Source organism: Sus scrofa, chromosome 14, assembly GCF_054392235.1.
Source record: "Sus scrofa isolate SSC_HxYL_T2T_F1_AM1 chromosome 14, Sscrofa_HxYL_maternal_Yorkshire_Landrace_v2.0, whole genome shotgun sequence".
Classification (NCBI taxonomy): domain Eukaryota; kingdom Metazoa; phylum Chordata; class Mammalia; order Artiodactyla; family Suidae; genus Sus; species Sus scrofa.
In genome coordinates, this window is record NC_139396.1 from 10278180 (window position 1) to 10350268 (window position 72089).

The window sequence follows — 72089 nt, forward strand, 5'->3', positions numbered from 1 at the left end:
AACCTACGTTTTCACACAAGGCATCAAGAAAATACAAATCACAAAATACAACAAACGCAGGAACAAAGAAGCTCACGACAATACCCTATGTTCAGAGGGACTCTAGCCAAGGAACACTAGCTTGGCTTACTATGCACAACCATCAACTTTATAGGCTGCATGAAGACATTACTGAGGAAAACCTACATGGTCACAATGGCGCTTGCAGAACATGTGCCATACCCATTCATGTAGGAAACACTCAGAAATCTAGGAAGAGAAGGACACTCCTTGAACCCCGTAGAGAACATCTCAAAAAAAAGCTACACCAAGCCTCCTGCGTGATGGTGAAAGAATGAACGTCTTCCTCCTCCATCCAAAACAGGTCAGAAAGTTCTTTCTCATTTCTCCTTTTCTACTTAGTACTGTAGCTACGAGCCAGGGCAGCATGGCAGGAAAAACAAAGAAAGACCTACAGATGAGACAGGCACAAACATAATTCTCCATGCTCATGGATAGCATGGCTACCTCCATGGGAAGGCCCACCGAATCTCCAGGACACACGGAAGAGATGGAGGTCACTTTATCAAAGTCTCAGTATACAAGGTCGACACAAACACCTTCATCATGTGTGTAAATCCCACAAAAGAACGTGGTACCAAAACGAAAAACACCATGCAATACACAAGATTTGCCAAAACCTTGAAGCATTTGGTTATACCGGTCATTCTATGGCTGCACCCACGGCATACGGAAGGTCCCAGGCAAGGGGGTCAACCTGGAGCTACAGCTACCAGCCTACAGCAAAGCCCCACCAACACCAGGTCCAAGCCACACTGCCGCTGGTGGCACCACTGGACCCTCATCCCACTGAGCCAGGTCAGGCATTGAACCCACATCCTCCTGGACACTCTTTCAGGTTCGTCACAAACTGAGCCACAATGGGAAATCCGGGGATACATATTTGATATAGAGCATCTGTATGATAAAACAAAACAAGACCTACAACAATGCGGACACGTATTACACTCATGGATAGGAAGACTCAACACAGAATATGGCCAAATTCCAACAGAAGTTTTTTTTTTTTGTCTTTGGCCCACATGGATGAAATTATTCTAAAATGTATAAAGAAAAGATAAAGGAACCAGAACATCAAACATAATTTCGAGAAAGCACATTAAAGTGGGAGGTGATTCGGCTTATGAGAACGCTCTATGGAGGGCAGCTTGGCATTGCTGGAGGGATAGAGGCAGACAGAGTTCAGTGTACAGAGAGAGAATGCAGAAATAGATCCATAGCAATACACCAACCTGGGATGTTCTAATACGGAAGCTCAAGGGCAGTAGAATGGAATAGGGATAGGGTTTTTATCCGATACGAAAATGAACTCATCATGGAACATTCAGTGCAAATGTAACATGTGTATAAATACAAACGATGCAACGTTTACCACACCTAAGAAAAAACAATTGGAGCAAACCTCTGGGTCCTCGGGCTTGGCAAAGGGGTCTTCCACATGACAAGAAAAACAGTACCCCAAAAGGGAAGGAAAGAACAGAAAGTTGGACTTCATCAAAAGGAAAGAAAGGCCCTTCAAAACATACATGCACCCCAATGTCCACTGAAGCACCATTTCCAATAGCCAAGACAAGGGAGCAAGCTAAATGTCCATCGGCCGAGGCATGGATAAAGAGGATGAGGTTCATATGTACGGGGGGACATCACACAATCATACAAGAGAATGGAATCATGAACGCTGCAGCAGCAAGGACGGACCTGGAAATTATCATCCTAAGTGAAGGTAGACAGGGAAAGACAAACATCGTATGATACCACTTCTAAGTGGAACCGAAAGAGAGGACACAAATGAACGTGTGCACGGAACAGACACAGACTCCCAGCCTTGGAAAACCGGATGGGTCCCAAAGGAGCCAAGTCCGGGGCAGGAAGGACTGGGGGTTTGGGACTGGCTTCTGCACACTGAGTGCATGGAATGACCGGCCAACAGGAACCTGTGGTAGAGCCCAGGGAACTCTAGCCAACAGTTAGTGATAGTCGATATGGGCATAGAATCTGAGGGAGAAGGGGTGTGTGTGTATGTATGACCGAATCACTTTCGACACAGCAGGAAATATCACAACATGGTACCTCACTGTCCTTTCAATCAAACGGAAGATAACTACATCAATACCGCTGGAATAGGCAACAACAACATCAGCAACAATGAAAAGATAAGCGTTCTTCCCCATGACAGCCAAAACACTACCCCAGACAGAAAACGGACCTCATCAAATGTAAACATTTTCCTAGGTGAAAAGAAGGTACAGGTTTGGAGAAACCACCTGCCAACCACACATCTGACCCAAGTCTGGTGTCTCGAGGGAATAAGGCACTGCCAAGACACGACCATAACAGCGGGACCTATTCCACCAGAAAATGGGCAAACGTTAGGAAGAGATAGGTCACCCACCATAGCACTGTGAGTCCGGAAGGCTGGGTCCACTGTGAGGCTTCCCGGGATCCTGCTGGCTACATGAGAACACTGGGTCAGGCAGAGGGCAGGAAGGATTTCAACAACACTGCTTCCAGGAACTCCCTCGGGTTGGCCCGAGACAGCTAAGCCGAAAAGGAGACATCAGGCTCCAAGTGCTGGACGGGTGGACCCCTTGGGCCAGGCTGGCTGGGGCCCTTGGACCGAAGGCAGGTGCTCATGTGGGGGTGGGGGCCAGAAAGGTGGGCAGTGAGTTGTTCCCCTTCAGGCTATGGAGAGCAGGGCCATGGGCGTGCTGAAAGAGGGTGCTGGGAATCCAATGTAGGAGCAGAGTTCTATGAGGCCTGGACCTCATCTCACAGCCTGGCGCTGGAGCTCCTCTCTCAGCTTCCCTCTCAGTCGCCTAGACTCCGTTCCTTCAACAGCCTTATATGCCATGGGCTGGAACCCCCTGCCCCATGGCCTTGGTTCATGGGCTCTGATCCGGCTCGAGTGCCCTGCACTCTGGAAACGTCCCTCCCTCACTTTGGGGAGTCGATCCTCCTTCATCCCAACCCCAGGACTGATGTTCCTTTACTTTCCAAAAGACCCTTCATCCCTGGCACTGGAGACACCTGCCAAAAGGGGCTACAACTCTATTACCCAAAGTTCCTATGTGGAAGGCTTCTCCCGCAGGACCTCCGAACATGACCTTAGGTGGAGCTGTCTTTTCTTTGTCTTTCCATTGCCTACGTTTGTTTGTTTGTATGGGGCTGCTGGGGCGGCATATGGAAGTTCCCAGGCTTGGCATCCGAACGATCCATCGATCGTTCAGAGCTTTGGCAGCCGGCCTACACCACAGCCACAGCAATGCCACATCCAACCCGGGTCTGAGACCTACACCACAGCTCATGGCCACATTGGATCCTTCCCTTCCTGAGCGAGGCCAGGGATCGAACCTGAACACTCATGGTTCCTTCTCATGTTCAGTTCCAGGGCAACACCACCGCAAGCCCTGCAGCAGAGTTTGTACAGAAAGAGCTGAAATCAGGTCACTAAGGTGGCCCCGAATACAATAGGATGGGTGCCCCTATAGAAAGGGCAGATTTAGACCCTGAGTCCCACAGAGGGAGCTGATGTGAGGCCGCAGGCAGGAGATGGGCATCTGGAATCCAAGGAGAGAGGCCTCAGGGCCAACCCAGCTTGTTTATACCGGAAACTCAGAAGGCTGGGCTCCAAAACGCTGACTTGATAAATTCTTGTTATTTAAGCCCCATTTTCCATGGGATTGGTGAGGGCAGCTAGAGCTGACCGATTCCCTCCGAAGGCCTGGGCACTCCCAGGGCAGGAAGGAGTCTCAAGGGAAGACACCCTCTCTGTCCCCAGCTGGGCTCCAGCAGCATCCCCACCCCTACCTTCCTCCTGGGACACTCTCCCTCTCATGTCCTCTCCCCTTGTCCAGGGAGTCAGATGGAGGACCCCAACAGAAGAAGTAAGGACGGATGACAGGAGGGGCCGTAGGGCCCAAAGGCAGCAGCAGGAGGAGACTTTCCTTTGGTTATTGGAGATTGCAGGCTTGGTTTGTGGGGTGGCCACGGTTGGCAGCCGGCCTACACCACAGCCACAGCAATGCCACATCTTGGAAGGCCAAGATGGGGCCCTGGAAAGCTGATGCAGCTGGTGGGGGAGCTGTTTGCCAAATGGAGACTGGAGTCTGAGGCAGAGACAGGAGCACAGGAGCTCGGGGGGTCTGCACCAGGCCTGCTGCAGGACCTCGAGCATGAACAGCAGCAGGGGCCAGTCTCTGGGGGCACAAAGCCTGTGCCAGGCCCAGGAGAGCCAGCAGCCTGCAGAGACTGTGATGGAACCTGGGTGTAGGAGGAGGGACCGTGGGCTCAGGGAGAGGCATGTGCTTCTGGATCTCATTGGTCCCATGGGAGAAGCAGGTGATATTGGTGAAGATGCTGGGGTAGGGGGCATGTCAGCCGTCTAAGCCCCAGCGGGCCATCCCCATGAGACACCCTGAAAATGGGAGGTCACAGATGAGGGCTGCCCCCTGGAACCACCCTAGAGAGGACAGGGGACTTAGGCTGCAAGCAACAGAGCTAGGTCAGAGGAGTCTCTGCCATGCACGGTCACTCAGTTGTACTTCTGGGAAGTTCCAAACACTGGCATCCCATGGCTGATGAACCTGTGTAAGCCATGCAGGCAGGCATGGGCGCCCTGATGTAGGAAGCTCCTGACTGACCCTCAGGACAATCACAGGTTTCAATCTATCAGCAGATGGGCCTCTGTGCCTGCAGAACCCCTGGAGGTCCAGAAGAAGGCACTGTCCAAGGCCGAGAAGGGACATATGTCCCAACAGGGCCCAAGAGAGCTGGTCTGGCAGTGGAGCCTGGCCAGCTCAAGCCCCTGCAGACCTCAGCTCTGGCAAGGCCCTGGGCTGCACCAGCACACCCCTAACCGGGACCCTCTTCCTTTCTCATTCCTTTAGACATCTGGTGTTCTCTCAAGGGCTTGGTTGAGCCTTTGCAGAAGATGCCCATACCGAGCCCTGGTGGAGGCAGCCGGTCTTGCTCAGGGGGTCAGTGGGGCTTAGTAACAGAGCGGCTGGGAATTCCTAGAGTTAGTGCGCTCAGGGCCGGGCCATCTGGTGGGAAATCTCCTCATGTCATCAGCCAAAGGGAGGGTCTGGTCCTTGCGGCTGGGGGAGAGGGGCAGGGGCCATGGCCAGTTTCTAGGGCACCACGACAGGGAGTCCTGCAATCGAGGTTTTAAAGCAACAACTACAGGAGAGTGATAGCAAGATACGGGAAGGACAGAGAGCCCCAAACAAGTTGAACCCAAACAGGCACGCAGCAAGACCTATTCTGATCAATATGGCCAAAGGTAAACAGAAAGGGAGGAGGCCAAAGGCAGCAAGAGAAAAGCAAGGCATTCATGATGAGGGAACCCCAATAAGGTTATCAGCAGTTTGCTCTACAGAAACACTCCAGGCCGGAAGGGGGTGGCGAGATCCATTGAAAGCACTGAAGGAAAGAACAAATAATCTGCCTCCTCCAAATACCCTATCCAGCAAGACTATCATTTCAAATCGAAGGGGAAATCAAGAATTTCTCCGACAAACCAACACTGAAAGAGTACTGCAATACAAAACCCATTCTGAAAGAAATACTCAAAGGCTTCTCCAATTCAAAAAAAGAAAAAAGAAAAAAACCATTGGAAAGCAGTGACTTAGAGAAGCCAGCGTACAGATCTAACCACGAAGATGTCAAAAACATAAAATGAAATAAACTACATCAAATCATACAATGAGGGTGAGGAATGGAAGAAAATGTAGATCCTTTGTCTTGGTTCAGTGACGCGTTTGGTCCTATGTAACGGTCAGGCTAAAGTGAGCAGACAATCGAAGGGGTTAACATAATAACAAAACAGGGCAACCCCAAACCAAAAGCCAACACTACATTCAAAAATCGGAAAAGGAAAGGACTCCAGCAGAGAATCAACGGAACCCATCCACCCAAAGGAAAAGAAAGGAGAAAAGAGAAACATAGAATCAACGGGAAAACAAGGCTTCAAATGGCAATCAAGAAACATCTATCAATGACCACCTGAATTGTTCCTGGACCGAATGCTCCCATCAAAAGACACAGAGTGCCAGATTGTGTACCAAAGCAAAAACCTTCAATCTGCTGCCTAGACAAGCTCACCCGAGGGCAAAGGACACGTATAGATTGAAAGGGAGGGGGTGCGAAAAGATATTTCATGCCAATGGACAAGACAGGAGATCAGGAGTAGCGCTGCTCATATCCAACAAAATCACCTTTAAAACGAAGGCCATTGAGAAAGGCAAAGAAGGACACTAGTTCACGGTTAAGGGATCCATTCAAGAAGAGGATACCACACACTTATATCTGGAACCTAATATACAGCACAAATGAACCTTTCCACAGAAAAGCAACTCATGGACTTGCAGAATAGACTTGTGGTGGCCAAGGGGGAGGGGAGCGGGAAGGAGTGGGGTGGATGGGGAGCTTGGGGTTAATGCCTGCCCACTATTGCCTTGGGAATGGATTAGCAATGAGATCCTGCTGTGTAGCGCTGGGTACAATGTCTAGTCACGTTTGACGGAGCATGATGATGTGAGAACATAGGATGCCTACATGTATGTGTAACGGGGTCACCACGTTGTGCAGTAGAAAACAAGATTGTATCGGGGAAATAACAATTAAGAGCCAAAGAGGACGCGGTATATACACACAATGCAATACTCCTGCGCCATCAGAGCACCCTAATGCCATCTTCAGCAACATGGATGGAACGAGATCCTCGATCCTGAGTGAAGGAAGTCCGAAAGAGAAGGACGACTACCATACGACATCACTCATATGAGGAGTCTCATATACAGCCCAAAGGAACCTTTCCACCTAAAGGAACTCATGCACTTGGAGAATAGACTTGTGGCTGCCTAGAGCGAGGGGAGGGAGTGAGATGGATGGGGAGCTTGGGGTTATTGGATGCAAACGACTGCTTTTGGAAGGGATTAGCAAGGAGATCCTGCTGTGTAGCACTGAGAACGAGGATGACTCACTTATGATGGAGCATGATAATGGCACAAAGACGAATTATACATGTATGGGGAACTGGGTCACAATGCTGGACAGTGGAAAAAACTGTCTCGGGGAAATAACAATCAAAAAACACCCAACAAACACCCCACTAGAGGCAGTCATCAAACCACAAGAGCAGAGAACAAGGGAGGACGGGAAAAGACCAACAAAACCCAATCTGACACAGCTAATAACATGGCCATAAGAACATACAGATCAAGAAGCACCTTCAATGGAAATGCACAAAATGCCCCAACCGCGAAAGACATCGACTGGCTGCATGCATACAAAAAGAAGACGCATCTCCCTCTCTCTGGGTCTAGATCGAGAGCTCCGTCTCATTCTCCATCTCGATCTCCATCTCGATCTCGATCCAGATAGGTAGAGGGATAGACAGATAGGTAGACCTGCTGTCTTCAAGAGACCCCCTTCAGTTTGAGGGACACATACAAATTGAAAGTGAGAGGATGGAAGAAAATATTCCTCGTGCGTGGGAATTAAAAGAGAGACGGAGTAGAAACACCCCCATCAGACAAAAGAGACCTTAAAAGAAAGATAAAATAAAGACTATTAATCAGACACAAAGAAGGTCATTACGTAACGGTCAAGGATCAATCCAAGCAGAGGAGATGGGAATTGGAAACCTATATGCACCCAATACAGGATCCCCGCAATGTAGAAGGCAACTGCTACAACCGTAAACGGAGAAATGGACACTAACACAGTCAGAGCAGGGGGCCTTCACACCCGACTCCCATCAACGCACCGGTCCTCCAGACATAAAATCAACAAGGGAACCCAGGCCTTCAATAATGCATTGGACCACAGGGCACTTCCTCCATATGTAGAGCGCTTTCCATCCCAATGAAGCAGGATACACACTCCTCTCAAGGGCACACCGGACATTCCCTAGGACAGATCACATGCTGCGTCACCAAGCAAGCCACTGTACATGGAAGGAAATTGAAATCCTATCCCACAGCTTGTATGAACCCAAGGCTATGAGGCTCGAAATCAACCACCAAGAAAACAATGGCAACAAACACCAACGCACGGAAACTCGACAACATTCTACTCAACAACCAAGGGAGTGCTGGAGAAACCAAAGAGGAAATCTGAAGATCCCAAGAAGCAAGTGACACCAAAGACATAACAATCCAAAGCCTATGGGATGCAGCAAAGGCAGATCGAAGAGGGACCTTTCCAGCAATACAAGCCTACCTCAGCCAACAAGGAAAACCACCAACAAACAACCTGGCCTTACGCCCAAAGCAACCAGAGAAAGACAAACACAAGGAAAGACATCCTAATGATCAGAGCAGAAAGGAAAGAGCAGCGAAGAAAACCATCGGAAAGATCAATGCAGCTACAACGGCTTCTTTGAATACATCCACCATATGGATAAACCCTTAGCCAGACTCATCAGGGAAAAAAGAGTGGACTCAAATCAATAACCATCAAAATGCACACCAGCTTTCAATGGACATCCCAGAATACAGAGGATCAGAAGAGACTACTAAAAGCAACTCTATGCCAAGAGAACAGTCTTCCTAGACGAAATGGACACCTTCCTAGCAAAGTACAATCTGCCAAGACTAAACTCCGATGACACGGAAAAGATAACTGGGCTGATGCCAAGAACTGAAAATGATGTTGTGAGGAAAAAACTTCCAGCAGGCATTCCCGTCGGGGCTACATTGGAATGAACCTGACCCGTATAGGAGAGAAGGCAGGTGCAATCCCTGGATCCAGGATTGCCTTCAGATATGGAGCAGGTCCCAGATGCAGCTCGGATCTGGCCTTGCTGTGGCCGTGGCTGGCAGCTGCATCTGCAGCGCCAATTCCACCATAGCCAGGGCATTTCCCAATGCCATGGGTCTGCCCTGAAAAGACAAGAAAAGGCCAACCCCCCACTCCACCCATTTCCCCACAAACAAAGCTATACCACCTGAAGTCTTCACATGCACATACCCAACAGGGGCCTGAACACAAACACTGACCAGTGGTACACTTTGACTACCTCGTATACAGGCTCACTACCACCAGCTCCTAACAGTCGCCTCACGCACAGCCCATAGGCAAGGCCACAGCCCTACAGGACTTCTAGGCCAGGATTCCAGAACACACACACATCGCCTATGAGATTTCTTTGTTTCCAAACACACACACCTACCTCTGGCATCCCTCCAAATACATACTACAGAAGCCCCAGGACCTCAAATACACACACAGCCACAATCCGCCTACACGTACTAATACACATGTACACGTCTCAAACACCTATGGACACACACGGACAAATATTCCCAACCCTTGAACATACAGATGCCCCAAACACTACACATGGTGGCACCTCTCCAGAAGACAAACGCCCTGCCAGGACACTGCACCTGTGTGGGTGTCAACTGCATATGCATTTCAGCCCTCACCCTCAATGTGGACACACCATCTCTTCGTACCTAGGACCTGTAGAAACACCTCGGCATTCTGCCAAGAAGCAACGTGGCACACTCCCAACACCTCCATACCATAGGAACACAACCTGGTCATTCATGCACCTGGTGATAGACACACAAACAAGTATACACACGTAGGACACATGGAACTATCGCCAGCAAACCACATAGGAAATGACTTCCACTTATCCAATGATCCTAGGACTCAGCTCATCCATCTGCAAACTAGTAACACATAACCACAGCACATATTTCTCACACCAAGAAATGCACGTCTCCCACGCCCCTGTAGAAACACAGAACCTCATCTCTTCAGCAGACACACACTTCCCCACGTCCCCACATATATAAGCCTAACATGTCCCTCCTGAAAACTACAAGTGCATAGCCCCAGCGAATATGCCTCCAAATGCCCATGCCCCTGGAATACACACTCAAACGCATTATGCTCACAACTCTCCAAAACACCCAAGCAGACCCACAATTACTCAGCACACGACACAATTGCAAACCTAGCACCCTACGTCCTTTCCTCCAAACACGCATATAACACACTCTCGGCATATCCATAAACCCACACTCCCGAAGGCTCCATCCAAGGGCATGCACTCTTCCAGCGTGCAGAATCCAGAAGCATACCAATACTGCACGCCCACCTATATAGCATTCACTTGTCCCAGAAGATAGCCCGACTCGCCCTCTGCACATCAAAAGACACATGCACAGCTCCGGAACATGTGCTACACACAAAAAAGCAAAGAGCCATATGACAGGCCGTGAACACACAAATAATCATCCTAAAGGGAAGGATAGAGGAGGATCCTTAAAGAGCAGAAACCGCCCACGGGGGATGGGTTAAAGACAAGCTTTCACGGGGTCTTCGAAAGGGTCTAATGCTGATGATCACTAAGAAAAGGAACCCAGCCATGACTTACCCGACTTGAAGGAAGACCGCATGCATCGAAGTGCCAGACACGCTCAAGACACAACCCCCAAGACGTCAAGCACAAGACAACAGATGTGGAGATCGAGTCCTGCTGCATGAGGTCAAGGAGAGAAGAGTCCTGGACAAGGAGCATTTATGCACCTCACCCAGACAGAAACACAGGGGAGAGGGGACACGCCTAGGTAAAAGAGGACAGTAGATGGAAACCTGAGATGAATTACCCCAGTTGATATACAACCAAACTCCTGGCAATACACACCGATTTAAACAAGCACTGTGACAGCCCAGGGCACACCATCCATATAGGGCACAATGAGGAGCTGGAGATGGAAGCCTTGATATCCACCCTCAAATGAGGAAGAAGGCAGTCTTCTCCCCTCCCCACTGGGCCTTGCATTCTAGAAATGTAGCTCGCTGGGTTCTTGGGGCTGCTCTGCCCCCTGGCCAGCTTACGCATATCTCACCCAGGGTCTTATGCTCCTAAACTCACTCTTTACCTGGGGCTTTGCTTCATGCCAAATTCTTCCTGCCACGAAGCAGAAGAACCAGAGCTTCATCAAATCCTGACACCTGGTGAGGGGTCTGACAGTGCAAAGACAGTGGGTTTGAGCAGGTCGAGGCGTTCGTTTGTGGCACGGAAGGCTAAGGATTCTGAGTGTTCACTGCAGTGGTCCCGATTGCTGCTGTGGCACTCCGTCCGTGGACGGGGAAACTCCACATGGGGCAGATGCCACCAAAAAGAAGAAGTCTGTGCGCTCGAATCCTCTCTGAACCTGGGATCCTGGATTCAGGTGCCAAGCTGAGGGCAAGGTAGATTCCAGTCCCACTCTCAATTTTGGCTGGGGTCAAGTCCCAACCACGAAGTTTCACTACAGGCCCCAAAGGTACAAATACAAAGATCGGCCCCTGGACTTCCCTAACATTGCCCTGAGGCCTAGGCAGATAATCCTACCAAGTCCACCAGGAGACACACAATCCCCAACTTCATGGTGGAAAACATCCATGAAAAATAGGCCCCTGAACACCAACTTACAAACACCTAAACGCCAGCTCCTGGACTATGCCTCTGTCACATCTCAGCACCCTCCAAAGACAAACGCTCAACCAAACACAGGCATGATCTCCCCTTACACACATATCCATAGACAAAACCCAACCAACCCTCACATTTGATGGATTACCAGATTCCCAACAACCAGGTGGCCATGTACCAATCCCCCTAGGCTTGCATATCCATCACAATTTACATCCGACTACAACTAGGTGGTCAGCACTACTTCATTCAGCAAGGCTGCCCCCAACAGAAACCCAAGCATGCCCTTTGAACAGAAGTGCTGACCGACATTGGTATGTGAAAAGGGAAGACACCAGTGAAACTAGCAGCCTGGATGGTACATCTTCACTCCTTTTCCCGTGCCCTGAGCTACTTCTTGTGAACCCCATGAGGGTTTTCAAATTGGAAATTCTTCCTTCGAGCTTTCCTACGCTTTGGAACGGCGGGCACACTGGAATGCCACCCATTTTAATCACTCACACACTTTAGTCCCCTGCCTCCATAGGCCCCACAGTCCCTCAAGTCTCCCAGCAGCCTGATCCACAGTGCTGCTAAAAGCTGTGGTGGAAACACTGCTCCGGACCTGAGCTCCATGCGGGCATGAACCCACATGGAGGAGGGCACAAGTCATCTGCAGCGTGCACAAGAGCACAGAGCGGTCACACCCAATGGCTGAAGAGTCCCCATATTCCTTAGCAGGGCTGTCATGGAATGAACGCCAAAGGCCACCAGGACGGGCCCCACCCTCAGGCAGGCCACCCCTTGGGAAACCACCCTCTTTGCTCGAATGTGCGCTACTGACTACCCAAGTGGACCCTCCTCAACAGACACTAGGAGCGGTTGGAGGATGGTAGTCTCTGTGCACAACAGCTCAGTCAGCAGGGGACAGGTGGGAAGAGGAGGGAGGGAAGGAAGCATCAGAAGAGCTGGCCCAGGAGCTCCCTACAAGACAGGAATGTCATGGAGGATTTGCATTCGCTGCAAAGCTCTCTGGGGTTGTCTTCCTGTCTTCTCCCTGGGAGCGTCTGTGGCCATCTCTTCTTAAACCCTATCTCTTGGGAGATGAGCCCCCACGGTCACACTGCATCGGTGAAACCCATGCATTTAGATAGGATCCCCATACAAGAGTTTGCAGAGATCCAGCCTAAGCACAGAATCCTCAAAGTGGGCCAAGGACATTCATGCCCTTTGGGCCACAGCACCTTAGGCTGTGTGGACTCTTTGGGTTGGGATTTGCTTGTCTACAAAGAGAAGGGTCTTTCCCCTAGCAAATTGGATGGTTCCCTTAAAGAACCATTCTAGCACGCAATTGGAGATCTGGGAACCTTTCTTCAGAGATGGTGCTCCTGTCACCATGCCTAGAGAATTTCCAAATGCCTCGATTCTCCACGCATGTTTGTTCCTCATGTCTTTCTTTAATACATGGAGCTTGTTCAATAAAGGTTGGTGCACAGGTGTGTCTCCTTTGTACGGTGCCTGTTGTCCTGGTTATGCTGGTGAGCTAAACTTGACCCTCTTGGCCAGTCACAAGACAGCAGGTACTTTGGGAACACTATGCCTCTCCCTCCCTACGTTTGGCACGACATCATGGAAGTTCATCCACCCACAAAGACGTAGGAGCAGATTCAACATACCCACCTGACTTGGGAATGCTCGCCAAAGAAACTTGAACCCTCAGATCCCTTTTCTGGTCCGTGGCAACATCAGAGCATTTCTTCCTCCACAGGATACCTCTCAAGACCCTTACATCTCTCTGACAACACCCAGAGCTCCCAAGGGCACAGACTTGAAACGTCCACAAGACACAAACCTGGGATCTCTCGGTGCCTTTCAATTTCCATGTGGGAGTGGAAGGTTCACTGTCTCCTGATGCTAGTGATCCATCTCCAGAGATGTTTCTCCTCAGCCGCCAGTGCCTGCCCCGAAGCTCTCTGCAGGAACAATCAGAGGTCATGGTCCAAAGGACGTTGAGACACCCACTTCCATGACTGGTTTCCCTAATTACAGTGCCGCTGATTTGACAACCTCGGCCTCTCCGATGTTGGGATGTAGGGTTCTGAGGTAGTACAAAATAATGAGAAACAGAAGGAGTTCGTGTCATGGTGCATCAGAACCGAATCTGACTAGGAACCATGAAGTTGCGGGTTCCATTCCTGGCCTCGCCTGGTGGGTTAAGGATTGAGTGTTGATGTGAGCTGCGGTGTAGGTTGCCATCACGGCTGGGATCTGGCATTGCTGTGGCACTGGCATAGGCCAGGGGCCACAGCTCTGATTGAACCCCTAGCCTGGCAATCTCCCGATGCCATGGATGCGGCCCTCAGAAGTCCAAAGTCAGTCAAAAATGATGGAAGAATTGGGAGCACCTCGTTTCCACAAGGCAACTTTTGTGTCAGTGTCCCTGAGAAGACTCATGCCAATACGACATCTGGGGAGGGAGTGGGGTGGATTGGGAGCTTGGGGTGAAGGGATGCAAAGGATTGGCTTTGGTGTGGATTAGCAATGAGATCCTGCTGTGTAGCACTGGGAACTTGTGAGGGAGCATGCTCATGGGAGAGACTAGAATCTGTACATGTGTGTGTACCTGGGTCACCATGCTGTACAGTAGCAAAACCATTGTCTTGGGGAAAGAACAATTCAAAACCAACCAAACCAAAAATCCCCACAAATTCTACACCTGAGCTATGCATGGGAATCTTGTAACTCACTGCAAGAGTGGCAGAAGAAGGGGAGGAAGCAACAAGGAAGCCTGGCCTTCCTGAATGCCTGGGTACAATGGGTGCCTCAGCAATCTTCTCATATGAAGGTCTTGTTTGAAAACCCTTGAAATGTTTCTTCAGTATAAAAGCTCCAATAAAGAGCCCTATTCCCATGGTGCTCAGTTTTGCAGTGCGCCATTCCAGAGTTTCTTCCTACAAAGCTCGCCATGGCATTGCAGGAGATACTCTCGCCTCAGCTTCTCACCCTCTTTGGAGTCCTTGTTCCTTTGCAAGGGGCAAGAAGCTTCGGAAGCACCCACAAAACTCCTTCTTTTCAATTTGCAACAATCCTTTCAACCTCTCCTTCCTTGCCCAACACCCTAACATCAGGAGGAATTGTAGTTCTGCTACTGCACAGAGGGACTCTTCCCTCCCAAGAGATTTGCTTGCAGTCCTAGGAGGTTTTCACCCCTCACCTCCCTTGATGATGTTCCCGAGACCTCGCCTCTCACCACACAAGAGGGACATACGCATTCCTATCATTTGCATCGTGATAAGCTGACCTTAACTCCCAATCTGAACGTTTCTTCAGGTGTGTATCCGTGTGGCTGTGTCAGGGATGCTACGTTGATTCCCATGCAGAGAGCACCATAGGCAAGGACGAGCCTCGATTCTTAAGAGCAAGGGTATGGGATGCAGACAGGAAATGCACCAGCTTTCAAGCAGGGCTTGCTGTGGAGGACGTTGATGCGAGTGGGTTTGGACACGTGGAGATTGGACATTGGTGGATAAAAAGCTGGCACTGTGTCAAAGGGCACACCCACATCACGGGCAGTCGATGTTTTCACACCTACAAAAGCCAGCAATTCCCATCATGGCTCAGTAGACAAAAATCCCCCTAGGATCTGTGAGGATGCACACTCCATCCCAGCCTCCTTCAGTAGAATAAGGATCCGGGGTTGCCCTGAGCTGTGCTGTAGGTCCCAGACGCAGCTTGGATCCCACATTGCTCTGGCTATGACAGAGGCCTGCTCGTGCAGGTCCGATGTGACTCCTAGCCTAGGAACATCCATAGGCAGCACGTGTGTCCCCCAATGGAGAAAGAAATTAAACCAAGAGACCCCCCCACATACACACATCTGGTTCTTTCACATAAGGAAAGAGAAGATTTTGTCTTCTCCTCCCTTACTTCTGTCCTTAACCACATAAAGCTCAAAGATGCACTAGTATATCTTGGCTCTTCCATTGCCATTTCATCCAAAGAGCCTGCAGATTTGGGGTCCCTTTGCCATTTTCTTTTGTGTTGGACCAAAAGGCACCTTTCGGTCTCCACTCCAAGTTCTCATACCCTGAAGAACTGCCCACTCCCTGTAGCCTAATATGGTACCCTTATGGGCAAGTCTTGCCAGATGCATGCTGATTCCGAGGGAAAGGTAAACTTCAGATACACAGGGAAAGTACTTGCAGTAAAGATATGTCCAAAATGGTGCACGGGACACAGGTCAGGCTAAATGCAGGCACTGTGTATGGGAAATGAAAAACTCAAATGGAGCTGCACATTTACTATTGTTATTGCCTGGCTTTGAGCACTCTGCCCTTTCAGCACATTGAATTTCAAGAGAATGGAGGAACTCCCATGTTAAAAATGCGTCCAGTAACAGAGGAGCCACAATATCAGTAGGAAGGCAACAAAAGTAAAGACACTCAGGTCTACGGGGATGCAATTTAATTTTCTAGCTTCCTTTTTAACTTTTTCTCAAGAGGAACTCTTTGATCTTACAAGAGGTTATGTTTTCCACTGCAGTTAATTTACAATGTTTTGTCTACTTCTGCTGCGTAGCCAAAGGACCCTGTCCTACAGACAGATGTATGTACATATGATATATGATACATATATATCTATATAGGATACATATGTAATCACCTTCTCACATTATCCCCCAACCTTTTCCATCACAAGTCCAAGATGGAGTTCCCTGTGCAAATGGTACATTTCAACCAGAGACAAAGGAATGCTACCTGCAAAGGCAAACGGATGGCAATCAATGTTCCTTGCCCAAAAGATCTCTGAAAAGATGTGAATGAAACAGGTATCTCTGATCCTTGGTGGGAACGAGGACTGAGTGGACAGGGGAAAGAGGGGGGAGGAGGACTCAGCACTCCATATGCTATTCGGCACACGTGGATTGTGATCCCTGAGAAGGGAGGATTTGTGGAAAATGTTACATTCAAACATTTAAAGGGTAAAAGCTCCAAGACTTACCAGCAATGTCATCATACGGGAAACACGTCAGACTGATCTCTGGTCTTGGACACGTGGGCTGTGCAGCGGCTTTTTGGATAGACTGGGCCTTTCCAGTACAAGGGAACATGAGGAAGGTGGGTCCTGCTGGATGCTGGTTGGCACACAAGGATGGCTTCCTTAGGAAGGACAGACACACACCAATCACAAATGGTGGGTCTGCTGAGAGAAGTCAAACCATAAACATTGGGTTGCAGGTGGCCATGAAAACCCACGTAGTTATCAGATGATAAAAGGTGAATTTTGTTCAGAAAGTCTGGCCTCTGGGAAGGGAGCCTGGAGCCAGGACGGAAGCTGAGCAGGTTGAAAGACAACAAACAAGTTGATGAATAACAAAGGGAAAGGGAACATCAAGACAAACCTTGGTGCTGTGACTCTGAAATCCAACACATACATTCCCTGAGGAGGCGCTCAACAATTGTCTGGCCCCTGCATAAGGTGGAAGAAACGTCTGGTTCTTGCCTCCCTGCAGAGGCCAGCATGGAATGGCACCCCACCCCCACCCAGGCTCACCTGCCCTCGGCCCCTCCCCCACTGCAGAATGACTGGAGGCCCGCATTCTACTGTTGAGATTCAAACTTGGGCGGCTTTACTTGCGTCCTGAGCATCTGTTGGGGCAGGTCCCTCGCTGGCTCCTGCTCTTGACTGTCCACGTTGAGGCCACCAACCCGTGGTGGTCCAGGCCCATGCCTGTGGGAATGGCTTCAGAAGGCGGTAAGCCTCTAGACAGGGGCTGTTTTCCAAGAGAAAGGGCCTCCCTCAAATCCCTGGGTTTCCGTTGGGACCCTTCACTGTGGACATGGAGTTGGACTGAAGGAGAGGAAGGCGAGAGCACTGCACCCCAGGGACATCTGAGCTGGGGAGCCTGTAGAAACCTGAGGCTGCCCTGGGGAGGACAGCTGCTTGGAGGTGGTTCAAGAGGCCTTGCTCTGGTTGGGGAGGCAGGCTGGCAGCAGGCAGGTTGGCGGTTTCTAGCAGGGAGACAAGCCACTTGGAACGTGTGTGTAGCCAGTGTCCTGTGGCTGGCCCTAGGTGGGTCATGGGGAAAGCCTAGCCCCGCCTTGTAGTCCTCAGGCATCTGAAGCTCGCCTCACCAGACCTCTCTAAGGGATTGGAACCGGAGCATACTCTGGCTAATGGGGGCGTGGAATGGGAGGGTATAGTCAGAAAACGATTCAGTGCTGGTGGGTGTTGTCTGTGGCCACATGCTCAGGAAAGGATCTGCTCTGAGCTGGGCAGGATGTTACTCTCGCTGCCATGGCCCAGAACGTTTCCCTCCATCCCGCCCAGAACTCACTTCTCAGGTCAAGCAACTGTGGCCTTGGATCCCACAAGGGATGGGCAACCAGGTGACTTCACCCAAGCTAGGACTCGTGGGCCTGAGGTGTTCTGTGTTGGTTTCCCTTTTGTGGAAATATGTCTCTGCAGACATGGTGCACTGTGTCAGGTGGCTCACGGCAGAAGCTGAGGCCTGATGTTGAGATGAAGAGTGTGTTCCTATTTCAAGTCACTACTACTACATGTGGAGAGAGGCTGGTGCAGGTGGAAGGCCTATGAAGGCTGCTTCCTTTGTAAAGGGGGGGGTGAAGCAGTGTAGCACAGAAGCAGAAAGATGATCTAGTCTGCTACTCTCAAACCTCCTAGAACACCTGTGGAGGTCAATTCAGTGCCTCGTGGTATGTACCTCCGTCTCCTGAATGGGCGGTTTTCTCACAATGGCACCTGACTCCTGTCTGCTTCTCAGTTTGTCCTCACTTTCCATTATTGGGAGCTGGAAGGGGAAGGACCCCATGCAGCCTCCACTCCCATGACCTTGTCACATGAGCCGCCCTGGGCCCGTGCTCATCTTTGGAAGCCAACCCTGGATGGGAAGTGGCAAACATGCAGGGGACACACACCGACTTCTCAGACTTCTCTCTGAGGAGCAGAACTGCATGGTGGGAGGGATTCAGGGCCATCGGGATGGGGTGGCACACCTTAGCCCCCGTGAAGTGTCCACTCTGGGTGGTTCGGAGCGGCAGGTGCATGCTTGGTGGGGCTGTTCTGTGTTTGTCTAAGGCTTCTGTGTGCAGAGCGTTCTTTGCAGCCTTTGAGAGGTGTTTGTGAGGTCAGGAAAGGAAGACAGAACAGATATGTGCTGAGCATCCCGAGAGGAAGGGTTGAGGAGGATGTGAGGCCCTTCGACTTTAGACAGTGGAGGTCCATCAAAGGCCTCACGGTGCCTGGAAGGACCTTGGAGAAGGCCCTTACCTGCCAGTGACCTTGCTGAGGGGCATGCTCATGTCCAGGACATGGGGACAGCCTGTGAGGACGAGGTGTCAGGGAGCTCCTCAGGTAGGTTCTCCCATCCCTGCTGCTGAGCTGAGCATTTCTTGGTAGACAGGGGCAGGGAACTTGGTGTGGGGGATCAAGGTCACCAGGGAAGTCATTCTCAACCGCAGGTCAGACCATGAAAATCCCTCCACGACATCTGCACAACATACAGCTTCCTCGGGCCATGTGCCCTCTCCCACTGAGGTGTGCCCTCTGAGTCCCCAGAGAGCTTCCGTCCATGTCGCCCATTCTCTTCTTCCATTCACCCCTTTCCTTTCTCTCCACAGCATTTCCACTGCTGGGCACGGATGTGGTCATGCACCCTGGGGCCTCACGCTCCTATCCTCCCCTCACTCCTGGCTCCCAACCACAGCCATCTTGGGAGCAGCACCTGCCACCGCCCATGGCCCCATTACTCCTGCCTGGCAGCACCCTATTGCAGCCACCTCACCCCATGACACCTCGGGTGACTCCTGCTGGCCATGGCCCCATTGCCCCAGGGCTTGGCAACATCCCTGTCCCAGTCTGGTCAGGAGGGAGGTCAGCATTGCCCCACCAGTCTCAGGCCTTTGGGTGCCCTCAGGCTCCCCTCAATGGGAATGCTTCCAGGGCCCTCATGGGGAGTGCTTTGTGTCGTGCACCCCTTTGCAGAGCAAGCCCTGCAGGGGATAGCGGGGTGGCTGCCCAAGCTATTGCAGCAGCTCAGGCTGGCAAGGGAGGCTTGGCCCCAGGCCTTCCCCCTCAAGCTGCACCACCAGCTGCCCAGATGGCCTTCATCCTGCCCCCAGGGAGCTCTGGGCCGTGGCCACATGGCACCTCTGGGGCAGGCAGCCTGCATGCCTCCCAGCACACGGGCCCTCAGGAGGACGCCTCTCACCATAAGAGCGTCTATCAGAACTTCCGACGCTGGCAGCGCTTCAAGTCCCTGGCCCGCAGCCACCTGCCCCAGAGCCCCGATGCGGAAGCTCTCTCCTGCTTTCTCATGTAAGTGACCTCTCAGGCCCTCATTACCTCAGCTGGAGCCTTCGCATATACAGTACCTTGGCGTGGCCTCCCTGCTTAGTTTTCCAGGCATCCTTTCACCTCGAGAGAAGGAGGGTTGACAGCAATGTCCATGCTATGAGGAGGCACGTCTGCACTCAGATGTGTCCCACGTCCAGTCCATGATATCCCGTCCGTGCCATAGCTCAGCTACCGCCACCATGCAAGACCAGTTGTCTCACTTTCTGCACTGCCATGATAACATTGAGTGCAGGAGAGCAGTCCGAGAGGGTCCTGCTCCGATGTGAGGAGCCAGAGTTTGAATGGGACCTGCTTCTCTGGTGCTACCTCCTTTCAACATGGACCTGGGCCTATGGCGGCCAGTGGGTATCACTTCAGATAAGGCTTAGGACATTCAGGCCCAGGACAGAGCTTTCTGCATGCCCGGTCCTTGTTGTTCTGAAGAAGTCCAGTGTGAACGGGGAGGTGGTCGAGCCGTCCTAAGGGCAAGGGTCTATCCTCCTAGAGCTGTGAGCCTGGCAGGAACATCCCTCCTAGACCCGAGGTCCCTCCGAAAGGGGGACTAGTTCATCTAGTGCAGAGACCTGGGCAGAAGAATCCTTGTGCTTCTCAGACCTGTTAGCAGGTAGACTGGCGCCATCACTCCCTCATTGATGGAGCTGCATTTTATATGAGATGGCAAACTCCCCAGCCACAGGGTCCCAGCTATAGCCAGGGAGTGGACAAGCATCCTCTGGTGAGTGGGAGGTGGTGGCACCAGGCACCAGGCACCAGGAAGACTTGCCTTTGCTCTCCAGACACCCTCGTCTCCCCCTCTTGAGCCTGGGTTTGGCAGGGGTGGGGCCCATGGAGGCCTTGGAGCTGGGTGGGGTTGGGCAGTTGGGGGCTGGGCTGTACCAAGAGACTGACCCTGAGGGCTTACAGCCCAGTGCTTCGCACCCTGGCTCGCCTGAAACCCACCATGATGCTGGAGGGGGGAATGTGGCAGGCCATTCAGGAATGGCAGCACATGAGCACTGTTGATAGGATGGCCTTTTATGAAATGGCAGCAAAGTGAGTCAGGGTCCTGGGCCATGGGCGACATGGTGGGGTGGGTGGTGGGTGATGGGCAGGCCCCAGGGCAGGATCTGCCTATGGTGCTAGCAATCAGAGAGGATGCAAGAGTAGGCTGGCACCTGACACCTCCTGTTCCCTGAATCCCCTAATCCTATTGGCCTCCAGAATCCCCTCTGCCACCTGGAGAGCTTGGCTCTTCCAGCCTGCCTGTCCCAGGAGCTCTACCCTACCGTGATGCTGATGTGGGGAGGCCTCAGGATGGCCTTGGGGAGCACGGCAGCCCAGGAGGGGGTCCCCTGAAGGCATGGGGTCTGTGCAGGGGTGAGGACTCCAACCGTCAACCTGGCACCCCTTCATGCTGGGTGCCTGGCCGTCACTCACCTAGCGTGTGGTAGGCCTCTCCTCATCAGCGGTGGCTGGAATGGGCAACCGGCCATCCTTGGGGAAGCCCATGGGTCTCTGGCCCTCCCTGTCATTTCTGCATGTGAATCTCCTAGTTTCCAAACAAAACCAAAGGAGCAGCTAGCTCTCAGTGGCAAGAGATGCCTCACCTCTAAGGGTAGGATCCCCACTCCAGCCTGTGCTGGGCCCTGTCTTATGCGTGCTTTCCCGCACTCTCACTCCCAGCCCCAGGGTCTGGGTTCGGGCAAGGGCTCTGTGGGGACACATGCCTGACCAGGCCACTGGCCATCTCCATTGTTTGGGTCAGACAAAGTCCGGGGGCACATGAGCAGGGGCCACCACCACCCACCAGGTGTCCCCTAAGCCTGGTCCCAGAGATTGACCTGGGTCTCTGCTGGGCCATGCCCTCCAGCTCCAGGGCTTCTCAGGCAGGAGGAGGCCCAGATCTTGGACCTGCACCAGAGCAGCTCCCTACTGTGACAGCACCTCACAGGGCCCTGACAGACCTAAGGACACCCTCTCCTCACCCCCTCGGTCCTGCTGCCCTGGGTGGGCTCCAGAGCCCAGGTGGTTTTCTCACTGGGGCCTGTCCCTCAACACCCCCCAGGTTCATGCAATTTGAGGCAGAGGATGAGATCAGGATGGGGAACGTGGCCTGCACAACGCGGGCACAGGGCATGCCACCTCCAGCTCCACCAAAGCTGGCTCCTCAGGAACCCACATCCCGCAAAAGGGGCACTCAGTCTGTGAATCACCTTGCCTCTGGACGTCAAGGCACAGGTAAGAGAGGCCTAGGCCTGGTCCCTGTTCCCAGATTGGTCCTTTTCCCTCAAGGGGGCATTGGTCTTTCAACACGGAATGCCCCGAGGGGGTCTCAGTCACCCCTTTCACCTCTGGGGTGTGGACCTGGTCCATTTAGAACCTCATCACCCTCCTCCCTGTCTAAGGGGCCCCTGTGAAATCTGCCTAACAAGTGTGCTTGTGGGGAGACCCTTGATCATTAGATGTTCCACACGTTCTCACACCTGACTTTTACCTGTCCCTGACTTGAATCTGGCCTCCCACAAAACCTGAGGCTCTGGCTGCTCCTCCCCCTTCCCACAGGCATATCCATTGCCGCACAAAAATGCCCTCCCCTGTGCCTGCTCAGGGGTCAGCTTCTGGGCGCTGGGTCCCCTCACTTTCCCTTCCTCCTGCTCTACCTCAGCCTGTGCTCCATGGAAACACGGCCCCAGGGTCCAGCACACCCACCCAAGGCCACGCAGAGCCTTGCAGCTGCTGGAGAACAAGGCCCCCAAGGAGATTCCCCCTGAGGCTCGCAGGGAGCATGGGGACATCCCGCAGGCACTGGTGGGTCCTGGCCCCTCAGCCACAGGGGAGTCAGATATGGAATGTCGAGAGGATGGATATGAGCTGCCACAGGACGAGGACGGCTGGTTCGTAGTCCCGGATCTCCTCAACTACGTGGACAAGCTGTGTTCCCAGGAGGACTTTGACACCAAGGTGGGCTGGGCCTGGAGTCTGAGACTCCAGGATTCCAGGGAGAGATGCTCTTCGCACCCTAGTTCTGGCTTTGGCCCAGGATAATGGGATTTAGGCTCTGGTCCTTGACCCTGACATCTGTGTGCCTTCCTGTGTGTCTGAGTGTACTTTGGTGCATAGGATGTGTATATGTGGATGTGAAAGTTGTACATGTGTGTGTCTCTTTCTCTTTGTAGGCATTTGTGTGTCTGTGTCGGTGCCTATGTGTTTGTGCTTTGGAGCCCATGTGTCTGCATGTGCACCTGCTTGTGAGTGTGTGTGTGTGTTTATGTGAGAGTGGACAATACCTATGGGAGATTGAAAGCTCCCCCTTTGTGAGGGGGTCTCTGGATTGACCTCTGCTAGTCACATTTCTCCCAGGTCTTCCCGCCTCCCAGGGCACACCGGCCAAGGCTGCTCCTACCATCTTCCTTCCATTCCAGGTGGAGGCAGTCATTCACCCCCGATTCCTGGCAGAGTTGCTTTCCCCAGAACCAGAGTTGGATCTCTCGGGCCTGGCTGAGGAGCTGCAGCAGGAGGAAGGACTCTCCCCTGAAGAGGTGGCCAGGGGAGGGACTGACACTAGGGAGACTGGGGGCAGGGGGACTAGCCAGGTTACCCTGGAAATCCAGGAGGAAAGGACCCAGGTCAGCCAGGGCCGGGGAGGGCCCTAGAGCAGGAGGCCCTGAAGGCTCTGTCCCTCCCTCCCCTGACGGAGAGGCCCTGCACCCGGGAGGCTGCCCAGGTGGGTGCAGGGCAGGAGGAATGGAAGGGGAGGAGGGGAGCCGGGGACAGGGCAAGGACCCTGCTGGGGAGAAGGTGCAGGAGGAAGGCAGGAGTGCCACAGGCTCTGTCTGTGGATATGAGTCCCATCTCACCTCTCCCTGCCCATAAGCCCTGGCTCTCCCTGGAGGGTGCAGAGCAGTCACTGTCCACCTCTCTCCCACCAGCTAGTGCAGACACAAGTCCTGGCCTCGGAGGAGGACGACGGGGTGCCAGCCACTCCCAATCACAGGGCACCCCACCTGGACTCAAGACCTTCAGAGTCTGTGGCCCAACACGATGCCCAGAGGAATGAGCAAGGCCCACAGCCCAGGGTCAGAGATGAAACCTGGACACCCCAGATGGATTTCCATGGCCATCTAAGGCACCCCCAAACAGACAGGGGCCTGTTCAGGCACAAAGGCTCTGTGCCCTCTCCAGGATATCAGGAGCCCCCTCAGGCTGGAACAGCACAGCCATTTCCTCGCCAGGGCACCAAGCGCTCGGGCCCTCCATCAGGACTCAGGGCCAGCAAGGTTCTCAGGGAGGCCTCTCCTTTTAGTGGAGCCCCAGGGCTGGGTCACGGGTTCAGTGAGGATGAGGAGGAGCTCCCCAGCCTGGCCTTCCTCTTGGGCCTTCACCACAGCCTGCTGCCCTGGGGGTTGCCACAGAGCCCTGTCCCTGCCTCGGGTCTTGTCTGCACTGCAGGCCAGAGGGCCCAGCAAGCTTCCCAGGCCCCCGTGCCCCAGAGAATGGGCCTCAGCTCAGGCCCCCTGGAAGCTGCCAAGTCTAGAAAGCGGGCTTGGTGTGGAGGCCTGGCTGCTGCTGAGGACCTGGCCAGGCCTAGGGCTGACCTGCGAGGCTCTGGGAGGCACACCCTGGCTCTGGGGCTGGTTGACCCTTCCCAGCCAAAAAGGAGCAGGTGTGACCCATGTGTCACACGGAGGAGGAGGAAGTGGCACTGCAGCCAGTTAGGAATGGTGGGCCAGCACTCCAGGGCCAGTCCAACTGGGCAGCCCCTATGGAAGCCTTGGGCTCCTCCATATCCTAGCAACCTTCCTGGCTGCCATAGGGGTGGGGAGGAAGGACAGAATGACCAGAGCCAGGAGGGGGTGGGGGTGGGTGGGGTTAGGTGGTGGGGACTTGGGTCTGGGTGTGTGTGGGTGGGCACAGTAGCTCCTTTGCGATGGGGGAGGTACAACATGGATAAAATCGTTCTGTTGTGAAATTCACTTGGTCCACTGTCGTCTTGCATGTGCCTGTGTCCTCAGAGATGGGTCGCCTGAGGACAGAGAGGGGATCTGTGGGGAACGAAGCATGTGTGAGATCCCAGGCAGTCTGGATCCACAGGTGAATGACTAAGTCTTTCCTCCACAGAGACAAGGATGCCCAGGCTGCTCCTGGGAATACACAGCTCTCAATAGCCCCAGGGACAGCCTCATCATCCCTGTGTCTCCAGCCTGCTGGGCTAGGGGGCTTCTGGGGCATCAGTTCCATGCTCTGCATCCTGGAAAACTCTGGGGATAGAGAGCTGCTTTTGTGCCGTTCAGCCCTCTGGACACTCACCAGTTGTGAGAATGGAGGCTGGAGGCAGCCCTTACCTCTAGAGAGTTTCTCTCTGCCTCTCTGAAGTGGCCACATGACAGGCAGGGGTGATCCTCCACTCCTCCAGGGTGTCCCGTGGGGGTGGCCTGTCCAGAGAGGAAAAGGCTTGGCTGTAAGAATAGGACTTTCTGCTTCAGTGCCTTGTGGGAGGGGGAGCATCCTATCGTCTTAGTTGTGTTGTTGCAACGTTCAAAATGGTGGAGGCAGCTGCCTCTTCACCCCAGTGAGGACAAAACAATCGGGGGAATGGGTGACTCAGATTTCATGGCCATTTAATGTATTGGGGAGAGTCTTAGATCATGTTGAGCTCAGTGGTCCCAACCTCACCAGCCCACTGGCTTCCACCCCCAGGTAGCTTTTGATAAAGGAAGTCCTAAGACCTTATATAACCAGTGATAATTTTCTGATTTTAGTGAAGAGGGTTAAGGATCTAGGGTTTCTCCTGGGAACTTTCATATGCCACAGTGTCAGTGAGGGAAAAAATGGTTTTAATTTAATACATAAGGTCTTTGATCAATTCTTTGTGAAACCTAAATATATTTTATCTAATGTTTCTTGTGGAAATCAAGTTTTAGTTTTAGTAAACAAATGTACGTCTTTGCAATGCAGTAACTTTACTTCTATTCTTTTCTGCAAATATTGGGGGTCAGCGAAAATGTCTTGTAAAGGATCACAATGTAAATATTTTCAGGCTTTAAAGACTATACTTCATCTGTTTTAAATTGTCAACTCTGCTGTTGTAGGATGAAAGCAGCCACAGGCAACACTTATTTTTAAGTGTGACCATGTTAAAACAAATCTGTATTTACCTAAACAGGCTGTTGGCCAGACTGGACACAAAGGCCAGTATACCCTCACCCCTACATGCACAATCCTTGGTCTTTTAAAACTTAAGTTCTGGCATCTTACATTATCAATGTAGCATTTACATTATCTTTATATCCTATGTCGGAATTTATTTATGATTGAAAAGTAAACTTTAAATAGCTTACATAATTTATGCATGATTATAGAATGTCTACACACCCTAACAGTGACAATGCCAGATCCTCTCACCTCCTGAGCCATGAAGGAACTTCTACATGTTTTGTTTAATGTACTCATGAATCTTCTGCCTTATCCTGAGCAATAAAACACACTTCAACCCATTCAAAAGAAATGAAATCATGAAGAATACATTCTTCAACCACAATGGAATCAAACTACACTTTTAAATAACACACAACAGGAGAACCTCTAAAAACGTTGAAAGTTAACCACATAGTCATAAACGATGGGTCAAACAGGAAGTCATTTCAAAGATAATAACAAAAAAATACATAGCACTAAGTGAAAACAGTGCAACATATCAAACTTGTAGAACCCTGCTGAAGCCAAGATGAGAGGAATATTTATAGCACTAAATGCTCACATTATGCAATTAAGAAATGTTTCAAATCTGTAGTTTAAATTTGTACTTCAAGAAAATTGAAAGAGCAAAATCAACTCAAAAGAGATGGATAGAAATAATAGAGATAAAAGCAGAAATCAATGTAATTCACACAGAAAAACAACAAATATGGAAAAAATTTCATTCTTCAAATGGTAAAATACAATTCATTAACCTGTTGTAATTATGACAAAACTAATAGACATGATACAAATCATCAATATCAGGCGGGAAATGGGCTCTCATGGTAGATCCTGTAGTCATTAAAATGCCAGTGAGAGATTACTATGAACAGTTTTACTGTTCTCATGAATTGTGTCCTAGAGAAAATGGAACAACCCCTCAAAAATCAGATACCAACATACCTGATAAAATAGATAATCTCAAAAGTTACATAATCATTAAGGAAACTAAATTCATAATTTAAATTTTTCTGAAAAAGAAACGTCCTGGTCCAGATGATTCCCCTGAAGTATTCTACAAAACATTGGAAGTAGAACTGTCCATCATCTCTTCCAGAAATTAGAAGAGGAAACTTTTCCTAATCTTTTATGAGGCCAGTACTAATTTGATACCAAAAGCAGACAAAGAAAGTACAAAACTGTAAAGGTATAGATGAGTATCTCTCATGAAGATACACACAAGCTCTCTCAAAACATTTAGCATTTTAAATCCATCATGTATATATAGAATGATACCTTATGACCAAGTAGAATTAATTCTTCATATGCAATGTTGATTCAATATTAGGAACTCGGCAATGAAAAAGAGTCCCCTGCTGCTAAAAATAACAACTTAGGTAAATTACCATGCAAGTTACACTGAATGAAAAAGCCCATCCCGAGAGGTTACATCCTGTATGATTCCACTTATATAATACTCTCGAGCTGATAAAATTAGGAAGAAAATAGTCAGGGTTACCTTTGATTAAAGATGAAGTTAAGGGGACAGAAGAAAAGTGGGTGTGACTAAAAGGGCAACATGAGGGATACTTATGGGAATGAAACTCTTGTTTTGTGCCTTTACTTTGATGGTGAATCCATATGATAAAATTGCATGAGGTAAATACATGCACAGACACACACAGACACATACACACACAAAATTCATATATGAGAAACTTGGGAACCTGAATATAATCGATGGACTGTATCAACGTGAATAATTTTGTTAAACTCTTGTACTATGATTTTGCAAGATGTTGCCACTGGTGAAAACCATGAAGGGTACACAGGAGCGCTATAATTTCTTACAATTGTATGTGGATGTATAACTATCTCAAAATTCAGTTTAAATTTCTCAAAGAGGAAAGGTACATTTTAAGTACGAAAACTAGATAGAGACTCCTGCTTTGATCTTGCATATCTTCCAAACCTTTAGGGTTAGAAAAGAAAGTTTATGACATATTTCAGGAAATTTTCATTGTGTAAATTTTACAGTATTTGAGTTAGTTGGAACTCAAGTATTCCTGCTACAACATGATGGAACAGAGTAACCAGAAATGAAGAAAAACATACTTCATCTCTCTCTGTGCACATGCCTTTCTCCTCACCACGAGTTCTCTTTATATGATGGTTAATTTAGGTGTCAATGTGGCTGGGGCTCAGTGCCCAGATACATGATCAGATGTCCTGGATGTTTCTGTGAAGGTATGTTTTGGATGAGATTAACATTTAAATCCTTGGGCACTATAAGTAAAAAAGATTACCCTCTATGATATGGGTGGGTTTCATCAAAGCAGCTGAAGGCTGTAAAAGAACAAAGAATGATCTTCCCTGAGCAAAAAGGAATTTTGCCAGCAGACAGCCTTTGGACTCATCAAAATTCTTTCCTGAGTCTGCAGGCCTGCTGGACTCCCCATCAGATTTTGGGTTAACTGTGCCTCCAAAATCTCATGAGTCAGTTCCTTAAAATGAACCAATATCTATCCCTATACACATTTCTATTGGTTGAAACTTCTCTGGAGAACCCTGACCAATACACTTCATATTTCTGCCCTTCCCCCTCTTTTTTCTTTCCTTTCCCTTTCAGAAACACTCACTGCTTTATCTCCCTCTGCATAGAGATGCACTGACATTCTAGGGTCTTAATAAGTTTGGTCTCTCTCTCCCTCCCTCCTCTTTTCCTTTCTTTCAGTCCCATGTTCTTCGATTTGGGAAAAACATCATGAAAAGAATTAGGTGGTAGTAGTTGCAAGTTTTGTGCGAATTATCCCTACCCTTGAGGGAAATTACAAGGGTGCAGCTAGATGATAGCAAGTTAAGTGCTCTCTCCATACATCAGCTGTCTCCACAATCCATGGGTTACAGACTGGAATCAGAGCTGTATGGCTTTTGGAATATAATGAGGGTTTGAAGCTATGATAAGAGCACACAGACCTCAGCTAGCTGGAAGCAGACAGAGAGGTCATCACCTGGAGGAATCCCCAAGACACATGGACATCCTCTGTAACTGAATAGCTGGGTGCCAGAGTGTTTGGACCACTGATCTCCCCGCCACAACAGGTGGTGGGCTTACTTACCATTTCCACAAGAACAAATCTCAGTTGCATTTCTTGAAGATGTGTATGATGTAAGGATGCTCCAATAAACTTCAGCCAATTTGGTGTTTTTCATCATCTTGACATTGTGTCACTCCTGACTTCATCCTGCAAAACTGAGCCAAGGGTTGTACCTTGCTGAAACTGTACTTCTTAACCTGGGAACATAGCCAATGCAAAGCATACTGCTAGAAAACCTAACACAAATTCTGAGGCATATGGTTACAGGCAGAATCAAAGTCCAAAACAACTCTTGGAAATTGAAGGTATGCCTGTGAGCCACAATTAAGCTTATTTTCCTTGAGTGTACAAAAGCCAACAGTATTAATTTCTTCATATGGGGAAGAGCTAGTATACACAAAGTCACAGTATTCATGTCCTCCCTTTTTTCATGTGCCACCTTTTTTTTCTTCTATCATCATTCCTGTGTATGTGTGTATGTAGGCATTTATAATCATGCATAAATGATGTAAGATATGTAAAACCTTAATTTTCAATCATAAATAAACTTAAACTTATTAAGCAAATGTAAATTCTGCATTGATAATGTAGGACTCCAGAATTTAAGCTTTTAAAGAACAAAGATTATGGGAGTTCCCGTCGTGTCGCAGTGGTTAGTGAATCCACCAAGGAACCGTGAGGTTGTGGGTTTGATCCCTGGCCTTGCTCAGTGGGTTAAGGATCCAGCAATGCCTTGAGCTATGGTGTAGGTCACAGATGTGGTTCGGATCCCACGTTGCTGTGGCTCTGGTGTAGGCCGGTGGCTATAGCTCTCATTGGACCCCTAGCCTGGGAAACTCTGTATGCCATGAGAGCAGCCCAAGAAATGGCAAAACGACAAGAAAAAAAAAAAAAAAAGACAAAAGATGATGCACATAGGGGTTGGCACAGGCCAGCCTGTGGGTCTAGTCTGGCCCACTATCTGTTTTGGTAAATACAGTTTTACTGTAACATGGTCACACTTGTTTGGGTGTTGCCTGGGCCTGCTTTCATGCTGCAACAGCAGAGTTGATTATTTGTGACAGGTAAGGTATCGTCTTTAAAGCCTAAAATATTTTACAGAACATTTTTGCTGACCCCTGATATTTGTAGGAAAGAATAGAAGTAAAATGATTGCATGGCAACTACATATATTTGTTTACTAAATTTAAAAATTCTGATTTCTGTAAGAAACGTTAGCTAAAATACATTTATTAGGGATTTCTCAAGGTTTCAATTAAAACCTTTCATATTAAATTTAAAAAAAAAAACATGTTTGCTACTCCCACAGCTTACAGAAGTTCCCAGGAAACCTATGCCTGCTGAGGTAATGCCAGATCCCGAAGCCATTGTGCCACAGAGGGATCTCCAAATTCAAAAAGTTTTTAAAGAACAACACGTCAATTTTGCTGTTAAAATCTTTAAGGCCACACTTTTAGAATTCATATACACTGTTTATAGAGAAGCTGTATAAGGTCATATGATTTGTACCACTCACTGCAAATCACTGAACCACTGATTTTCTGATCAGTTATAAGGCATATTTGCATTTTATCTTAAATTTGCTGTTGTTTTATCTGAGCAAAAAAACATATGTTGGAAATTTGATATATTTTGGTTAATTAGGCTTTTCATGGGAAAATAGGTCAGAATCTATTATAACATGTATTATGCTCAGTATAATTTACACTATGATATAATCATGAAGATATATTATGAAAGTTGTCTAGTACTAAAAATGTTTCCCTTTATAGACCAAGTCTTAAAATTTTTTAATTGTTTTACAGCAGTGAATGCACAGCATTCCTGATTTTATTGTAACCTAGTGCTGTGGTCATTCATTTAACTCACTGCTATACAGTTCCTCACAATTACAATTGCTGCTAGAGAAGGAGATGTGTCTTTAAGGAGCCCATTGGCATGGATATTTTTTGCTTTTTGTTTGGAACATTTGAGATTATGTATAATTATTGAAGTACGTATTGGTTTGAAAATATCAACTGGTACAAGAACAGCTTTAGATTATTTAACAGAGTTTATACATTGATTTTTTCCTACATTCTGGAAAATGGTATGATTAACTGAAAACTATTTTTAGGTCTCTTTTTATTGAGGAATTTCTGGATGTGGAAAACCGTGTTAAGGCTTAGGGTTTCCCAAAGTGGATATTGTCATTTTTAATCACTTTTAGCTAAACTTTGCCACACTGTGAAGTAAGGACAAAAATGATGAGGAGTGAACAGTCTGATTAGGAGTTTTGGCTCCCAGAAGGGCAGTGTTAGCTGTATTTAAACCCATCATCATATTTAATACAGAAGACACTGAACAGGGCGTCTGCAATGATGTGTAGTTTCTTGCTAACCTTAGATTTTGGTAACCCAGCTGGGAATAAAACAAGCCAAGAGGAAGGCAGTGGGTGCTCTTCTCTTCCCATCACATCACATACAAGGAGACAAGAGTGAAATGCTGAAAGATCAGCTGTCAGAACCTTAGCATCACAACTAAGTATGGAACCTGCTGGTCAGAAATGCACACACCCACCATGAGTTCTGAACACGTGGGCAGCCATGCTTAACAAGGAAATTCCCTGAGAGTTCAGTGAGCTGAACTAGAGCACATTCAATGCTGAGAGACCAGCCATGGTGGGACCCATGATGGCCAGATCTGTACACCAAGACTGAAAGGACGTGCACAGTCCCAGTGGAAGTCCAGCAGGGCCAGCACTTGTGGATGACTATCAGGGCCATTTCTCAGGAGCCTCTAGATCTAGCAACACCGACACACATATACAGAGAGAGAGAGGAAATCACTGAGGAAGGGAGGAGAGAGGACACAAACTAAGTTTACTGGATGGCTTGCCAAGGAGGTAATGGAGGAAGGGGTTTCCTGGAAGCTCTTCTTGTTAGTATTGGTAGCTAGGGTCTTTCCCCAGATGGGAGGAGTAATTTTCTGTAAAGGACCAGATTGTAAACATTTTAGGTGTTGTAGTCTTTATTGTCAGTGTCGCAAGCACTCGCCTTGGCTGTTGTATGTGAAAACTGCCATAAACAGTACAGAAAGATCAAGTGTGGCTGTGGTCCAACAGACCTCCACTCACAAAACCCGTGGTTAATTGGACTTTGCTGACCACTTCTGTAGAGTGTTTATTAAACACATCTCATGTTTGGTGAGTCAGGTAGCTCTGCCAAGGCCTGGTATATTGCACTTATAGTTCACAGTATTTTTCCTCATCTTAGGGTGAAAAAAAGCAGTGTAATGGAACAAGGCCTGCAAATTTGATATCTTTAAGAGCTTTTTTTGGGTGGAAATATTATTTCTTTTTCTTTTTTCTTTTTGTATTTTAGGGTTGCACCTGTGGCATATAGAAGCTCCCAGGCTGGGAGTTGAGCTGGAGCTACAGAGGCTGGCATATACCACAGCCACAGCCATGCAGGATCCAAACCACATCTGAGACGTACACAGTAGCTCATGGCAACATTAGTTCCTGACCCACTGAGCAAGGCCATATATGGAACTTACAACTTCATGGATAGTAGTCAGCTTCATTTCTGCTGTGCCACAATGTGATTCCTGGAAATTCTCCCATTTACAATAATTTGTAAAGGGAACAAAAGAAAAGAGAGGATCTTAGATTGACTGGGGTCACCACAAACCAAAATCCTTAAAGGGATTGCTGGCCTAGACTGTGTCTCTGAGTTTCTCTACCTAGTCCACACGCCACGATCGAGAACTGAGGATGTAATCCTCTAGGAAATACTTGTTAAGGATGGAGGAAAAACCTTCCAGGTCATTTCCAACACGCACCTCTCAGCACCTTTTTTAGACTGCTATAACTCATTCCCTCAACTGTGGAGAACACCATGGTATTTGCTGTCTTGGGAGACATGAAAAGAATCAGTGGGTTTTTGTTCTGACTGCTGGCCCTGTGTGAAGGGAGATATGTCTTAAAATGGCCTTCATTCTCAACACTTCCTCAGTCTTCCAACAGCTAAATGAGAGCCAGAAGCTGCACACTCATGTTCCCACAACACAAGTGAAGGACATCTTCCCCCACTGCCAGCCCTGTGATCACTGGCCTCATCCTGTGAGTCTTGCCCCTGTGCCAGCCACCCAGACCCAGGACCTCAGGCAAACCCTCCCCAGTCATCTAGTCACAGGCTAAGGAGCTGGATACCCACTCCTATATCCAGCTCAGGCCATGACTCCTCAACCAGTGCCCCAGTGCTCAGTCTGGGACTGGCCACTTTCTTTTGCCTTGGGCCCTGAATGATCATGCACGATCAATCTCCACAGGCCTGAAGGCTTTGGTGGTACAGGGGGATTTGCATGGAATAAAAGCAGAGTTTGTAGTTTGGGGAAATTAGAAAATCTTGACTGGATGGATTTCAGAAGAACAGATGAAACACTGGTTCTAGTACCTCAACTGGAGTTGTGGAGAATTTGAGTGGACCTTGGCCAGCTTTGGTGGGGGCAGCTTGGGAATACCTGGAGATGGAGGCTGGGGCACCCTGTTTCCAATGAAGCCTCTTGGCTTTAGTCATGTCTCCCAGAGCCAGAGCTAAAAGGGAAGGGATGTGTGTGTGTGTGTGCGCTTATATGCATGTATACCTGCACTTGAACCCCTTTGCTAGTATATACTTGTGCATGTGTGGTGTGGTGTGTTTTGGGGCCAATACAAAGAGAAAGTGACATCTCTTTCTTCTAAGCAAGTGGTGATAATTGTCTTCCATATGGAATCAAGCAAAGGAACAAAAACCCTGTCAACTTCTTTGTTAAAATGGTAGAATGAAAGGAAACAACACTCTTCTGTTAAATATGCAGAATCCTTTAGAGGCACTGTAATGCCTGGTTTATGGCTGTGCCCAGCCAAGGGCAGGATAAACAGTCTATCTGGTCAGTCTATGTAGGAAGTTTCTGGGTTCCTCACCAAGCCACATTTTATTCCTTCTTGGGAGGCTGGGGGTTAGGAATGGCACCTACCCTGCCTTGCCACCTACCTCCATGGCTCCTCTGAAGAAATGGTCTGAGGAGAAGAGGTGGTACAGAGGGACATGTAGCTCCAGTATATAGGAGGCCCATGGGTTTCCCACAAGGGGGGATAGCAGGCTTTGGAGAAAGAATTGGGTATTCATTTATGCTTTTAGACCATGAATCTCTTACTCCAATGGCTACAGGGGCTGAACCATTCTTTTGCATGAGAGGCCCAGGCCCACAGTGGGGATTGAGAATGGGGGGCTTAAGCTAACTTTGACAGTGCTTGCTCCTTCTAGTCCTGCCCTTAGCCCTTCCTCTAAGTTTTTTGAGCTCCATTGTTTTACTTTATTTTTATTTTTAGTGCCAGACCTGTTGCATATGGAAGTTCTCGGGCTATGAGTCGAATCAGAAGTACAGCTGCTGGTCTACAGCACAGCCACAGCAATGCCAGATCCAAGCTGCCTTTGTGACCTACACCATAGCTCATGGAAATGCCTGGTCCTTTACCTACTGAGGGAGGCCAGGAGTGGAACCCACCTCCTCATAGATACCTGTCTGGCTCCTGATAGCTTAACCACATTGGGAATTTACTTTTCTTCTTCTTTCTTGCTTTCACTTTTTTTTTTTTTTCCATTCTTATGGCATGCGGAATTTCCTAGGCTAGGGATTGAACCTGAACAGATGTAACCAGGGTCACAGCTGGAACCAGGGCCACAACAGTGAAAATACCAGATCCTTAACCTGCAGAGCCTGAGGGAACTCCAAACTCCATGGTTTTTGTCCTTCCCTTTAAAGGTCTGTGGCAGAGGCTCTTGGCAGCACCTGGTTTCCTTCACTGGGGTGCCTCTTTCCTGGTGGCTGAGTGTTGTTTCTAAGGGTTCACAGCTGCTTCCTTCACAGGGCATTACCCACACCCAGGCACAGACTTCCTTATTCAAGAAGTCACAAGTCTATGCTATCAGCAGAAACTGGTATCTGGCAGGGGGTAGGGTCAAATTGAGCCCTTTCATCTCCAGGGGGACCAACTCTGTGTTCTTCATGTTCCAGAGAGAGGTCCCTTGAGGACCAGGATAAGGTTCTCTTTCTTCCCCTGCCTTATCCTATTTTCCTCAGTCCCCAGTTCATGAGCACATTTTCAAGGATTTTCCCAAGTGTCCCCATCTAAGATTCACTTCTGGTGATCTTGCTCTAATGCACTGGGTATGAGAAGAGTCCTAAGAAACACATGCAATTCTAGAAATGGATCACCTTTTAGCACACAAGCAAGGATGACTCCATGGGTATGTTGTATGGAGTATTCCTAACCTCTGGTGTGCTTCAGCAGTAACTGTCCATGAAGTGCAGACACTGGCCAGGTCATCCTTTAGTCCTGGGTAATAATAACTAAGAGGATAGTAACTAAGGACAATGGCCTTATGCCTTTGTAGATTCATGCCAATGCTCTACTGAGGGAAGATAATAAAGCCTCATATCCCTTATAGGGGAATTCACAGTGTCTCTCTGGGAGTATGGAGGACACTTTCCTCCCAAATTAGCCTCTCCGTGAGTCAGGAGATAGATGGGATTGAACATAAACATTTCCTATCAGCCACCTATTTATACCTGAAGATAAAAATGCAAGAACAAGTTAAAGAAGTGGAATTGGACTTTTTGGACACTTAAAGCAATGAACACATCATGGGCATTTAGGGCCTAATCCCTGCTTGGGTCAAAGTTAAAGAGGTCACACACTTCCTATCTTAGGGCGAAGGAGAACCAACTTCACATGCACAGAAAGACTCCTCTGGGTCAGAAAGGGAGGGGTCACCAGCCAATAAAAACCTAGGCTATGTTACTGCCAGTGAGGAATCCATCTTGACCCAAAGATGTGCACGCATATTGGGGAGGACCTGGGTCCGATCAGGTGTGCAAAATGAAATAAGAATTTTGGCCAATGGGAAACAAAGACCCAGATGAACTTCCCTAAGTGTTTTAAATCACTTCTCTGGGACACTCCTCAATGATGGGGATGATTGCATTCTCACTCCTCCTTTGTGTGTATCCTACTGCTTTGCCTCTGCCTTAGACAAACAGACAACATAGCTAAGTCTACTGTGTTTCTAACAATAAACTCTGTACCTGATTTCACAGACTTTGCTTGCTTTAAATATTCTTGCCTTCAACAGGGGGTGAGAATCAAGGCAATTCAGTTGGTACTCCCAAGCTGGTCGAGTGGCTAATATTCCTGTTTCACCCAGGCTTCCCAGCTTCCATTCCTGAGCAGAGAATTAAGATCTCACTTCAAGCCATCACTCTCTGCCATCTCTCCAAAATCATCAGCATCCTCATCCATCCAGGCCAGATGTGACCTGAGTTAAACTCATGTGCGGGATTCCAGTTTGTACTTATGGTACATTCCACATGTGAAGATCATCAACGTTTTGCTAAACCCTTTGAAGCTGGTTAACCCTGTGCATCTATCAGCTGGTCTCTATGATCTTTCCCTTCTTCCCTTGAGCCAATTGCCATGGGGCAATTCTGAAAAATACCAGCTATTTGCTTAAGAAGGGCTGGGCAGCCTCGTCCTAGGCCCTGTAAATATGGTTGTAGCCACTCTGTAACCTTTTCACTTTGGGTTATATGAAGTGGTTTAGGTTAAGTTTGGAAAGCATGGAAACTGCAGCCAGACAGGTAGGCTTCAAATCCTGGCTTATTTAACTATGGCTTAAGGGAAAGTTACTTAACTTCTCTGCAATGCTGTTTACAGAACTTTAAATGGAGTAAGAGCGTTGCAGTAATGGCATCCATCTCCAAGGGATGCTGTGAGAATAACATATGTTAATAAAGGTAAAGTGCTTTGATTAGTGTCCAGCAAGCAGGATGTGTCATATAATGTTAGCTGTTATTATTGCAAGTCATTACTCTTGAGTAAATACAGACTGCAATCTTCAGTTAGAGAGTGTTCTTTTGATAAAACTATATTTCATTCTTCCATGTGTTAGGCAGATTGGTCCCTAAGTCTGAAGTCATCCTGGACTTTGAAGATAGCATAGAAAGTAGGAAAATATTACAAAGCTATATTAAAATTCTAGATCTTTTTCTACATTTCTCTTTATCCGATAGTTTATGTCCTAACATAAGTAGGTATCTGTTCAATCACACCTTTATCACCTTGTATTAAAGAGCTCTAATTTTTCTTTTCTTTCTTCTTTTCTCTCTTTCTTCTTTCCCTTTCTTAAGGCTGCACACATGACATATGGAAATTCGCAGACTAGGGGTTTGTTGACTTCCACTGTGCCACAGTGGGAACTCCTAGATCCCTAATTCTCTTGCCTAGAACAAATGGATATTCTCTCATACTTACCCCATCCAGACTATTTAAAATAGCAAGGTCTGCACCTTGAAACTCCATTTCCTGGTGGGTCATTCTTTATCAAGAATACAAGCAATACAACACCATGCACAAAAACAAAATCAAAATGGGTTAAAGACCAAAATGAAAGGCCAGAAACTTACATCAAAATTCTTGGAGGAAAACAGGCAGATCACTCTTCAATAAATATGGCAGCAAACCCTTTTTGATGCACCCTCTAGAATAATGAAAAAGAAAACAAAAATAAAGAAGTTGGGAATTACCCTTTTGGCAGAGCCAGTTATGAAACTGACTAGTATTCATGAGGACACAGGTTTGATCTCTGGCCTCACTTAGTGAATTAAGCATCTGTGGTATAGGTCACAGATGAGGCTCGGATCCCACTTTGCTGTTTCTGTGCTGTAGGCTTGCAGTTGCAGCTCCAATTCCACCCCTAGCCTGGGAACTTACATATGCCACCATGCCCTAAAAGGAAAAAAAAATGGACCTATAAACTCAAAAGCTTATACACAGAAAAGGAATCCATAAAAAAATGAAAAACAACCCACACAATGAGAGAAAGTACTTGAAAATGAAGCAACGGACAAGGCATTCACCTCCAAAATATAAAAATAGTTCATATAGTTCAGGTTAAAAAAATAAACAATCCTTTGAAAAATGGGCAGAAGACCTAAATACACATTCCTCCAAAGACAGAATGGTTTCCAAAAAGCACATGAAAGATGCTAAATGTAAATAATTATGGGAGAAATGCACATAAAAACTACAATGAGGTCTCACCTCACACCAGTCAGAATAGCCATCATCAAAAAGTCTACAAATAAGGAAAGAGAACCCTCCGATCATGTTGGTGGGAATGTAAATTGGTACAACCGCTAAGAAAAACGGTGTGGAAGTTCCTCAGAAAATAAATGTACACCTGGCATATGATACAGCAGTCCCACTCCCAGACATGTATCTGGACAGAATGATAATCCAAAAAGATGCGTGCACCTTTATGTCCACTGCAGCACTATTCACAATAGCTAAGACATGGTAACTACATAAATGTCCATCTTCAGATGAATGCATAAAGACGACATGGTACCTATATACAATGGAATCCTACTCAGTTCAGTCATAAAAAAAGAATAGAATAAATCCATTAGAAGCAACATGGATGCAACTAGAGATTCTCATACTAAGTGAAGTAAGTCAGAAAGAGTAAGACAAATACCATATGTATCACTTTTATATGGAAACTAAAATATGGCACAAATGAACCTATCTACAGAACAAAAACAGACTCACAGACATGGAGAAGGGACTTGTGGTTGCTAAGTTGAAGGGAGAGTGAGTGGGATTGAGTGGGATTTTGGGGTGAGGAGATGCAAACTATTGCACTTCGAATGGAGAAGCAATGAGATACTACCTGTATATCACAGTGAACTATATCCAATCTCTTTTGATACAACATGATGGAAGAAAATATGAGAAAAAGAATGTGTGTACAGCAGAAATTGACACATCATGGTACATCAACTGTAATTTAATTTTTTTTAATTAGCAAAATTTAAGAAGTAGAAAGAATGTTCTCTGTCTGGGGGAGGGGAACACTGAAATTTGCTGTTAATTATACCAAAGGTATAATGTTTGACTTACATGAGATGAGAAATTCAAACAGATATGGTATCCAACATTGTGCTTTTAGGTAACAATACTATTCTCTAAACTGACTGGATTCAAAGGTACTAAAGACTCTATTATCTGTCACTGAAAAAGTCACCGACAGCCCAAGGTATGGTGTGGCTGTGTGGCTGTGTGTGTGTGTGTGTGTGTGTGTGTGTGTATTCATTCAAAATATCTCCAAGGAAGATATACAGAAGACCAACAAGCACATGAAAAAATGATCAACACCACTCATCACTGATTATTAGAGAAAAGGAAACCAAAACTACCATGAGATACCACATCACACCAATCAGAATGGCCAGCATTCATCAGTCCACAAATAACAAATGCTGGAGCGGGTGTGGAGAAAACGGAACCCTCCTGCACTGTTGGTGGGAATGGAAACTGTACAGCCACTATGGAGAACTGTATGGAAGTACCTTAGAAATCTATTCATAGAACTACCATATGATCCAGCAATTCCACTCACGGGCATATATTTGGAAAAAATGTTCCTTCAAAAAGACACATGCACCCACATGTTCACTGCAGCTCTATTTACAAGAGCCAAGACAAGGAAACATCCCAAATGTCCATCAACAGATGAGTGGATAAGGAAGATGTGGTATATATATACAATGGAGTCCTATTCGGATATAAAAGAGAATGAAATAATGCCATTTGCAGCAACATGGATGGAACTAGAGGCTCTCATCCTGAGTGAAATAAGAGAAAAACAAATGCCATATGACATCACTCATATCTGGTATCTAATATACAGCACAAATGAACTTTTCCACAGAAAAGAAATTCATGGACTTGGAGAATAGTCTTGTGGTTGCCTGGGGGGCGGGGGAGGGAGTGGGAGGGATTGGGAGTATGAGGTGATCTGATAATTGAGTTTAAACTATTGCCCTTGGACTGGATTAACAATGAGATCCTGCTGTGTAGCACTGAGAACTATGTCTAGATACTTACAATGCACCACAACAATGGGAGAAAAATTATGTATATAAGTATGTGTAACTGGGTCCCCATGCTGTACATTGGGAAAAAAAAAGTGTGTTGGGGGAAATAACAATATAAGATACATTTTAAAAATATATCACCATTGAATACTTCCAAACAAACACTGTGTTTTTGTTTTTGTTTTTGTCTTTTTAGGGCCAAACCTGTAGCATATGGAGGTTCCCTGGATAGGGGTAGAATCAGAGCTCTAGCTGCTGGCCTCCACTACAGCTACAGCAATGCCAGCTCTGAGCCACACCTGTGACCTACACCACAGCTCATGGAAATGCTGAATCCTTCACCTGCTGGGCAAGGCCAGGGGCTGAACCTGTGTCCTCATGGATGCTGGTCAGATTCATTTCTACTGAGCCATGAGGGGAACTCCCAATCAAATACTTTTAAAAGGAAAAGTCCTAGGTCACCATGTATTTAATACTCTTTGCTAAATATTTGAATCTTAAATGTTCGTAGAATGGAACATGAGAATATATCCTCAAAGTAACTCTTTATATTAATTTGCAATAAATTCCCAAAAGTAGTATAGGCATCTCATATCAGAAAACTTCCAACCAGTAACAACCATTACATCTTCCCAAATGCAAGCTAGACTTGAAGAAGCAGGAGCCATACCACCACCAACAAACACCAAACAAACAGCATTAACATCAAATCATGATGAGAAGGGAGAATCTGATTTCTACAATGTCTCCTTACATTTTTTAACACAAAAGTTTTCAACAAAGAATTATGAGGTATGGAAATTAAAAAAGGAAATATGATTCATGTGGTGAGGCATTACAAGGACTTTTAGTCACTCTCTTGTATATTCCCATAGAACAAAGTGAAATTTGGGACAAAGAACTAAAAAAAACTCAGGAAACTGGTGCCTAACCAAATGGAGAATGCTAATAGAGAGACAGAAATTACAAAAAGGAATCAAATGTATATTCTAGTGTTGAAAAGTACAGCTGGGAATGAAAAAGGCATTGGGAGAATTACTAACAGATTTGAGCTGGCAGAATAATGAATTGGCCTCTTTGAAGAAGAACTGACTGAGGCTATCCACTCTGAGGAGTGGAGAGAGGCAAGAATGGACAATATTGAGCAGAATGTAACAGACATATAGGACACCATTAAGTAGGCCAACATACATATAATAGGAATCCACATGATACATATAATAGGAATTACACCCAGAAAAGGGAATCAGAAGTCAGGGAAAATATTGGGAGAAAAATGCCTCAACTCCTCAAATATGATGAAATACATGAATGTATACATCCAAGAAACTCAATGAACTCCAACAGGATAAACTACAGGTCTACACAGATACTATAGTTAATTGACAAAACCCATGGCAAAGAGAATTTTGAAAGCATCAAGGAAAAAGCCTAGTAGATTTTCATATTTAGGGAACGAAAAAGAAGAACTATGAACCAAGAATTCTGTATCTGATAAAACTACCTTTCAGAAATGAAGGAGAGGAGTGATATAGGCAAGAGGGCAGATTAGGAGGCTCCAGGTCTTTAACCCCATGAAAATATCAAGGAAACAATCAGGTAAGAATAGCTTTGTGGAAGCTCTAGAAGACAAAGAGTAATCTGAAGCAATCAAGTGAATAGCCAATTGAGAAAGGGTCACACTCAAAATGATAGCAAATTCCATGATATTCTGCCTCCTCTATTCCTCACCCATTGTGAATGAATATGGTACAGTAGAGGACCCAACCACTGGTCCTCCATTGGGAGAAACACAAGAGTGCAACTTGATTGCAGGGTTTGGCAGGCCAGGCACTGTCTCCAGAATCTGATTTCTGTCTCACATGACTTGAAGCTGAGATAGGGATGGTGGGACATTTTACATATCAGGTTGGTGGCCGTAAAAGTGATGACGGATTCAATGGCACAGGAGAAGTTCATGGCAACTGTAGACCTGCACACATGTGGAGGTCAGAGATGACTGACAGAAGAATGCAATAAAACATGTAAGGGCCAAGAAGACAAAGGTGAGGTTTTTAGGAAAATTAAATACTTAAAAGCAACTGTGTGTGGGGGAGAGGATTAGGGGGCTGGGGAAGCACACACACACTCCCAGTGAAGGCACATCCTCAGAAAAGACCTGAGAACATGTTAAGGCTTTATACTGGTCTGTTTAGTAAAGGTCTTCATTTGCACATATCCAAGATACAAGACTGGGTAACGTGGCTTTTTTTTTTTTTCTGCATATGCAACTTTTGATAAATGCTCACAAAGTATAGAAATAAAAAGGTAGATGTGGCTCATTCAAAGGAACATTAATAAATCTGAAGCAAATGAGCATAAAGAAACATAGGCTTCACAGTGGCTAGATGAACTTTTCCTTTTTCTTTTTTTCTTTTTTTTTTTGTCTTTTTGCCTTTTCTAGGGCTGCTCCCATGGCATATGGAGATTCCCAGTCTAGGGGTCTAATCGGAGCTATAGCCACTGGCCTATTCCAGAGCCATAGCAATGCAGGATCCAAGCCACATCTGCAACCTACACCAGAGCTCACAGCAATGCTGGATCCTTAACCCCTGAGCAAAGCCAGGGATCAAACCTGTAACCTCATGGTTCCTAGTCAGATTTGTTAACAACTGAGCCACAACAGGAACTCCTAGATGAACATTTTAAACAACTGCCTTAGGTATTCTGAAATAGCAAAAGAAGAACACACATAATTAACAAAAGGAAGTCAGCAAGGTGGAAGGTGGTGAATGAATAAACGAAGAATATAGACAAAGACATAGAATTTATTTCAAAAAAGAAACAGAGGGTCTTGATCAGGAATGGATGTTGGACTTTGTCAAATGCTTTTTCTGTGTCTATGGAGATGATCATATGATTTTTGACTTCTGTTAATGTGGTGTATGATGTTGATTGATTTGCATATGTTGAACCATCCTTGTGAACTTGGGATGAACCCTACCTGGTCATGGTGTATAATTTTTGGATATGTTGTTGGATTCAGCTGGCTAAGATTTTGTTGATAAATTTTGCATCTATATTCATCAATGATATTGGCCCGATAGTTTTCTTTTTTGGTGGTATCTCTGTCTGGTTTTGGAATTAGGGTGATGATGGCATCGTAGAATGGTGGGAGCATTCCTTCTTCTTCAACCTTTTGAAAGAGTTTAAGGAGGATGGGCACTAGATCCTCCTTATATGTTTGATAGTATTCGCCTGTGAAGCCAGATGGCCCTGGACTTTTATTTGTAGGGAGTGTTTTTATGACTTCTTCAATTTCATTTCTAGTGATTGGTCTGTTCAGTTGGTCTGTTTCTTCTTGATTCAGTTTTGGCAGGCTGTAAGAGTCTAGAAAATTGACCATTTCTTCCAGATTGTCAAATTTGTTGGCATAGAGTTGTTCATAGTATTTTCATATGTTTTATTTTTATTAGTGCAGTATCTGTTGTGATTTCTCCTTTTTCATTTTTAATTACATTTGAGTTCATTCTCTCCTCTTTTTAGTGAGTCTGGCCAGGGGTGTGTCAATTTTGTTTACCTTTTCAAAGAACCAGCTCTTGGTTCTATTAATTTTCTCTATTGTTGTTTGAATTTCTACTTTATTGAATTCTTCTTTGATCTTTATAATTTCCTTCCTTCTGCTAACTTTGGGTCTTTTTTGTTCTTTTTCTAATTTGCTTAGATGGAAGGTTAAGCTGTCAATTTGGGATCTTCTTTTTTGGGAAAGGCCTGTATCACTATAAATTTCCCTCTGAGCACTGCTTTTGCGGCATCCCATAGATTTTGAGAGGTTGTGTCTTCATTATCATTTGTCTCAAGGTATTTTTAATTTCCTTCTTGATTTCCTCATTGACCCACTGGTTTTTTAGTAGCATGTTGTTTAGTCTCCATGTAGTAGGTTTTTTCTCATTTCTTTTCCTGTGGTTGATTTCTAGTTTCATGGCATTGTGGTCAGAGAAGATACTTGAGATAATTTCTATGCTCCTAAATTTATTGAGGTTAGCTTTGTGTCCCAATATGTGGTCAATTCTTGAGAATGCTCCATGTGTTGTTGACAAGAATGTGTATTCTGATTCTTTTGGATGTAGTGTCCTGAAGATATCAATTAAATCTAACTTCTATTGTTTCCTTCAGGATCTCTGTTGCTTTATTGGTTTTCTGTCTAGAGGATCTGTCCATTGGTGGGTATCAAGGGAGCATTCCTGAACATAATCAAAGCCACATATGATAAACCCACAGCAAATATAAAACTCAATGGGGAAAAACTGAAAGCCTTCTCACTCAAATCGGGAACAAGACAGGGATTCCTACTCTCACCACTGCTCTTCAACATAGTTTTGGAAGTCCTGGCCACAGCAATTAGACAAACAAAAGAAATAAAAGGCATCCATAGAGGAAGAGAAGAGATCAAACTGTCACTGTATGCGGATGACATAATACTTTACATAGAAAACCTTAAGGACTCAACCCAAAAACTACTGGAACAGATTAATAGATTCAGCAAAGTAGCAGGATATAAGATTAACATTCAGACGTCAGTCGCATTTTTGTATACCAGCAATGAAATATTAGAAAAAGAATACAAAAATATGATACCTTTTAAAATTGTACCTCACAAAATCAAATACCTCGGAATACACCTGACCAAAGAGGTAAATGACCTATATGCCAAGAACTATAAAACTTTAATCAAAGAAATCAAAGAAGATGTAAAGAAATGGAAAGATATTCCATGTTCCTGGATTGGAAAAATCAATATTGTAAAAATGGCCATACTACCCAAAGCAATCTACAGATTCAATGCAATCCCTATCCAATGACCCAGGACAGTTTTCACAGAACTAGAACAAACAATCCAAACATTTATATGGAACCACAAAAGACCCAGAATCGCCAAAGCAATCCTGAGAAACAAAAACCGAGCAGGGGGCATAACTTTCCCAGACATCAAGAAATATTACAAAGCCACAGTCATCAAAACAGTGTGGTGCTGATATCAAAACAGACAGACAGACCAATGGAACAGAAGAGAGAACCCGGAAATAAACCCTGACACCTATGGTCAATTAATCTTTGACAAGGGAGGCAAGAACATCAAATGGGAACAAGAAAGTCTATTCAGCAAGCATTGCTGGGAAACCTGGACAGCTGCATGCAAAGCAATGAAACTAGAACACACCCTCACACCATGCACAAAAATAAACTCCAAATGGCTGAAAGACTTAAATATACGACAGGACACCATCAAACTCCTAGAAGAAAACATAGGCAAAACACTCTTGGACATCAACATCATGAATATTTTCTCAGGTCAGTCTCCCAAAGCAATACAAATTAGAGCACAAATAAACCCATGGGACCTCATCAAACTGAAAAGCTTTTGCACAGCAAAGGAAACCCAAAAGAAAACAGAAGGACAACTTTCAGAATGGGAGAAAATAGTTTCCAATGATGCAACCGACAAGGGCTTAATCTCTAGAATATATAAGCAACTTATACAACTCAACAGCAAAAAAACCAATCAACCAATGGAAATATGGGCAAAAGACATGAATAGACTGTTCCCCAAGGAAGATACAAATGGCCAGCCAACACATGATAAAATGCTCAACATTGCTGATTATAAGAGAAATGCAAATCAAAACTACCATGAGATACCACCTCACACCAGTCAGAATGGCCATCATTCATAAATCCACAAATAACAAGTGCTGGAGGGGGTGTGGAGAAAAGGGAACCCTCCCGCCCTGTTGGTGGCAATGGAAACTGGTACAGCCACTATGGAGAACAGTTTGGAGATACCTTAGAAATCTATACATAGAACTTCCATATGACCCCACAATCCCACTCTTGGGCATATAATCGGACAAAACTCTACTTAAAAGACACATGCACCCGCATGCTCATTGCAGCACTATTCACAATAGTCAGGACATGGAAACAACCCACATGTTCATCAACAGATGATTGGATTTGGAAGAGGTGGTATATATACACAATAGAATACTACTCAGCCATAAAAAAGAATGACATAATGCCATTTGCAGCAACATGGATGGAACTCGAGACTCATACTGAATGAAATGAGCCAGAAAGACAAAGACAAATACCATATGGTATCACGTATAACTGGAATCTAATATCCAGCACAAATGAACATCTCCACAGAAAAGAGAATCATGGACTTGGAGAATAGACTTGTGGGGCTGCTTGATGCGAGAGGGAGGGAGTGGGAGGGATCGGGAGCTTGGGGTTATCAGATACAACTTAGAACAGATTTACAAGCAGATCCTTCTGAGTAGCATTGGAGAACTTTGTCTAGATACTCATATTGCAACAGAACCAAGGGTGGCAAAAAATTGTATACATGTAAGAGTAACTTGATCCCCGTGCTGTACAGTGGAAGAAAAAAATTTTTTTAATTTAATTAATTAAAAAAAAGAAAGAAAAATGGGAGAGGGAAAGGGAAAGGGCCAACAAAGTGTCTTTTCCCTCTACCTGGTCAGGGCCCTCTGGCCAGTTCTCCATGTCAGGAGGAGCCCAGAAATTAAATGGCCCCAGTTGCGGCTGATGGGTCTGCTCCACTGGTGGGTGAGTTGGCCCTCCAGTGCCCTGAGTGGTTACGATCTGTGGCTGAGGGTTAGCCAAAGAAATGTGGGCTGTCTCTAAAACCCTGAGGAAGGACTGTCCAGGTTAACTGAGGGTCTGAAAGAATATTGTGGTCAGTCCATGTGAATGGAAATAATTCCTGGCATGAAGGGTGTAGAGGAAAGGTAAAAAGGGCATCTTTTAGGTCAAGAACTGAGAAATGAGGAGTGTTAGGAGGTATACGAGACAGAAGAGTATAGGGATTTGGGACCACTGTGTTAATGGGAAGGAGTACCAGATTGATGAGGCCAAGATCCTGAACTAATCGGAAGCATCTGTCTAGTTTTTTTACAGGAAGGATAGGAATATTGAACAGAAAGTGAGTAGGTTTGAGGACGTTGGCCTTGAGGAGAAGCTGAATTATAGGTTTTCATTCTCTCTGTGCTTCTAGGCTAATAGGATATTGAGATTGGATAGGAAATTTAGTAAGATCATTTAGTCTTATGAGAATTGGAGAATGATGTCTAGCAATGGAGGGTATATGGGTGTCCCAAACAATGGGACTGACATCAGAGGGGAGGTGGGAATGACTGGGGGAGTGGGCCCCAAATCTGACTGGCCCAGATATAGGAAGTTTGTGTTTGGTTGTATAGGAAATTCAATGTATCCCTGGAACTTAGTTAAAATATTCATCCCTATTATAAGCATAGCCCATGTGGGAATACCTAGGAATTAGGTGGCAGGAAGTGGTGTTTACAAGTGTGCAAAGTAAAGGTCCAGTCTGTTGGGGTGTAGTGGGCAACCACTTTACCCCCATGATAGAAGTAGGGGAGGTGTAGGTAAGACCCTGTAAAATAGGTACTACCGAGTATAATGCCCCCAAGTCCAATAAGAACAAAATAATCTTATCTGCTCCTGCCAGAGCTCCCTGAGGCTCCAGAGTGGTGGTAGGAAGCTGGGGCCTGGTGGCCTCAGGCCCCACCCATCCTCCATGGCCAGGCCCAACAGGTGGTTCATGTTGATGGTCTCCAAGGTAGGTTTTGTGGAGGAGATGGTGGGCTGTCCTGGCTTCCCACAGTCCACTTTCCAATGTCCATTCTGACTGAATTTTGGAGAAGGGCCTGGCAGGGTTTGGGGTTATGGCATTTATTTGCCCAATGCCCCCTAAGCCACCTTTGAAATAGGCCCTGGGAGGGGAGGTTGTTCTGTAAGTTTGTACGCCTCAGGGGGTCCATGGTTTGTTTTTGAGGATTTCCCTATATGGCAGAAGCAAGAAGCTGATATTCAGTCATGGACTTCTTTAGTTTAGGGGCCTTATGTTCTTCCTCGGCATTATTAAAGACCATTAAAGGCAGCTTTAATGAGATCCCTTGGTGGGAACAAAAGACCGTCCTCTAGTTTCCACATATTTTTTTAATATCTTGTGCTGATTGGGAGATGAAATGCATATGCAAATGAATTTATCCCTCTTGACTTCCTAGATTTAGGGTAGGATACTTAGGGTAGTATACTATAAGCCTTGACATAAAAATGGCTGGATTTTCTTGGGGTTCCTGCATTATTTCTCTAATTTTATCCTAAGTAAGTATTTTTAATGAGGACTTCATTCTTTCTATTAGGCAAGAGATAAGGTGGCCTCTCGAGCCACTGTCCTGGGAGTCTATCTGATAGTTCCAATTAGGATCCACACAAGGGATAGCTAGAGTTCCAACAGGACTGTTAGCAGGATCTTGGTATGTAAGGTGTCTGCATGGGCTTGGGCTGCCAGACAAATACATTCCCTTTCTTCAGGGGACAGAAAACAGCTAAGGATAACACAAATGTCTTTCCAAGTGAAGTCGTAGGAGTGAATAAGATACTGGAGCTCTTTTGTGTAGGTAGTTGAGTCTGAGGTGAAGGAACCTAAACATTTTCCCTATTTGGGATAAGTCTCCCAAAGACAAAGGCACATGAACCCTGACTCTTCCTTCAACTCCAGCAACCTCTCTTAAAGGAAGTTTTGGGGCCTCAGGGGGGATTGCTGATCAAGATCTTGTCAAGGGGGTCATAAAAGGGGTTGTTGTTATGGGAGGGGGCTGCATGTTGGGAGTGGGAATTAGGATTCTTGGGGCATGGAAGAAGAGGAGGAAGAACAATGGTGGGAGGGAGAGAAGAAGGTGTAGGGGCTGTAGTACTTGGGTGCACGGAATTGGTGGGAGGGGGAGGAGGAGGCTTATGGTTGTGCAGGATTGAAGGAGGTGCTGAGGCATCACTAGGATTAAAGTCAGAGTTTGAAGAAACATAACGGGGAGGCTGTTTAGTTTTTGCCTGCAGGTGAGGTGAAATGGGAGGAGGGCATTCATTTAACAGAAGAACCTGATATGAGCTACAGTCAGAGCAAAGAGAGGGTTGAGATCTTAAAGAGATAAAAGCTTGGAATTCCTGCCTTGGCTCAGAAGGAACAAATCTGACTAGGATCCATGTGGACACAGGTTTGAACACTGGTCTTCCTCAGAGGCTTAAGGATCTGGCATTGCTATGACCTGTGTTGTAGGTTGCAGACATGGCTCAGATCTGGCATTGCTGTGGCTGTGGCCCAACTTCCACACCTCCAGTTCAACCCATAGCCTGGGAACCTCCACGTGCCATGAGCACAGCCCTAAAAAGACACACACACACACACAAAATAGATAAAAGCTTTAATGTAGGGAACATCTGACCATTTCCCATTGTGCTGGAAAAAAAATTCTCAAGATCTCCTGGGATTTTGAAATTGAATGGACCAGTCTCAGGCCACTGGCTCCCATTATCTAATTTATGTTTGGGCCAAGCCACGTGACAGAACGAAATGAGACACTTGTGCTTAACATCTGGTGGAGTCTCAGAGATGAAAGATTGTCCAAAATCACCCTAAAGCTGTATCTAGTGGAGGTTGACAGGAGGAGGCCCTCGTGGTGTTAATTCGGGAATAGAGGAGTCTAAAAACCCACACAGGTGCTCAGAGAGGTATCTCCCTGAGAGGGCCTAAGATCTAAACGCGATAGACCACCTAGATGGTCAGAGGGCTTCTCCCTGTGAAGTCTATGATCTGAACGATGATTGTGCCTGATCAGGAAATGTCTTTGCTGAGAAGGGGGAGTACCTGTTCCCTGCGACCACATGGAAACCCAGCTGACTCCAACATCCAGATTTTAAAGAGGAAATAAAAATGGCAAGGAGGGGAGTTTCCATCATGACTCAGCAGCTAACAAATCTCACTAGCATCCAGGAGGGCACAGGCTTGAACCCTGAACTTGTTCAGTGAGTTAAGGATCTGGCATTGCCATGAGCTGTGGTGTAGGTTGCAGATGTGGCTTAGATCCTGTGTTGCTATGGCTGTGGTGTAGGCCAGCAGCTAAAGCTGCATTAGATCCCTAGCCTGGGAACCTCCTACATGCCATGGGTGTCACCCTAAAAAGCAAAAAAGAAAAAGTAAAAGAAAAGTGGCAATGACATCAGACCGGGTTTGGGGAGAGAGTGGTGGAGGAGAAATCCAGTATTTACTCAACTTCCAATGGCCTTGAAGTGGAGGCCAGTGTGGGGTGCCATGTGATGGGAATCATCAGAAGGCACTTGAGATCCCAGTGCTCAACAGTCACAAGGAAGAGGGCACTTCCACTCATCTGAGCAGTAGTAACTGGGAGAGAGGGCCAGAGAAATCAGAGGTCACCGTGGAGTAGCCTGGACTAAATCTTCAATTGTCCCAATAGTCTCACTCTGTTCACTGAAAGACTCAGGCTTAGGAGATGGAAAGCAGGGAAAGAGTTTAGAAACAGAGGAGGCATCCACTCTTTCAGACTAGAGCTACTTGCCCCTAGAACCTACAGGGACCTGCAGAACACCTGGTGTTTCAGTTATCCCTCCAAGTCTTGGAGCATTTGTGGAAGCCTGGACATTGGAAAGGGGTGGGTGTGTATCCCTCCAGGGTTTGGCACCAAAATGTTAGAGAACTGGAGAAAGACAGTTGACCAGAGCAGTGACATATCAGGCAAGATTTATGAACCAGCAGAGAGGTTGGGAGCACTGAGCAAAAGGAACACAGGACCCCTCAGCCTTGGGAAAGAATCAGGATTTATAGGCAGGGGATCATGTGCTAAGTCCTATACGTTTGGAACAGCAGTTAAGATCCTGGTATAAAACTTAACATTCTCCTTGGGGCAGTCTTTGTCCTTGGGAAGTCAGCCACTTCATGGGCTTTGCTGTGCTGCCAGTGGAGGTCCAATAAAGTGGAGACTGCAGGTCCGGGTCTGAGAGTGTCAATGAGTCATGGGACTTACCATTTCTTAGGCCTTCATTATATATATATAATTATTTTTTCCCATTATTCTGTCAATTTTCTACTGTTTAGGCCTTCATTTTAGTTTATGACTAAGAGGTTTCATGTGGCCATTAACACTTATGTGTTTATCAGATGATAAAATGTGAATTTTGTTCAGAAAGCCTAGGCTGTTTTGAAGTAAGTCAAGAGCCAGGACAGAAGCAGAGCGGGTTTAGGGTAAAGAAGTGAAAAAAAAAAAAAAAACTATGCTGATGAATAAAAAAGTGAAAGGGAAGATCAAGTCAAAACTCATGCTATGACTTTGAAAACCAATTTGTAAATTGCCCAAAGAGGCATACACCAACTATCCTGCCACTGTGTAATGTGGAAGAAACTTCTGGTTCTTGCCTACCTGCCAGAGGGCAACACGGAGTGTCACTCCAAACCCAACCAGGCCCACCTTCCCTCAGCCCCTACCCCACTGCAGAATGACTTGAGTCCCCCCTTCGAAGCTTGAGACTCAAACTTGGCCTCCTTTACTTGAATCCTGAGCATCTGCTGAAGCAGGTCACTCTCTGGGTCCTGGTCTTGACTTTTTGCTTTGAGGCTACCAGGCAGCAGTTTTCTAGGCCCAAGCCTGTGTGAATGGTTTCACAAGGAGGTAAGCCAATAGACTTGGGATGGGTTCCCAAAGACCCTGCCATCCCTCAAATCCCTGGGGTTCACATGTGATACTTCACTGTGGACACATAGTTGGACGGAAGGACAGGAAGGAGAGAGAACTGCACCCCAGGGACCCCTCACACTGGGGGGCCTAGAGGGGCCTGTAGAAACCTCAGCCTACCCGTGGGAGAACAGATGCTTGGAGGTGGAAAAAGAGGACATGCTCTGGGTTTGGAGGAAGGATTGCATCAGGAAGGTTGGCTTTTTCTAGAAGGAAGACAAGGCACTTTGAAATGTGTGTGTAGGGAATGTGGCTTGATATCTGCTCTTGGCAGAGGGAGGGTCATGGGGAAAGCCTAGCCCTGTCTTGTGTTCCTTAGGCATCTGAAGCTTGCCTCATTAGATCTTTCTAAGGGATGTGAATGGGTGCATACTGTATCTAATGGGAGCATGGGGTGAGATGGTCAGTCAGAAAACTATTCAATGGGGTGGGTGACTGTGGCCACATGTGCATGGAAGTGGTCCTCTCTAAGCTGGGCCCAAAGTTACTCTGCCACAACCCAGACCTCTTCCACTCCTTCCAGCCCAGAGCTCACTCCTCAGGTCAGGGAACTGTTGCCTTGGATTCCACAAGGGAGGGGCAACCATGTGACTTCAACCAAGCTAAGACTCCTGTTTCTGAGTTGTTCTGTATTTTTTTCCCTTTCGTGGAAACACATTTCTTCAGACCTACTTCATCCTGTCTGGTTTCTCACAGCAGATGCCCAGGCCTGACTTTGAGATGAAGAGTATGTTCCTATTTCACGTCACCATTTCATGGACAGGGATCACATGTATGGAGGGGGGGTGGTTGCGATGGAATGTCTATGAAGGCTGATTCCTTGTTAAAGAGGGGACGTGTTGTAGCCCAGAAGTGGAAGACGATCTTCTGTGCTACCATGAAACCTCCTTTTCCCCTGTTGAGATTAATTAGGTGCATGGTGGTGGGTACCTCCCTCTGCTGAACAGACAGCTTTACCACAATGGCACCTGACTCATGCCTGCTTCTCAGTTTGTCTTCACCTTCCATTGTTGGGATCTGGAAGGGGAAGGACCTCAGGCAGCCTGTACTCCCACGATCTATGCAACACGACACTCCCTCAGCCTGTGCTAATCCTCTGCAGCCAATAGTGGCTGTGAAATGACAGAATCCAGGGGATACATGCTTAATTCTTAGACTCCTCTCCTAGGAACACAACTGCATGATGGCAGTGACTCAGGGTCCTGGGGATGGGGTGGTGGAAACTCTCCCCTGTTCAAAGTCCAATATGGGTGGTTCTGTGAGGCAGGTGCATGATGGGCAGGTGCGTTATGCGATTGTATCAAGGTTCTGTGTGAAGAGTGACTTTCTCAGCCTTTCAGTTTTGTTAGGAGGGGTCATGAAAGAAAGGAAGAGCAGATTTATATTGGCAAGTGCAAAGGAACTGCTTATCAGAAGGTGTGGCCCTAAGACTTTATACACTGCCTGTCCAAAAATGGACTTACAGTGAGTGGATACTGGCTTGGAGAGGGTCCCTATATGCTAATGACCTTGCTGAGGAGCATTGTTCAGAGTAGATGTGCTCCAAGCTCCAGGACTTGGGGACAGTCTGTGAGGGCTGAGTGTCATGGAGTTCCTTAGTGAGGCTCTCTGAGTGAGTGCTGCTGAGCCTAACCTCTTCTCAGCAGACAGGAGGCAGGGAACTTGGTGCATGGGAACAAATTCACCAGTGGAATAATTCTCAACTGGAGATGAGAACATGAAAACCCCTCCAAGACTGCACAGTTTCCCCTGTTCAAATGCCCTTGCCTGTTGAGATGTACAGTCTGATTCACCAGGAAACTCCCTTCCCAGTTGCCCATTCTCCTCCATTCACCACTTTCCTTTGCTCAAGAGCATCTCCACAGCATGCTCAGCACAGCAGCCATCATTAAGCCTCATGCCTCCCTGTCCCATTTCATAGCACTCCACTTTCCTCCATCCACTCCTGGCCCCCCATTGAAGCCACCCTTGGAGCTGCACCTGCCACCACCCATGACCCCATTACTCCCACCTGGCAGCACCTTATTCCTGCCAGCCTTCACCAGGACATCTCTGGTGGCTAATACTGACCATGGCCTCAGTGCCCCAGCGGTTTGCAAAATCACTGTCTAAGTCAGATCAGAAGGAAAGCCAGCATTGCCCCACCAGACTCAGATCTTTGGCCTTACCCAGGTACCCCCAAAGGGAGCTCCTGGGGCCCTCAGTGGGAGGGCTTGTTGCTTGTCCTGTAACCCTATTCCTAGAAACCCCTGCAGTGGAGAGTGTTGTGGCCACACTGGCTGTTGCAGTAGCTCAGGCTTGCAAGGGAGAGTGGGTCACAGGCCTTCCTCCTCAAGCTGCACAATCAGCTGCCCAGCTGGCCCCAGTCTGCCCCCAGTGAGCTCTGGCCCATGGCCACATGGTGCATCCAGGGCAGACAGCCTATCCTCCTCCAAGAATGGGGTCCCTCAGGATGACTCTTTGAACAGCAAGAGCTGAGAACTCCCGAGGCTGGCAGTGCCTAAAATCTCTGGCCCAGAAGCACCTGCCCCAGAGCCCTAATGCAGAACTTTTCTCTTGCTTCCTCATTTGAGTGCATTCTGGAGAGCTCATGAGCTCACCTGGAGCCTTCACTAAAGAGGAACTGGCCATGGACTCACTGGCTAGGTTTCTAGGAATCCTTCAGCCTAGACAGAAGGAAGGTTGAGGGTGATGTCCATGCCATGAAGAGGTATGTTGTCACTCACATGTGTCACATGTCCAGTCCATGACATCCTTTCAGTGTCTTCTCTCAGCTGGCCCCACCCTGTGGGTCCAGCCACATTACCTTCTGTGTTTCCATGGTAACATTTACCACAGACTAGCAGTCAGAGAGGGTCCTTCTGTAATGTCAGGAGCCAAGAGGTGAATGGCACCATCTTCTGTGCTGCTGCATCCTTTCAACAAGAAGTTGGGTGTATGGTGGCCAGGGACTGTCACTTCAGAGGAGGCATAGGACAGGCAGGCTCAGGAGAGAGTTTTATGCATATGTGGTCCTTGTTGTTCTGGAGACTTCCACTTACAACAAGGAGGTGGTAGTTCTCTCTTAAGGCAAGGTTCTTTCCTACTAGAGCTGTGAGCCTGGAAGGAATCTCCCTCCTAGACTTAAGGTCCTTCATAAAAGGGGCACAATGACACCTAGTTGAGAGGACCAGGCAGAAGAGTCCTTGGGCTTATCTGACCTGTTAGCAGCTATCCTGGCACATGCCCTCCCTCATTGATGATGCTGAATTTTATATGAAACTGCAGTCCTGGAGAGGAAAGAGTTCCCCAAGGCACAGCATTCCAGCTATGGCCTGGGAGTGGATGCTCATCCTCTGGGGAGTGTGAGGTGGTGGCAACAGCAACCAGAAAGGCCTGTCTTGCTCTACAGACACCCACCCCTCACACTACTGACCCTCAGTCAGGCTGTGGTGGGGAACATGGAGGAGAAGGAATGGAGGTGCTCAGGCAGCTGGAGGTGGGGCTGTAAGAGGAGACTGACCCTGAGGGCTTGCAGCCCAGTGCTTCACTCTCTGGCCCACTGAAACCAACCATGACATTGGAGAAGGGACAGTGTTGGGCCATGCAGGAATGGCAGCACACAAGCAGCTTTGACAGGATGAACTTCTATGAGATGGTGGCAAAGTGAGTCAGCATCCCGGGCTGTGGGGTACATGGTGGACGAGGGGGTGGGTGAGGGCCAGACCGCAGGGCAGGATATGACTGTAATGGTGACCAGCAGAGAGAACAGAGGAGGCTGGCACCCAACACATACTGTTCCCTGCATCCCAGAGGCCTTACTCCCCTCACCTGGAGACCTTGGCTATTCTGTCCTTCTTCCACCAGGAGCACTGCCCCCACATGAGGCTGACCTGTCCCTGTCCTGACATAAGGCCTCAGGATGGTCTTGGGAACCCTAGGAGCCCAGGAAGGGTCCACTCTGGGCACAGGGACTGTGCAGGGAAATGCACTCCACCCCAAGCTGTGTGTTGGGTGGCCAGTGATCACTGATCTAACACTTGGAACCCCTCTCCTCATCAGCAGTGGACTGGCCTCCCCTGTGTTTTCTGCATGGGAATCCCCTAGTTTCAAAACCAAAACCAAACAAATAAGCACCTCTCAGAGGAACGTGAGGCCTGTCTGCTAAGTTTAGCATCCCATCTCCAGCCTCTCCTGAGCCCTGTGTCAGGTGTGTGTTCCAGAACTCTCACTTCCAGACCCAGGACCTAGATTTGGGCAAGGCTACTGTGGGGACACCTGCCTGACAAGGCTGCTGGCCATCACCATTCCTGTGGGACACACAAGGATGGGGGCGCATGAGCAGGGGCCCCCATGGGCCACCATATGTCCAGTAGTCCTGGTTCAATTAAGCAACCTGGGTCTCTGCTGGGCCATGCCCTCCAGGGCTGCTAAAGCAGGAGGTGGCCCAGATCATGTACTTGCCCTAGAGTGGCTCCCTGCTGGAATAGCACCTCACAGGCCCTGACAGCCCCAAGGACACCCTCTCCACATCCCCTCAGTCCTGCTGCCCTCAGTGGGCTCCAGAGCCCAGGCCTTTTTCTCACTGAGGCCTGTCCCTCAACACCCCCAAGGTTCATGGAATTTGAAGTGGAGGATGACTTCCAGATTCAGAACTTGCAGTGGATGAAGGGGAAACAGGGTCTGCTTACTCCAGCTCTAGTGAGTCCAGCTCCTCAGGGACTTCAGCCCCCAAAGTGGGGCCTTGGTCAGTTACCCACCTGCCCAATGGAGGTAAAGACAAAGTTAATAGGGGCCTAGGGGTAGAGGCAAGATGGCACAAGGGTAAGAGGACATGCTCACCCTCTCCCACAAACACATCAAAAAAAAAAAAAAAACCACACATCTCCATCTAAAAGGATTCACACAGGACATCAACTGAATGCTGGCAGAAAATCTTAAACCTCCAAAAAGGGCAAGAAACTCCTGACATAACCAGGTAGAACAAAAGAAAAAAAGAGAGAGAAAAGGAATCAGGACAGGACTCGCTTTCCTGAGAGGGAGCTGTGAAGGAGAAAGGGAACCCACACCCTGAGAAGCAACCTAACAAACAGAAAGATCAGCTGAGTCAGAGGGATCTCCAAGATACTGAAGAGAGCACAGCAGAAGGCCTGAGAACTGAAAAGCAGAGTGAGAGAAGCACAGATCATCTGAACTGCTGGCACAGACACCACAGCCTGAGATTCACGGGGAGGGGGTGATGGACACTGAGACTTAGGCTCTGGAGCAGTGAGAAGCTGCTTGCTAGCCCATGGTGGACCAGACCTGTGGGTGGCAGGAGCAAACCACTGCAATTATCCCTGACTCCAGACGTGGTGTGGCCTACCACAGCTGGGGATATCTGAACAAAAATTACTTGCAGACCCAACCATTTCAGAGGGTATCACAGAAAAGGACACTACAATGGAACCTCACCTGATGGTGCTCTCACTCCTCTGGGGGCACACTCACCCTGCAGCCACCACTGCCAAACATTCCAAGAGGTGCCCATATGCTTGATCACTGTCCCTTCCTAGGAACCTGCAACTAAGAGCACCTTCTTCCCACATCCTGTCAGGGCTAAGCAGGACCAGGTGCTTCTTGCATGATTTTACAGGTGATGGGGCAAACCACCAAAGTTATCTCTAGCTCCAGCGGTGGCAGTGAGCTGACACCATTAGGGGTTGGGGAACAGGCACCTACTGCAGCCCCATTCACCTCAAGGGCATCACAGAGGAAGGCATTGTGACCGAATCAACTCTTGGTTCTCTTGCACCCTGGGGAACACACTGGCCCTGCTGCTGCCACTACTGAATGTTCAGGGCAGTACCCATAGGCCAGATATCTGGCACTTCCCAGGATCCTGCAACTCGGAGCAGCCTGAGCAGCACCTCCTATGTGGGCTAACATATAGGAGGTGCAGATCACCTCATGCATGGTCTACAGGTGGTGGATGCAAACCAACACAGTTACCACTGAAGCTAGATGGTCATGGCCCACTCCCACTAGGGATCCCTGAACAGGCACCACCTGCCATTCCAATCATCTCAGAGGAGGACACTGCAATCAAACACAAGCTGTTGATGTTCTCACATCCCTGGGAACTCACACACCCTGCTGCAGCTACAGCCAAATTCTCTGGCCACCTTGAAGGTACTTTTGAGCTTATTACCGCTTCCCAGGGCCCTGTAAATAGGAGTAACCTGTGTCACCTTCCTACAGGTCTTTGCTTCTGTTGAGAGCCCAATGACCAGGCCCTGAATGCTGGCCCTACTCATTGCCCTCTTCTCCCTGAAAACATACTGAGCATCATGGGGATAACAGACTTCTCATGCAGAAGAAAGAGACAGCAAAGATCCAAACCCCCACACCAATAATAAAGAGTAACCCCCAAAAAAGATACAAAGGGGTATTCTTGCATAGACACAGACTTACAAAAATACAGTTTGGCTTCCCCAAATTCACACAAAAAGAAAAACACAAGCAAGATGAAGAACCTCAGAAATGATTCCCAGTTAAAACAACAGGAGAATTCAACCAAAGCAGTCAACAAGGAAACAGACCTCTGCAGTCTGACAGACTTGGAGTTCAAAAGAGACATGGTGAAAATACGGAAGGAATTAAGAGAGGATAGCAACAGGAATGCAGATTCCCTTAGAAAGGAATGAGAACATATAAGGAGGAGCCAAGAAAACTAGAAAATTCATTTGCAGAGATACAAACTGAAGGAAAGGCAATAAAGACCTGAATGAATAATGCAGAGGAAAGAATTAGTGATGTGGAACAGAGAATAATGGAAATCACCCAATCAGGACAGCAGACAGAAAAGCAAATGGAAAAAAATGAAAGAAATATGAGACCTATGGGATAATATAAAGCAGGAAAATTTATGCATAATACGGATTCTAGAAGGAGAAGAAAAAGAAAAGCAGACTGAAAATACATTTGAAGAAATCCTGGCTGAAAATTTTCCCAATCTAATGGATACTGATAACAAGATATAGGAAACACAGAGGGCCCCAAACAAGTGGAACCCAAACAGGCCCACACCAAGACATATTATAATAAAAATGGCAAAAAGTTAAAGATAAAGCGAAGATTCCAAAGGCAGCAAGAGAAAAGAAAAGCGTTAATTACAAGGGAACCCAAATGAGGCAATCAGCTGATATCGCTACAGGTACACTAAAGGCCAGGAGGGAGTGGCAAGATATAATTAAACCACTGAAAGGAAAAAAATCTGCAAACTAGAATATTCTATCCAGCAAGAAAATCATTTAAAATAGATGGAGAAATAAAGAATTTCTCCAACAGTCAAAAGCTGAAAGAGTACAGCAACACGAAACCCATTCTAAAACAAATACTTAAAGGGCTTCTGTAATTAAAAAAAAAAAAAAGGAAGATATAGGATGGAGGAAACCACAATTGGAAACCCATCACTTAAATAAGTCAGCATACAGACCTAAACATGAAGATGTTAAAAAAAGAAAAGGCATCCAAATCAAACACTGTGGGAAAGGGAAGTAAGAAGAAATAGATTCTTTTTTAATTTTTTAATGATGTGTTTAGCCTATATGACTATCAGGCTAAAGTAAGCAGATATAGGAAGGGGTTAACATACTTAAAGAAACAGGGCAACCACAAATCAAAACCGAACACTACATTCACAAAAACTGAAAAGAAAATACTCAAGCATAAAATAAATGGAAATCACCCAACCAAACAAGGAAAGGAAGAAAAGAGAAACATAGAATCAACTGGAAAATAAGGCTTAAAATGGAAATAAATACATATCTATCAATAATCACCTGAAATGTCAATGGGCTGAATGCTCCAATCAAAAGACACAGAGTGGCAGATTGGGATAAAAAAGCAAAATCCTTCAATCTGCTGCCTACCATACACTCACCTTGGGGCAAAGGGCACTTACAGATTGAAAGTGAGGGGTGGGAAAAGAGATTTCATGCCAATGGACAAGACAGGAAAGCAGGAGCTGCAGTACTCATATCAGACAAAAGAGACTTTAAAATCAAGGCCATCAAGAAAGACAAAGAAGGATAGCATTGAATAGTTAAAGGATCCATTCATGAAGAGGATATTACAATCATCAATATATATGCCCCTAATATTGGAGGACCCAGATACCTCCAGCAAATATAACAGAGATAAAAGGAGAAATTGATGGGAATACAATCATAGTAGGAGAATTAACACCCCACCCACATCAATGGACAGATCCTCTGGACAGGAAATCAATAAGGCATCAGAGATCCTAAAGGAAATACCAGAAAAGTTAGACTTAATGGACATTTTGAGGTCACTACATCCAAAACAACAGAATACACATTCTTCTTAAGTGCACATGGAACATCCTCAAGAATTGATCACATCTTGGGGCACAAAGCTAACCTCAACAAATTTAGGAGTATAGAAATTATTTCAAATACCTTCTCTGACCACAATGGCATGAAACTAGAACTCAGTCACAGGAAAGGAAGTGAGAAAAAAACCTACTACATGGAGACTAAATAACATGCTACTAAAAAACCAATGGGTCAATGAGGAAATCAAGAAGGAAATCAAAAAAAAATACCTCAAGACAAATGATCATGAAGACACAATCACTCAAAATCCATGGGATGCCACAAGAGCAGTGCTCAGAGGGAAGTTCATAGCAATACAGGCCTTTCTCCAAAAAGAAGAAAAATCTCAAATGGACAATTTAACCCATCACCACAATGCATTAGAAAAAGAAGAACAAGAAAAACCTAAAGTCAGCAGAAAGAAGGACATCATGAAGATCTAAGAGGAAATCAATAAAATAGAGATTCAAAAAACAATAGACAAAATCAATCAAGCCAAGAGCTGGTTCTTTGAAAAGGTCAACAAAATGGACAATCCTCTGGCTAGACTCACCAAGAAGAGGAGAGAAAAAAAACCCAAAGTACAAAAATCAGAAATGAAAAAGGAGAAGGCACAATGGATACTACAGAAGAAAAAAAAAGAAACATGAGAGAATACTAACAACAATTATGTGCCAACAAATTCGACCACCTGGAAGAAATGGACAACTTCCTAGAGACGTACAACCCACCAAAACTGAATCAAGAAGAAATAGATCAACTGAACAGACCAATCACTAGAAATTAAATTGAATATGTCATAAAAACACAACCCTACAAATAAAAGTCCAGGACCAGATGATTTCACAGGTGAATTCTACCAAACAAACAAGGAGGAACTTACACCCATACTCCTACAACTTTCCAAAAGGTTGAAGAAGAAGGAATACTCCCAAAGACATTCTAGGATGCCACCATTACCTTCATTCCAAAACCAAAGATGCTGCCAAAAAAGAAGAGGTAAATCAGTCAACATCATACATCACATTAACAAAACGAAACTCAAAAATGACATGATCCTCTCAATAGGGGCAGATAAAGCATTTGACAAAGTCCAACATCATTTTATGATTAAAAGCCCTTACCAAAGTGGGTCTAGAGGGAACATTCCTTAGCATAATCAAAGCCATTTAAGACAAACCCACAGAAAATATATTACTCAATGGAGAAAAGCTGAAAGCCTTCTCACGAAAATCGTTGTAACAAGACAAGAATGCACACTCTCATCCCTATTATTCAACATAGTATTGGAATTCCTAGCCACAGCAATCAGACAAACAAAGAAATAAAAGGCATCCAAATCGGAAGAGAAGTGATAAAGCTGTGACTCTATGCTGATGACAAGATACAATAAATACAAAACCCCAAGGACGAACCCAAAAATTACCTGAACTGCTCAGCAAATTCAGCAAAGTAGCAGGATATAAGATTAACATTCAGAAATCAGTAGCATTTCTGTATACCAACAATGAAATATTAGAAAAGGAATACAAAAATACAATACTTTTTAACATTGCAACCCAAAAAATCAAATACCTGTGTATACACATGACCCAGGAGGTGAAAGACTTATATGCCAAGAAATATAAAACATTAATCAAGGAAATTAAAGATGTAAAGAAATGGAAAGATAGTCCATGTTCCTGGATGGAAAAAAAATTAATATTGTAAAAATGGCCATACTACCCAAAGCTATCTACAGATTCAATGCAACCCTGATACAATTACCCACTCCATTTTACACAGAACTAGAACAAACAGTCCAAATATTTATATGAAACCACAAAAGACCCATGATTGCCAAAGCAATTCTGAGAAACAAAAACCAAGCAGGAGGCATAGCTCTCTCAAGCTTCAGGCACTATTACAAAGCCACAGTCATCAAGACAGTGTGCGTCTGGTACCAAAACAGACAGACAGACCAATGGAACAGAATAGAGAATCCAGAAATAAACCCAAACACCTATGGGAAATTAATCTTTGACAAAGGAGTTAAGAATATAAAATGGGGGAAAGACAGTCTTTTCAGCAAGTACTGCTGGGAAACCTGGACAGTAGCATGCAAATCAGTGAAACTAGAACACACTCTCACACTATGCACCAAAATAAACCCAAAATGGATGAAAAACTTAAATACAAGACAAGACACCATCAAACTCCTGGAAGAGAAAATAGGCAGCACATTTTCTGAAATCAACCTTACAAATGTTTTCTCAGGTTAGTCTCCCAAAGCGATAGAAATAAAAGCAAAAATAAACCAATGGGACCTAATCAAACATACATGCTTTTGCACAGCAAAGGAAACCAAAAAGAAAAAAAAAAAGACAACTTACAGAATGGGGGAAAATAGTTTCCAATGATGCAACTGTCAAGGGCCTCATCTCTAAAATAGACAAACAACTTATACAACTCAACAGCAAGAACAGCAATAATGCGATTGAAAAATGGGCAAAAGACCTGAAGAGACATTTCTCCAAGGAAGATATACAGATGGCCAGCAAGCACCTGAAACAATGCTCAGTATCACTGATTATTAGAGAAATGCAAATCACAATGAATATGAGATACCACCTCACACCAGTCACAATGGCCATCATTCATAAGTCCACAAATAACAAATGCTGGAGGGGGTGTGGAGAAAAGGGAACCCTCCTGCCCTGTTGATGGGAATGGATGCTGGTACAACCACTAGGGAGAACAGTAGGGAGGTACCTTAGATATCAGTACATCGAATTACCGTATGACCCTGCAATCCCACTCTTGGGTATCTATCCAGACAAAATTCTCCTTAAAAAAGACACATGCACCCACATGTTCATTACAGCACTATTCACAATAGCCAAGACATGGAAACAACTCAATTGTCCAACGACAGATGATTGGATTGGGAAGATGTGGTATATATAGACAATGGAATCCTACTCAGCAATAAAATATAATGCCATTTGCAGCAACATGGATGGAACTAGAGACTCACATCCTGAGTGAGGCAAGTCAGAAAGAGAAAGACAAATACCGTACAATATCACTTATATCTGGAATATAGTATACGGCACAAAGAAACCTTTCCACAGAAAAGAAAATAATTCTCTTGGAGAATAGCCTTGTGTTTGCCAAGGGGGAGGACCAGGGAGTGGGTTGGATTGGAAGCTTGGGGTAAATCGATGCAGAATATTGCCTTTGGGATGGATTAGCAATGGGATCCTGCAGTGCAGCCCTAGTCACTTATGATGGAACATGTAATGTGAGAAAAAAGAAGGTATACATGTAAGTGTAACTGGGTCACAATGCTGTACAGTTGATAAAATATATATATAAATAAAAGATAAGAAAAAAATAAAGTTTTATACATTTAAAAAATAAATAGGGACCTAGGGATGGCCAATGTCCCAACATTGTTCCTTTAACCGCACTGTGGTATTAGTCTTTCCACTAGAACAGCCCCTGAAGGGGGTCTCACCTGCCCTTTGTCCCTCTGGTTATGGACATGGTCAGTTTTCTAACTCTTCTCCCTCCTCCATGCCTAAGCAGCCCCATGAGGTATGCCTAAGAAGTGGGCTGGTGGGGACACCCCTGGGAAATTAAAGGTTCTGCACTTCCTCACATGTGACTCTTACATGTGCCCACTTTCCTCTCCCTCCCATGGCACATGAGGCTTCAGCTGGCCCTAAAACCACCCACACACAGGTCTATGGCCCCCCAGCACTGCCCTCCAATTTGCATGCTCTAGGCTTAGGAAATGGACATTAGAGTCTCTCACTTTCCCTTCCACCTGATCACCCTCAGCCTGTGCTCTTAGGAAGGCCAGCCCTGGGGCACAACCCAAACACTGCAGCCATGCCACTGGAGTGCCACCAGAGGCCAAGGCACTCTGGTGTTCCCTAAGGCTGGGGTCAGACTAGGGTCACCAAAGAATCCTGCAAACCAGAGATTGATTTCAAGGCCCTTCTAAGGCACAGCCAGCAGTGAGTGGCCTTACAGCTCAAAGGCTCAGTTCTCTCTCCAAGAGGTCAGGACATCCCTCCATCCTCCTCAGGGACCTCGATCAGGACCCAGGGCCAATGAGGTTCTTGAGGAGACCTGTCCTCTTAGGGAGACCTGAGGGCTGGGGAACAGCTCCAGTAAGGAGGAGGAGGATCTCCCCAACCTGACCTTCCTCCTGGAACCTCAGCACAACCTGCTGTCCTTGGTGCTGCCCCAGAGCCAAGTCCCCACCACAGGCCTTGTGGGGACTCTGCAGGCTGGGGGACTCAATGAGTTCACTGGGTCACCCCACCCCCCAGAGAATAGGCATCAGCCCAGCCTCCCCAGCAGCTGGCTCTGTGTGGAGGCCTGGCCACCACAGAGAACCTGCCCATGCCCAGGACTGACCTGGGAGTCTTTGGGAGACCAGCCCTAGACAGGGGCTTGTTTACCCTGACAGACCAAAAAGAGAAGGTGTAACATATTTGTCACAGGGAGGAGGATGTTCCACTGCATCCAGTAGTGAACAGTGGGCCAGCTTTCCAGTGTAAGCCCAACAGGAAGCCTAGGGACTCTCTTTAGTCCCAGCACTGATCCTGGCTGACATGGGGGCAGGGAGGAAGGGCAAGGCTATCAGAGCCAGGAGAGGGGTGGCCCTGCGGGGGGTTAGGTAGTGAGGGATTTGGGTCTGGGTGTGCACAGAAGCACCATTGGGATGAATTATGTAAAATGTGGACAAAGATAGTTTTATGGGAAGTATTCATGGTCCACTGTCATCTTGCTCATGTCTGTGTTGCTCCACAGAGTGTTCTTTGGAGGAAAGAAGGATGAGGGCTGTCACAGGTGCTCTGGATTTACAGGTGAACCATGAAATCTTTCCTCCACAGAGACAAGGACTCATCAAGCTACTCTGGGGAGCACACAGATTTCACTATCCCCAGGAACCCCCACATCATCTCCGTCTCTCAAGCCTGCCTGACTAGTGGGCATCTGGGGCATCTCTACCATTATCTGCATCCCCCTACCTTCAAAGGACTTGGAGCTGCTTTTGTGCCTTTCAGCCCTCTGAACACTCAGCAGTTCCTAGAGTGGAGGCTGGTGACAGCCTTTACCTTTAGGGAGTTTCTCTCTGCTTCCCCGAAGTCGCCAGATGACAGGCTGGGATGATCCTACACTCATCCAGGGTGCCCTGTGTGGGTGGCCTGGCCAGAGAGGAAAAGGCTTGGCTGTAGGGACAGGACTTTCTGCTTCTCTGCCTCATCGATGGGGGAGAATCCACTGTTCTCAGTGGGATTATTGCAATGGGCAAAATGGTGGAGGCAGGTGCCTCTTAGTCCCAATGAGGACAGAAAGATGGGAATGGTTGAGAGGAAATTCATAGATGACTAGTGACTTGAGTGGAGTAGTCCATCGTGATTTATTTATTTTTTCTTTTTAAGGCTGCACCAATGGCCTAAGTAGGTTCCCAGGCTAGGGGTCACATCAGAGCTGGAGACACTGGCCTATGCCACAGCAATGCCAGATCTGAGATGCATCTTCAACCTACACAGAGCTCACAGCAATGCTGGATCCTTAACCCCCTGATAAGGTCAGGGATCGAACTGGCATCCTCATGGATACTAGTCAGATTTATTTCCAGAGAGCCACTATGGGAACTCTGAGTATTGCACCTTGTCAAATCCCTGCACCACCCCAATGGCATCAACACCCAGATAGCTTTAGAAAGAGCAAGACCTAAGACTTTACAAAGACCAGGAATAGAGTTCCTGCTCTGGGAAAGAGGCCTAAGTATCCTGCCTTGTTCCAAGGAACCCCCATATGCCAAGAGTGTGGCCAAAAAAGGAAAGTAACAAAACCAAAAAATGAAATAGACTAGGTTTAACATTAAGGTGCATGGACTGCAAATGACAAATTATACTAATGTTCTTCAAATCATAAAAGGAATGAAATAGAAGGAGTTCCTGTCATGGCTCTGAGGTAATGAACACAACTGCTATCTGTGAGTACATAGGTATGATACCTAGCCTTGTTCATTTGGTTAAAGTTCCAGAGTTGCCACGAGCTGTGGTGTAGTGTCATGTAGCTTTGATCTTGCATTGCTGTGGCTGTGGCATAGGATGGAAGCTCAAGTTCTAATTCAATTCCTAGCAGGGGAACTTCCATATGTCCTGAATGAACCCCATCAAAAAAAAAAAAAAAAAAAGAAAAGAAAAAGAAAGAAAAAAAAAGAACAAAAAAAGAAAAATAATTAAATTAAAATTAATTAAATGGAATCTTCATTCAAAAGAATCAGCTGTAGCTTACATTTGACCCCTAGTCAGGGAACCTCTACATGCTGCAGATGGAGCCAAACTTGACCAAAAATACATACATAAAATAAAATAAATCAATAGTGGTCTAACGGATGATACATTCATGGAATCAGAGAATTGACTACCATCCACAGGGTGGATAAAGGAGGTTCCTAATTGCAGGGGTAGCATGGCTGCAGCTTGTCTGAGGGAGAGGCAGGTGCTGGGCAACCTTTGGATATGATACACACCAAGGGGAAGCCTGCCCATTGACAACACAGAAAGTCTCATCTCCAAAACTCTCAACATGGAATCAGAGCATTGGCTGAAGGAACACACCTGACAGAGGCTGTGGGCTGCCTGGTCTGGGTTCTCCCTACCAAAGGCCATGTTTCTCCAAGAACAAGGCAAGGAGTAACACTTTTCTAAGTCACAGACATCATATATGAACAATACAGCTATTACAATTGTGCAGGCAAAGGGCTCTGAAGGGAATTTTTAAGTGGGGGGCAGGGAGCAGTTGTGTACGAGGGAGGATTTGGGCCCTCTAGCTTGTAGGTGACCTCTTGTCAGACAGGGGAAGTGACACACCTCGAAGCTGGGTAGTGTTCCAAGGCACTGCCTTCCTTCCTCAAATGGCAGGGATATGGAGGGTTTAAAAGTGGGAACAGAGCAAAGAGTTATCACCTACTGCCTCCTTACCTCCTCTGCTTCAGGGTGAGGAGCTTCCTGCTTTCATAGAAATTATTGCTAGCACACCAATCATTGGAGATCTTGAACATCAACATTTTACTTCTCAGAAGCACATAGGAGAAATCAAAGATAGCCCATGGGTGTAGCTAAGGGTCTTGTCTTAGGGGAAACTTGCTTAATTGCAGTAGCTGCTTCCTGGTTAACTGGGGTTCGGTTGTACTTCTTCTAGAAAATGATGTTACTAATATTTGAAAAAGAACGTTTGGGGAGTGACCACCATGGCTCATTGGCTAACAAATCTGACTAGGAACCATGAGGTTGCAGGTTCTATTCCTAGCCTCGCTCAGTGGGTTAAGGATCCAGCATTGCTGAGAGCTGTGATGTAGGTCGCAGTAGTGGCTCAGATCCTGTGCTGCTGTTGCTCTGGCATAGGCCAGTGGCTACAGCTCTGAGTAGACCCCTGGCCTTGAAACCTCCACATGCCATGTGTGCAGCCCTAGAAAATACAAAAAGACAAAAACAAAAGTTTGGCAATCCCATGTTTTGGGAGGTAGCAAGATGGAGTGATGAGATTTCGGTTTCTGAAGTAGTGAGAGGGCAGGGCTGACTTGGGCAAGACAACCTCCCTGCAGGAGAAAGCCTGGCCTTCCTGGGACTTCAGGGTCACTGCCCATAGCCAGGGCTTATGGCTGACAGAGATGGGAAGTGCTGCCTAGTGACTCAGCCACTTGCCTTCTGAGACTTATGGCTGCACCCACAGCTCAGACCCACCCTGAGCAGCAGGAAAGAGGCTGGAGCTTCCCCCACCCTGAGCGCTCATCCCGCAGCCAGCTACTCAACCTGCATCCTGCATGTCACCATGCTGGTGGTAGTCCCTGCCCACAGGGGGCCTGGACTTCTCTGATCATGCAATAAAAAGCACCAAGCCCAAGATCTGGGCCCCTCTCCTGAACGCTCGGTCCGAACAGAGTCTCTGGGTGCTGACCCGGAAAACAATGTGCAATGGGGACCCACAAATTCTCCTACTATTGTTCTGTCTGTGAACTTCCCTTGATAAACACAACTTCAGCAGCATGAATTCATATATTCAGGCAATTCCCTTATGGTTACTGTATAAGTGAAAAGTCTGAGAACTCCTATGTAAAATTAATATTCAAAAGGTTCACACCAATGACACTTGAGGAACCTATAAGATAAACAAATAGTCATTACATTTCACTCCACCGTGTCCAAAGTATAAGCTCCCCCTTGTATAACAATGAGAATGAGAAGTGAGCCTCCAAATATGTGGAAATTGAGATGCACACTTCTAAATAACCCATGGTTAAAGATGACTCTCAAAGAAAAATTTTGAAATGAATAGAACTGAATGCAAAGGAAGATACAGTCCATAAAATGTGATTGGATCCAGATAAACCATTGTGAAGATGGAAACAAATGGCACTAGATGCTTCTGCAATACAAAAGAAGAAAGGTCTCAAAATCAATAGCTTAAGTTTTCCTGAACGGAAACTACAAAAAAACATTGCAATACTAAACCAATATCTGAAGAACAAACGAAGTGACAATGCATTATAATCAAATGGAGTTTATTCTAGGAATACAAGCTTGGTTTAGTATTTAAAAATCATCAGTGTAGTTTGCTGTTATTAATAGATTAAAGAAGAAAACGTACATGGTCACATCAATTACTACAGAAAAAGCATTTGGCAATGTTCAACAATCCATGCATGTTAGAAACTCTCAGAAAACCAGGAAGAACACTCCTTCAACCCAGTACAGAACATCTACAAAATACCTACACTAAGCATCCTACTGAAAGGTGAAAGAATGAATGTTTTCCTCCTAAACTCAAAAGAAGGTCAGAATGTCCTTTCTCATTTCTTCCATTCTACTTAGCACTGCAGGGACTTGCCAATGCAGCATGGCAAGAAAAAGAAATGAAGACATACAGAATAGAAATGAAGAAATATAACTGTCCATGTTCATGGATTGCATGGCTACCTCCACAGAAAATCCCAACAATTCTCTTAAGGTACACTGAAGAGATGGAGGTTCCTTTACCAAAGTCTCAGGAGAGAAGATCAACACAGAAACATTCATCATATTTGTAAATGCTAAAAAGGGACATCTGGTAGCCCAAACCAAAAACACAATGCAATACAGAGCAGTTCCAAAAAATGAAATATTTGGTTATACATATAAGTTTATGGCTGCTCCTGCAGCTTGTGGAAGTTCTCAGGCTAGGGGATCAAAATGGAGCTACAGCTAGCAACCAACACCACAGCAACAGCAACACCATCTCCAACTGACATCTGCACCCTACACTATAGCTTGTGGCAATAAAAGTACCTTACCCCACTGAGCCAGGCCAGAGAGTCACCCCACATCCTCATGGCCACTATATCAGGTTCTTCATCAGGGACCCATAATGGGAACTCTCATTAGAAATGTTTTGATAGAGGATTTGATTTGTATGATAAAACCCTATAAGACCTAAACAAATGTGTAAGCATATACATAGATAATATTCACAGTCTGGAAAACTCCACATAATAAACTGTCCACTTCCAAAAGAATTGCTTTTGTCAACATGGACAAGCTTATTATAACATGTATAAAGAAAAGGAGCCAATATAGCTAAAATTATTTTGAGAAAGAAAATTAAAATTTGAGGCTATTAGGCTCCATATAAAGCCCTATAGAAGATAGATTAGCATTGGTGGAGGAATAGATTCATAGTTTGGTGTACAGGATAGAGAATACAGAAATAGACACATACCAATACAGCAAACTGGAATGGCTTAATACAAAAGTTATAGAGAAGTAGAATGGAAAAGGGATAGTTTTTAACGGATATTGAAATTCTACAAAATGGGGCATAGATTCAAAGGCAAATTTCGAGACTGAAATTTTTACCAAAAAAAAAAACAAACAAACAAACAAAAAAACTAGGAGAAAAATCTCTGGGTTGTTGGGCTTGATAAAGAGGTCTTACACAGGACAAAAAAAATTACCCAAAAAAGAAAAAAATGGAAAATCATATTTCATCAAAATCAAACATTTCCCTATACTGAAATGTCCTTCAAAAGGCACATGCACCACAAATGTCCCTGAAGCACTGCTTACAAAAGCTATTGACCATGAGAAGTAGGTTGTGAGACCTCCCTCTACAGGCCTTCACAACTTGAAGTTTAATGAAGATTTCATTTTCTTAATTGGCACAGTTGTCCTTGATCTGGAATGATCCAGATCTTTCTCTGAAAGCATCACTGATCAAGAGTCAGGTTTTCCAAATTTAGATGTCTTCACCTCTCAGTGCCAGGAAGGCTCTTTCTCATGCACTGTGTCCCACATAGAAGGGAAAGTAGACAGACCAGAAATCACTTGAGGGCACATTTGAGTAACAGGAAGAATAGTAGGGAGAACCCTCAGGTATGAGAGTCTACAACCCTATTGTTTGCAAAAAGGAGATCACACTCAAAAGCTCTACAAAATGACAAGGCATAGAATTATGACTCAGATAAAGGAAGAAGAAAAAAACCAGAAAAACAATTAAACGATCTGAAGATTATCAACTTCCACAAAAAAGACCTTAGACTAATGATAGTCAAGATGGCTCAAGAACATGGAAATAAACTGGAGGCAAAGAGAGACAAGTTACAAGAAAACCCAACAAATAGAAGATTTTAAGATTAAGCAAGCAGAGACGAAAAACACAATAGCTAAAATAAAAAAATTCATATCAAAGGAAACAGTAACAGAATGAAGAAGGCAGAAAAATGAATAAGTGAGATGGAAGACAGACTGGTGGAAATCACTGACGAGGAACAGAAGAGAAAAAAAAGATTGAAAAGAAATGGAGGCAGTCTATGAGAACTCTGGAACAACATGACACGCACCAACATCTGCATTATAGGGGTACCAGAAGCAGAAGAGAGAGAGGAAGGGCCAGAGTACATAACAAAAACTTCCTTAACATGGGAAAGGAACCACTCACTCAAATCCAGGAAGCACAACGAGTACAATAGAAAACAAACCGAAGGAGGAACACCCCAAGACACATATTCATGAACCTGACCAAAATTAAAGACAAACAGAAAATGTTGAAAGCAGCTAGGGAAAAGAAACACATAACATACAAGCGAAGCCCAGGAAGGTTTTCAACACCACCAAGCCAGCTTTACAACAAATACTATAGGAACTGCAAGAGGTGGACATGAAAAGGCCACCACTAAAATAAAAAATACTAAAAACGACACGGCTTACCAGTAAACATATACATATACATATAGTAAAGGCAGGAAATCATCGACACACAAATATGCTGAAAAATCCAGAAATCATCCAAAGAGGGTACAAATGCAGCATACCAGAGTTGCATTTGCAACTAAGAGACCAACAACTTAAAACAATCTGTATATAGATAGAATCCTATATCAAAACTTCATGGGAACTGTGACCAACAATCTACAATCAATACACACAAAAATAATAAAAAGCAGTCCAAACACAACACTATATAGACTCATCAAACCACAAGAGAAGAGAAGAAGGGAAGGAGAAGAGGCCAACAAAAACAAATACAAAACAGTTCATACAATGGTAATGTCATTGGACTAAATGCCCCAAACAAAAGATATAGACAGGCTGAATGGATACTAAAGACCCACATATATGCTGTCTCCAAGAGACTCACGTCAGTTCTAGGGACATATGAAAAGTGAAAGCGAGGGGATGGAAGAAAATATTCCATGCATATGGAGTCAAAAGAAAGCTGGAGCAGCAATACTCTTTTCAGACAAATTAAACCTTAAAATAAAGAATATTATAAGAGACAAACAAGGTCATTACATAATGATCAAAGGATCAATCCAAGAAGCATGCATAGGGATGGTAAATACATATGCACCGAAAGAGGGTTACCTCAAAACCTAAGGCAACAGCTGTTAACCTGACCAAGGAGGTGAAAGGCTTACATGCTGAGAACTCTACAACTTCACTCAAGACAGTTAAAGAGGATTCAAAGAAACAGAAAGATGTTCCACACTCTTGGATTGGAAGAATTA